The sequence below is a fragment of the Coptis chinensis genome, chromosome 7 (genome assembly GCF_015680905.1).
Source record: "Coptis chinensis isolate HL-2020 chromosome 7, ASM1568090v1, whole genome shotgun sequence".
NCBI lineage: Eukaryota > Viridiplantae > Streptophyta > Magnoliopsida > Ranunculales > Ranunculaceae > Coptis > Coptis chinensis.
In genome coordinates, this window is record NC_141462.1 from 87,927,134 (window position 1) to 87,999,222 (window position 72,089).

The 72,089-nt window shown below is 36.5% G+C and overlaps 2 protein-coding genes and 1 long non-coding RNA gene across 4 annotated transcripts; 1 reads left to right on the plus strand and 2 right to left on the minus strand.

Moving 5' to 3' along the window:
• The first annotated feature begins 2,803 nt into the window (after positions 1 to 2,803).
• LOC147489698 (uncharacterized) lies at positions 2,804 to 3,391 on the plus strand. The gene has a single exon (XM_086574708.1). The coding sequence runs from the start codon at positions 2,804 to 2,806 to the stop codon at positions 3,389 to 3,391; it is 588 nt and encodes a 195-aa protein (XP_086430834.1).
• A 12,964-nt stretch (positions 3,392 to 16,355) lies between these two features.
• Positions 16,356 to 23,925, minus strand: LOC147489699 (uncharacterized). Its single transcript, XM_086574709.1, has 6 exons — positions 23,721 to 23,925; positions 22,964 to 23,131; positions 17,587 to 17,869; positions 17,304 to 17,400; positions 17,101 to 17,234; positions 16,356 to 16,953 (listed from the first exon to the last, which is right to left on the minus strand). The coding sequence occupies exons 1-6, from the start codon at positions 23,923 to 23,925 to the stop codon at positions 16,356 to 16,358; spliced, it is 1,485 nt and encodes a 494-aa protein (XP_086430835.1).
• A 27,285-nt stretch (positions 23,926 to 51,210) lies between these two features.
• LOC147489700 (uncharacterized) lies at positions 51,211 to 53,943 on the minus strand. Of its 2 annotated transcripts, none has more exons than XR_015201761.1 (4): positions 53,169 to 53,943; positions 52,383 to 52,454; positions 51,726 to 51,834; positions 51,211 to 51,416 (listed from the first exon to the last, which is right to left on the minus strand). It is a non-coding gene; the product is annotated as an uncharacterized LOC147489700 (long non-coding RNA). The 2 variants fall into 2 exon arrangements; XR_015201762.1 differs by having other exon boundaries at positions 53,562 to 53,941.
• Positions 53,944 to 72,089: the final 18,146 nt, after the last annotated feature.

Consider the following 72,089-nt stretch of genomic DNA (forward strand, 5'->3'; position numbering starts at 1 on the left):
TCTATTCCAACTATATTGCACTAGCATCGAGAGTAGAAAACTTTGATAATATTAAGCCTGAAAATAATCTTTAGTTTTACTTGCGTTTGAGTTTTGTTGCTTATGCGTAGGTAAACTATTCATTTTACCTTTTATCAACAGCCAACTTGGATTGTGAACCCATCCAAGAAGAAGCCTTGGGCATGATTAAATGCTTGTGTGTCTCCCATATTGGCATAAAAGTATGCAGCCAAACTTGGAGAATAAGTTTGGTCAGGTGAAAGAACTAAGGAAGACCACCCAATGTTGGTGATGTATTCACAGAAATGAAGGTCATAAGCATTGGAATCCATCATAGCCTAGAAGGATTGCTTAGGAATGATTCTTGGTGTAGCCATGCTTGATGAAGATAGGTTAGTGATAAACGTAAAAATTGACGTTTCCACTCACGAATAAAAGATGAACTCTAAACGCAAGTAAAACTAAAACTTTACTAACTATTTTATTTATCTAATGAATGATAAACAATGATTCAAATAACTAATCTAAAACAAGGTATGAAAAACTAATTAATTAACTAATTAAAAATTCTCAAAACTAGATCTAGATTATTCTCTAATGCCTACTTTCTATCTAATCCCCCTTTCCCTTTAGAGCTAAGTCTTGTGTGTGGAAATGGAGGAGACCAGATCCACATTTTCGTGCATGGGCTGAGGAGCTATGCTTTGGGCCAGAAAATCGAGCCCAAAGCCCAATTTCTTCAGTCCACAGGGCCCTTTTCAGCTGGCTTTGACTTCAATATCATTTTTGTCCACTTTTGCTCTTATGATTGGATCAAGGTTTGGACCATTGGAAAGCTTTTTCCGAGCCGGTCGTTTGGACATAAGGTACGCCCAATTCTGAGGCTTGAGTCCAAAGATACGGTCTTTGGAAGTTCTATTAACTTTTGTGTGTTGTTTCTGCCCACGTTGACTTTGACTTTTCAGCTTTTGACCGGGCTTTACAAAGGTTTTTTCTCCTTGAATCTTGGCCTTTAATCACAGAACTCCTTAGCGACCAACCCTTGCTCCTTTATCTCGCCAAAGTGGTACATTTATGCATATAATTGACTTCAATGCCTGAAATACATAAAAACACGTAATCTGCATTAACTCTTATTTATTACACATAATTGATCTAAAAGTATTATTGTTAAGGGGTTAAAACTACAGTTTTGGGCTCTTATCAAACCACCCCTAAACAGCATTTTGCTTGTCCTCAAGCAAATATGAGAATTTAGCATAAGTGACCCAAAATGGAGTTCTAACTACTCTCGTTTCGCCGAGTGCGATTGCATTGACCATATACAACAAGGCCTTAAACCACTAGGAATTCCCTAGTGGATGAGTTATAGCCTTGTGAGAGTTTTCTAGTGAAGGTACTCACAAACTTCATCTATACTACAACGACTAAGAAATAAAACTATTGTTTCCTTATCTATGCCTCAATTATCTATATATCTCACTAGCAATGGATACAGAATAATCAAGTTGAAACCTAAGCTAATATATACATAATAATCAATCATCTACGAATAAACATATATACAATGAGTAATACTATGAAATGTACTAGCAGGTCCGTTTCTGAAAACTCGGAATAGCGTCCTTAAGTAGGTCCTCACATAAATGTCAAGACAAAACCAACCGATTTTTCCGCTCAAGTTTAAGCTATTCCAAATGCGAGTGGGGACACTTTACCTTACAATCTCAATGACACACAAGAAAGTCGGAGTCAATCAAACACATCTGCCACTTACTATCACACTAACCTATTCCTAATTGAGGTAGAGGTCTTTATTAGGTGTTGCGGGGATTAGGAGATAGTTTAAGAATGAAGGAAATGGATATTCAAAAAGGACAAGTCTGAGATAATAGAGTCTTCATATTATGTATCTAGAGAAAACCTTGTTCTTTACCTTTGCTTCTACACTTTGTTTCCATCCTTAGCCATATTTTTCTTTTTCTTTGGCTTTTGACTCCTTTAATTCTATTTTTGGAGTTCTAACTCTTTATTTTCTTTTATTTTATTTTTTATTTTATTTGGATGGAAACTTTCTTTTCTTATCTGAAGCGACTAACAAATTCTTGATTTCGAAGGTCTTTCTATTTTCTATTCTTCATCTCTATTCTTAGAGTTATTCAATGAATGGGTAGGTTGATTTTTTTATTTTGTTTTGTTTTGTAATAGGGTAAAGGATTTGTGGTTTATGAAAGGCTAAAGAAAGGCTCAGAGGGGCGACTAGCAGAAAATAATTCATAGGTTTGAATTTCTGGCTATATCGATCCAAAGAGGGCCTAAATTCTCGCTTAGGATATGGTATAGTGATCAAGCAAGTGGACGTGTGATTTCTCTATCCGGATTTTACCTCTCCCTTATGTCATTTCTCTAATGTTTCACTCATATAAGGCTTTAGGCTATATTCTCACAAGATTTGTATAATAAGTACTCTAGCCTAGGTTTCAGAAACTTACTGCCAAACAATCAAAGATACTCATGTAATACTTCAGAAATTACTCGAGAGGTGATCAATGGCATTAAGATAGTCTTGGGTATTGGAACTGATTGTAGAAGCTCAAATAGAGAATGGTCTTCACTGCTGAAACTTTGCAGAGGGTCGAGCCAGGTGGTGGAAATCTATAAGAGTTACATATGTGCAATAGTTAATGGGATTTGGAAGGAGCGAAATGCACGTAGGTTCTCCAATCATAGTAGGCCAGCATCAGCAGTGTTGGAATGCATTCTGAGAAAGATAAGAAGGTATCTACAGGTGAAGGTATCGGAAATGGAGGACACGGACGTCGCCCGAAGGCTAACTAAGGATATCGGGATCCTTGTGAAGTTTAAAAGTGCGGCACAACAGTTTTGTACCTGGGAACCACCTGAACAGGATAGATTCAAATTGAATACAGATGGGGCTATTGCAGATAATGGTACGGGTCATGGGGGAGCAATCAGAAATAGTAAGGGTGAGTTATTGAGAGCATTCACTGGTAGTGGAGGAGAGAGGTCAGTACTCTTCCAAGAATTGAAGGTCATCGAGATTGGGTTGAGTATATGTTTGGAAATAGGCTGTGTACAAGTGGATGTGGCATCGGACTCTCTACAAGCAGTACAAATAAGTAATAAGCGAGCCAAGCCGCCATGGAACTGTCAAGATGTGCTAAACCATATTTTAGATATAGCGTCACAGTTGTTAAGTTGTACTTTCTCGCATGTTTTTAGGGAGTCTAACAGAGTGGCCGACCACCTAGCTGGCCTATCTATTGACCATGGTTGTAATATTGTGTATGTTGGTCCTCCAATAGGTAGGGAGTTGTATAATTTCATTGAGGAGGATGCAAGAGGAACCATATATGTACGAGTTGGATGATGAATACAGGTGAGGGTCAGCCTAACCCTAGCTTAAAGTTTTTAAAAAAAAATACTCATGTAATATATTTATAGATAGATACAAAGATTATTACCTACGTATTAACCTAAGTTTCTACAAATTATTCTAATGCAAAAGCTACGTGAGACTTCTAGATTATTCAGAGCATAGAGAAAAAAAACAATACCAATATTCCTAAGTGTATAGCATAACTTTTATTTTTTATTTTTTTTTTGAAATATTTGAATTTTTAACTAGAAAACAATTGCATATTATACATATCTATATCGTAACAGATGCCTTAATTACACGTGTTTCTTTGCCCCCAAACAAGAAGCATGCTTTGTCCTCAAAGTATTTAAATAAATAGGGTAGAGAAATACCATTGAAACGCGTGAAATTCTAGAACATCTGCAAAACAAGGTTATAACATACTAATATAGAAAATAAAAACTGATGCTACTCTATAAGAGTTCCACCCGTTATGGGGTTAATGAGAAGAAAATTGCTTGGGAAATAAGCAGACACTAACTGAAATAAAAACTAACTTTAACTCCCGTGTCTAAGTATTATCCTCCTTATCCTCCTCTCCAAAGAGATGAGGTTCCTTCGCATCCTGCCACGCCATGATAACTTGCCAAGCCTGTCGCCGTGTGCTAACCTGTCGAGTGTTACTATATCTGATGGGGTGTAAGGAGCAACCAAATGAGGTTGCACCTGCCATCCCGGCTAAGTCATTACTCGAAAAGAGCGAACCACCCAATTGGTGGGTCTCATGACTTCGACCCTTTGCCAATCCGTGAACTGGGTACAGAATTCAGGTAGACAACTGAGCATGATGCCCGACAAACTAAAACAGGCATAAGAAGATACTTATGCCTCATGCTTTGGGCTCTCTTAAGACTAGCCACTAATAGTCGGGGAATATCATATCGGCAATGTCCCTCAGTTAAAGCAAGGAAAACGTCACCATCAGTACTATTTGCAGAGGTAAACTGCCAATCCCCTAAAATATTCATTAGGATGAATAACATGGTGGTGCCTACATTTAGGGACAGGCTACCAAGGGCTATGTTGTAACGCCCTTGGTCCATTATACAAAATACCCTTCCCCCATAATACTCTTGGAAATATGTATAGTCATAGAGGTATGCATTATCGGTCATATATCCCCACGTGTGAATAGGATCAGGTATTGGTATTCCCGAAGCTAACGCTACCACATGCTTATTAAATTCTAGTGGCGTGTCATCAACCATGACGGAGAATTCTTGTTCTCCATCCTGGTTACAATAGAACTTAACATTATTGTAAAAAAAATTAGTAAGCTTAGGTGAATATGAGTTGTATTCACTTACCAGTAGATGCCTCCATCATAACTGCAAGATCCTTTTGCGGAACCAATGTCCATAAGTCTCGCTTCCCAATAAGTGTTCAAAAGACTGCTCCGGTATCACTATAGGCGAAGTTATCACAAAACTACTCTCTAGAACAGCTGCAACGATCCTAGAACAACCTACAAAAAATTGGAATTTTTCGTGCCCACAGGGGTCAAGGCGCGGGGTGCGCTCAGGCTATGCCTGGGTAGGGCGCGGGGTGCGCCTTGGTGAATTTCGAGTTCTAGGCACTTGGGCGCAGGGGGCGCTCACTTTTAGTCTTGGTAGGCGCTGGTCGCGGTTTCGGGGATAAAACTGGAATTCCAGTTTTTGGCGTAGGGTTTAATTTCGGTATGTGCTTGTAGGGGCGTGGGTTGCGCTCAAGACGCTTCGACCGACAAGGCTTAGGGCGCAAGTGTGCTCTGAGGTGCTGAAATGTGGAAGTGAGAAGGAAAAAGAAGGAAAGTTGGGAGTGAAAGGTGAGAGATGAATGTGAGGTGTAGTGTGGGTTGTGTGTGGAGAATGAATGAAGTTTATATAGGTTTGAGTTTCCAAAATGAATCGGGAAATTTCCAAAACACTTTAAGGCAATTACCGGAAACAGAAATTTCCAAAACCGAAAACGGAAACAACCCATATTCTGGATTCTAAAACAACCCTAATATCTTTTAGATTGAATTTAGAATAGTAACTTCTAAACTCTTTTAGATTTCATCCTACCACAACATCTAATTATAGGTATGCCCATATTGGCAATATTTTCAACCATCACCCCAAAACACTTCTAATATGGAGGATCATATAACAAATCATGCTAGAGTAAATAATATTACCCCCAAACAATTTGGAAAGGTGGGATTAACAATAAAAACAATGCACAATTCGAAAAGAATTATATTATATTAAAAATTGAACTTCAAACAACATTTTAACTACCAAATTCCCATTTAACTTCGGAATTCAAAGTTTAACATCCGAACTAATAAAAAGAAATACATAAAACATAAAAGGAAAATAAAACAACATCTAATCCATAATAGTCCTAAACCACTCGCTGCTGGTAGTGGAAGGCACCTAAGAAGGAGATGGCTCCTGAGTTCCTGATGGGCCAGAGCCATCCGTCTTTTGGCGACGACGCTCGTGCCTCACAGACGCCTCCTCAGAAGAAGAACCCCCATGGGGTGGGAAGCGTGCAAGCATATCTTCTCGAAACTTACGCTGGGCATCCATCTCGGCCTTCATCTCTTCCCAATACTCATCCTCGCGCTGGGCTCAAGTCTCGAAGTTATGATGCATGGTAGCCTGTTGAGTCCAGAGATCTTCACAAATAGTATTGAGGGAACGCATGCCACGATGAAGCACCAACATGCGTTCTGCATCCGATTTACACCTCTCCAAGGCATCGGCATCAAGACATGTCGTGTCCTCCTCATCCTCCTCAACTACCCTCTCTTCAGGTAACCTCCACGTCTTTTGGATACACTCCATATAAATAGTAGGATTTCTGTGCTCTTTCAGCCAAATCCTATCAGACGTCGGAGTCACTCTCAAAGTCATCATGATCTTCATGATCAAAACAGGGAGAGGTGCAATACTCTTCCCAACTCCTCTAATCATATTACCCAAAAACTCCAGAATACAGAATTCATACTTCTGCTCCTGGAGTATCCATAAAACGTGAAGGCAATTCAGACTGATGTCACTAACCTTCTCTTTCCCGATGGCATTCCTACCAATCCACTGAGCTACAGCCAGCTGGTTGGTTCTCCAAGACGACTGGCGAACACAATGCGAGCTCGCATTGTAGTTCCCTTCCAAAACAGTCGCATTCATCAAAGGCTCGATCCCAATAAATTGGGATTCCTGTAATGTGGCATCAAGATGGCATCTAGGCGGAATGCCTAAAATCTCAGCCAACAACCCAGTAGATACTTCTCTCCTCCTCCCGGCCACCTTAACAAAAATTCTATTCGCATCCAACTCCCTCGTCCTATAAAACTGTTGGACCAAATCTTCGTGGTAAAAATCGTCTATCGAGTACCACAAACCACTCCAATCTCTCATAACCATCTCGTCACCGTAAAATGGAGCGAAGTGGTCAGCCGTAAACGCTTGCTCCGGCAAAATCGTTCGTCTTTGAGCCATTGAGATTTTGGAACGATTTGGGGGTTTAAATGGAATGTGGGGATGGACTTTGAGACTCCCTCACTAACAAAACAATGGTGGTGGTGGCGCGGTGGTAGCGGGGCCATTCAAATTTCTTGGATTTTTTCTCATTTTCGGTGGTTGAAATTGTTGGAGGTGGTGGTGGGAGTGTTTTAGAGAAGATTTGGGGTGGGCTTGTATTGTGGGTGTGGGTGTAGTTAGGTTTTATTTTTTTTATTATTATTTTGGTTGCTAGGCTTGAAGCTTTGTTAATGGCGGTGGGAAACAAACTCGTGACTGTTGGTTTGAAGATGGAGACACACGTGCGCACGAGATTGGGCCCAAGCCCAATTTGATTTTTTGAATTTTTTGATTTTTTGCGCAACTTCAAACTAAATTTGGCGCTTCGTTACCGGTCCAATTTTTGCAAATGAGCTATGGAAATGACCCGGAGAGAATTTCCAATCCAATGATCCATAAAACACTGTAATCCGACCGTGGGTGACATATAAGAAGATGGAAAATGCCTCAAAGTGCGTGCATGACGTAAGTTATGCGAACTAATGAACTCTAATTTCATAGATAATGTCAACCCGATTCGAAATACGATTAAACGGCCTAAACAACACAAATGGAAAGTTGAACAATCTAGGATGGAAATGAACACCCCATCCCCAAACAAAAGTAGGTCTTTTAAAGTCAGATTCCAGAGACTTCCTAAATTACTATGTTTATGATTTTAACAATTTTTTTTTATTTTTTTATAAAAAATATTTAATATAAGAAAAATAAGAAAGCAATAAATGCATAATTCACACCATAGAGGAACATGAGTAAAAAATCGAGACAACATGCAAGAGTAGAAAACGTGAATTATGTTTAACGTGGACTTAGGATCCGGTACTTACAGCCACACACTCCATAAGGAGGGCCCGGTTACCTAAATGGTGCACTTACCAATATATGAAATTGTAAGGAAGTACACCAAATAACAAAATGAGCCGTTTATAGTCCGATACTCGAGACTTTAACAAATAATTGGATATATATATATACACCCAGCAGTTTTCCATATATCAACAACCTAAAGAGTTGTGGGTCTTTCCATAAATAAATAACATAGAATGTATCCCCAAACATAATCAAACACCAAGATTTTCTACAACACAACTTATTGAAATGAACGCGAAGTCTGATAAATCTAGAACGTACCCGAGCATGCATCTTCTTCTTCATCTTTGAACGAGAGGGTGTCCAAGTGAATGATCGTGAGAAAATGGATGTTTGTGGAAGATATGTTAGATATGGATAAGTTTTAGAAGGAACGAATGGAAAAAATGAGAATGTGGGTACTATCTCAATTCTGAAAATGAAGGTGTCAAGTGCCTTTCCCTTGGGAATTATTTCTGTATTAAGAGGATTTAGATAATCATTAAGGACAAAAGAAACAAGATGGTCAAGCGCAAACTCCAGGTTCCATTGAAAAGGTGTAAGGTGGGGAAAATTGATGAGGGAAGATGAATGAGTGTCAGCTAGAGCTCTCAGGTCTAGATCTTTAGAAGCCTTGAGATATGCCAGACATTCCTCAAGAGGTGGGTCAAAAGAATCATTGGGATAGAGGGTGAAAAATTAATCTTCCGTTATAGCACAAGGGATAAATGGATGTTGGCAGGGTGTGACTCGCGAGGTGGCAGGGAAGAGTTGCAAAAGAGTTGAAAGAAATCTTTCTCAATTTCATCTACGTCCAAGGAGTCCTTGTCAAAGTTGGAACTTCCAAAGGAAAGGAATTTGTGCATTTGATCATCCGAAAACGTAGTTTTGAAATAATCATGAGCTAACCTCTCGATCATGCTAACCTCTCCATCGATATTTGTATTAGGAAATTGTTTTATCGTTTTAAAAACATTAACCTCAATGGAAAGATGGCCAAAGGACAAGGACATCGAACCATCACGGTAGTTTATAAACGCGTTGGCAGTTGCCAAGAAAGGGCGCCCTAAAATGATCGGAACAGAGTCGTTAGCGACTTTTGTATCGAGGATAACAAAATCTGCAGGATAGTAGAAATCTTGAACCTTAACCAGCACGATTTCCACTACACCCTTAGGATACTTGATAGACCTATCAGCTAATTACAACGTCATTGTTGTAGGTTGCATTTCCTGTAGACCTATTTGTTTATATAAATAAGAAGGGAGTAAGTTAACACTCCCCCCCAGGTCTAATAAAGCAGTAATCGTATGAGTATCACCTAAGGTGCATTGTATAGTAGGAAGACAAGGGTCCTTGTACTTAACGATTCTATTATGTTCCGTTAAGGTTGGAAACTGTTCAGTTAAAAAGGTGTTTTTAGGAATCTTTGTCTTACGCCTAGTAGTGCACAACTCTTTAAGAAACTTAGCATGGTGATGTAACTTTTTAATCGCTTCAAGAAAAGATAAGTTTATCGTTAGATTTTTAAAAACTTTCCTAATCTCGTCAAAATTTGTATCCTTGTTTAACATAGCTAATTTCTGAGGAAACGGTGGTTTCTCTCTATATTTAGCATATGGATCAACAGGATGGTTAACCTTGCTTTTCTGTTTCTTAGGCTGTGGTTTAATTGGTACCTCTACAGGGGTAGGATCTTCAATTTCTGTTTTGGTATCTAGTGTAATATCTGGTGTAGGGACTAGTGGTGGGGTAAGGATAGACATAGTTACTTTGTTATCAACCACTTTGCCTGAACGGAGAGTGGTGATGAAATTTATCTCATCTATGTTTGCATTTTCGTTACTAGTATTACCGTTTACCTCAAAGGCTGTGTTTGGTGTTTTAGGATTAGGTATCGCTTGTCCTAGAAACACACCTTTGGGTTATAGTTTCTCTTGTGCTAACTGCTATAAGGAAAGTTGGATGGCTTGTAAAATATGTTGTTGGGTTTGTATAAAGGCGTCAAAATGATCCAGTTGTGGAGGAGTGTTAGCTATAGGTTGTGTGACAGGAACTATGTCACATTGATTATTAATGGGTGGATTTTGATAGTTATTATTTACCGGAACGATACCTCTATTAGTATTATAATTATTATTGTTATAATTATTATAATTACCCTAACCTTGTCCTTATCGTGGTTGAGCTTGGTTGGTATAATTATAATTACCCTGACCTTGTCCTTGCCTTGGTGGAGCTTGGTTGTAATTGTTTGTTGACCTAACATTTGGGTTAAACAACCTTGGAGGTTGTTGATTATTTCTCCAACCGAAGTTGTGGTTTTGTCGCCAAGCTACGTTAGGTTCGCTATTAATGGAACAGACATTATCTTGTTGTTCATAGGCGAGAGGATAATAAGAGTCGGGATGCTCAGGACTGAAACAGAAATTACATGGATTAGAGTTGACATTCATGACTGGCATAGGCGTTTGTTGAACAGAAATAGCCACTACCTTTTTAGTAAAAGATTCGATTAAATTTTTTAGTTCAGGATCGGATTTCAACTCAAACATACCAGCGGCCTTAACTGTTGTAGAAGAACTAGCGGAACGAGAGATATCGTCACTACCCCCCCCTTATTATTACGCTTAGTTTGATCTTCGAAAAATTTATAAGCCTCTGAGGCTCCCTTACTTAGGAAACTACCCCCATTCATTATGTCAAGGACTTCTTTATGGTGGTGTAGAAGTCCTTCGAAAAAGGCACGAACTAACGTGTCTTTCGCATGGTTATAGTGCGGACACTCTATAAGAAGATCAGTGAAACGATTCCAAGCCTCGGAAAATGATTCATGAGGATTCTGTTGAAAGAAATGAATCTTGGAAAGCATTTCATCGGTCTTCAGTGGTGGATAAAAATGTTCCATAAATAGTTGAACAAGTTTAGTCCACGAGTCCACAGAATTAGGCACTTGGGCAGTTAACCAAGACGCCGCCTTATCGGCTAAGGTGAAAGGAAACACCCTCAGTTTAATTTGTTCAGCACCAACTGTAGGATGGTGGAATGTAGTAAGGACTTGGTCAATCCTACGAATGTGCTGATAAGGTTTTTCATGGTCTAACCCATGAAAAATGGGTAACAAATTAAATATATTTGGGGGGATTCGGAAATCCCCCACTGGGTCTAATAGAATGATGCAAGATTTAGGGCTATCGTTCAAGGCTTTGTAAAAGTCCGAGAGAGGAGACTTTCTTTCTTTGGCTATTATTTCAGGTGGTGTGTGTGGTATGCTACCTAGAGGTGTAGTGAGTGGTATACTAGAAAGGCGTGTTTGTTGACGTTGCTGGTTGATTACGTTAGGCATTTTTCTTCGGCCTGACCTTAATCTCATGCAAGGCTAAGACCAATCTTAACGAAACACAATAACACTCCAAACAATCCTGATATGCTAGTATGAACCTTTAACAGGAGATGAGAGGTGTGGAAGAAAAGAGTACCTGAATGCCTCCTTGCTTCGCTTATGAATAGCGTCTTGTTTACGCGTGCTCAATGTATATAACAAGTTAGAGCACTGAAAACCTTGAAGAAATGGAAGTTTGAAACAAACCTGTGGAAATCGGGCAGTTTTAGCAAAAGGCGCGGGTCGCGCTAAGAATAGGCCTAGGTAGGGCTAGGTGGTCTTTTTGGGAAAAAACTCGAGGTCTAGGCATTTGGGGCCTCGCAATTTAGGTGTTTAGAATGCGGTCAGCCCGTAATTCTCATGGAAAATTTCAATGCTGAAATGGACAACCACAGTTAAAATCAAACAAGGGTGGGTGGGTTATGGGACTTTGGAAAACTAACAATTCTCAATAATACAATGCTAAAAGGGAACTAAGATGGCAGCGGCGCCATTTGATAAACGTAAAAATTGACGTTTCCACTCACAAATAAAAGATGAACTCTAAATGCAAGTAAAACTAAAACTTTACGAATACTATTCTTATCAAAGATTTATATTCTCGATACTATTGAAATAGAGTTGGAATAGAAGATTCGTTCCACTCCTAGTTCTTTAGCATTCAATGTTTTCTAATATTGCGAGTCTATCCAAAGTCTAATGAGAGTAATGGTGGGATTATACAATGATGCAAATTCAAATAACAAGATACTAATTATAATTATTCAACTACGAAATGCTACGGAATACTAAGGTTTGAATCTAGATAAAGAATTAGGGGGGATTGAATCCATCTTGAATCCAACTTAATGAACTAGCATAGATTGTTGTAATCAAATTCTTATGTTCTTACGATAATAGTTGGTCGTTCTAATCCCTAATCAATTATGGCAATCTCTACCAAATAATGACTAGCATGTGAAGAAGTCCAACTCATTCTCATGGCGAATCAACAACCTTCTATAGTGGAATAGACTCTTACAACGATTCTACACTACACAATCAAGTTTCCATCAAGGCTTCATCAAACCCCTCTAATGGAAGTTTAGCCTTGATTAATCAAACTATCATTTCCATATGAAATTGAATAAGACATAATATAAAGATTATAACTTTACTATATCAGTTTACTCAATAATTCAATTCGAAATTAAACAACTAAGAAAAGAATAACAAACAAGAATTGAAATTAGATCTAAGCAATTTTTAAATAACAAAATCGAAATTATCAAGAACTAACTATTTTATTTATCTAATGAATGATAAACAATGATTCAAATAATTAATCTAAAACAAGGTATGAAAAACTAATTAATTAACTAATTAAAAATTCTCAAAACTAGATCTAGATTATTCTCTAATGGCTACTTTCTATCTAATCCCCCTTTGCCTTCAGAGCTAAGTCTTGTGTGTGGAAATGGAGGACACCAGATCCACATTTTCGTGCATGGGCTGAGGAGCCATGTTTTGGGCCGGAAAATCGAGCCCAAAACCCAATTTCTTCAGTCTACAGGGCCCTTTTCAGCTGGCTTTGACTTCAATAGACTTTTTGTCCACTTCTTCTTCTCTGATTGTGTCAATGTTTAGACCATTGGAAAGCTCTTTCTGAGCCGGTCATTTTGACATAAGGTACGCCTAATTCCGAAGCCTGAGTCCAAAGATATGGTCTTCGGAAGTTCTGCTAACTTTTGTGTGTTGTTTCTGCCCGCGTTGACTTTAACTTTTCAGTTTTTGACCAGGCTTTACAAAAGGTTTTTCTCCTTGAATCTTGGCCTTTAATCACAGAACTCCTTAGCAACCAACCCTTGCTCCTTTATCTCGCCAAAGTGGTACATTTCTGCACATAATTGACTTAAATGCCTAAAATATATAAAAGCATGTAATCAACATTAACTCTTATTTATTACTCGCATAATTGGTCTTAAAGTATTATTGTTAAGGGGTTAAGACTACAATTTTGGGCTCTTATCAGTTAGCTGGAGTAGATAGAGGGGTAAGGCAGGGAGTTCTGACAGACTATCAATCAGTGTGAGGAAACATCTAAAATGAGATAGTCATGTTGCATGAAGCAACGAGAAGGTCCCACTATAAGGAATCAAGTCTGTTTGTCACGCTTGATGGATATGGTGATACAAAGAGAAGTATCCAATAAAGCCTGTCAGGGGTGGATGAAAGAGTATGGAAGAAGATAGGCCCCTCCTGTGTTCAAATTTAAAACAATAGTTTAAAATTTGATTGAAATGATTGTTTATTAATAACAACTAGAATTATAACAACCTAGTAGGCATACTCCTTAAACATTTCTTAACAAAAGAAGACACAGAAAACAAAAGATTTAGATTATTAGAGAACACGACTTAAGAAATACGAAAAATTTATTTTTATTTTTTTATTTTTTTATTGACAATTGTCATGGACCAAGATGACGATGATGATGGTTATGTGGACGCAGATCGTGCACAATACTGTTTAGTTGATCAATTTGTTGGCTGAGTTGAAGCTGAATGTCCCCCTGGTTGGCAGAGAGCATGGTTTGGTTATCCATTAGGAGAGCGTGATTTTCCAAGGATTGAGAGTGATTTTCCAATATTTCCTCTTATTCGATGTCGTGTATTGCCTGAGATTCTTGGAATTCCAGAAGATTTATGATGATGATTTCCTGGCATGCATGCAGTTCCCGCATGCCTTGGTGAAGAAATTGAAGTCCTGCCATTGGATTAAAAATGTTATGCAGAGCATCTTCATCAAAGAAGTTGTCAGAGAAGGGTATGTGTTCTTCGGTGTCTTGAGCGTCTGCCAGGTTCATGTGAGCCTCTGAACTCCAAAAACCTGGGACGCAATCATGGTTGAGTGTAATTAGGCCCACTATTTTGAGGGGAATGGTTGGGTATATAGATTGAAACTCCCAACGCAACATGATTTGAGTCACTATTGTGGGCAAAGTGGCTAATATTTTCCTAGTTCTAACAATCGAGTTCCAAAGAAATAGGATGATACAAAAATCTTCTCTTTCAGTCTGTATTACCCAAAGTAGATGGAGGAGAGGTTTAGAGATTTCAGATGTTTTTGAAGTTCCAACCACATTGTGGGCTAACTAATGGAGTAGAGCTCATTGATTTTGCTGTAATGATTGCTGGAGAACAACATGGTTTTGGGGGCTAAGTTCGCCATAAGAGACAGTGGCAAGCATTAACTGCTTGACGATGTCGAATATCGGTATCTGAAGATGCAGCTCAAGGTACGTCATTGGTATTTGAAGGATCTCGGAGATGATTTTCGAAGTCAATTCAAACTGCCGTCCATTGGCTCTGAAAAAGAATTTACCATTTTTGAAATTTCTATATCTGTAGAACTTCATAACCAAATCTCTGGAATAAAAAGCTTCCGAATGATGTAAAAGAGGCATCCATCCTCTTCGTACAATTTCAGTGTCAAAGTATGGATGAAACATGCGTTCATGAAAAAAAAATTAAAAATTTTGCTTGGCCACTATACCTCTGTGTGGATTCATTGTAATTTGAATTTAGGGAAAAATGGAGAAGTTTGAGTGCAATGTATATGGTGAAAGATTTCCACCTTATAATAATTCACGGATCAGGATGGAAGGAATGGTTAGATCCGGAATTAATGTGTGGACAAGGCACAAGTGAAACATTTGTTGTTGTCGCAGATAATTATGTAACAGTACGTAGCAAGTATGAGTATCCACGGTAGGTCTCTTAATGTCAGATTTCCAAGACAATTAATGAGGTGTTCACAATATTAGAAAATATGGAGGAAGGTTTCACATGGCAGTTAGACTAACACGTATTTTCTATCTTGAGTTGTCAAATAGGGCATTTAAAGTCACGTCCTTAAGACTGTTACTGAGGTATTGATATTCACAAATTTATGTAAACTAACTATCTATGCGTAAACACAAATAATCAATCAACTAAACAAGTGCTTAGATCAATATTCCTACTCTCAAATAATAATGAAGTAATATAAAGAGTACGGATTCGTTCCACTCCTAAACTACCAAGACATAAAAGAAATTCAACTAATTTAAATCACAAAGAAATAATGGTGAGAGTAATATTATGTTGAGAGATTTCTATTCTACGATAATACTACGGATTCAAATAAATCTAAATTAACTAAACTAATAGAAATAAAGTTTTGATAGAAGGCAAAGTTATAGAGAAGAGTAATCAATCCACCTAATGATTAGTTTCAAGCAAGAATAGAATTATTTATTGAAAAGAGATCATCTTTAGGTTTTCACACAATGATCCAACCTAAAGCCTCAAACTTTATCATCTCTAGCAACAACCTACATCTCTATAGTCATTATTACTAGCATGTAGGGTTATTACAACCAAGTCTCTCGACTTAATTACAACAATTCCTAGTTTAATTTACTATATGCTTATTTTGAAAGTCATACAATAAACTAAACTCATTGAAATACATACACAATTAAATAATTCTACTAAGCAATCTATTCCTCATTAGGCTTCATAATCACTCCCTCTAATGTGGGGATTAGCCTAATATCATTGGATTAATTAAACTAAAATAATGAAAGGAAGACATAATGTAAAGAAGAAGCAATTGAATTGAATAGACTAAAGCTTTCATTAAAAGGTTCTAATGGATGCTACAAACTAAACTCCTAAACTAAAACTAAAAAAGGAGAGAGAGAGAGAGAGAAAAAAAAACCCTAATTTACAACTAAACTAAAGAAAGGGGGGGATAGAGAGTTTAGGGGTTTTTTTTTTTTTTTAATAAGTTTTGAGGTTATGGCTAACCTCTACCTATATTAATATCTTAAGAAAATTTCTCCATTTTTGTCCTCCTCAATAAGTTTCATAAGCTTCTAACTTAAGGGAGGGACAAAATACTCAGTTACATCTTCAGTAGCCAAGGAAGCTAGATGATCGGTTGCCCTATTGGCTTCCCTAAACACATGAGTGAACGCTACTTGGTTAAACCTTCCTACCATCTCCAAAATTGCTGCCGCAATCTCTACACAATACCATGGTGGCTTTTCTTGCCTTTGAAGCACTTTTATGGCCATTAAAGAATCAGAAGCTACTAAGACTCTCATCTAGTATATGAAGAGGCACCCTTGTAACCCCATGTAAATAACCTTTAGCTCCTGAAACATAATTGATTTCATGCCTCCAACAATCGTAAATGCTAGTAGTACATCTCCTTTATGGTCCCTTATGGTTCCTCCACCTCTACCTCTTGTGTCAGAAAGAGCCCCATCAGTATTTAGTTTTACCATACCTTCTTCAGGTTTCATCCAAATAGATTCTCTTAGAGCATGAGCAACATAGTTTACTTGAATTCCAATATTCTCTAATAGTACTCGTATCTGCCCAACCTCTTTCACAGTAGAGAGTTGGCTCTGTAGATAGGTTGTTACATCATTGACTAGCCTACTTCTCACCACTTGCCATCGTTGAGAAACATTTCTGAACCTTTGGTAGTTCCTTTCTCTCCATATATAACTCACAACACCACATATAAAGACCTTGTAGAACTCTACCTCCATCGTATTTTTGTTGCATAGTCTCAACAGTTGGATCCACTCATCATTAGAATCAGGTGCTTGAATGTTGATCCCCACATGCTGCTTTACAATGTTCCAAATTGACTTGCTGAAGTCACATTCAAAGAATAGATGCCTTGAATTTTCCCTGGAGGTGTTACAGAAACAACAATTGGAACTATTCAGAACTCTCTTCATGATCAATTTATCTTGTGTTGGCAGACTACTCGAGAGCAATTGCCAAGTAGTGAAGGAATGTTTAGGAATAACATATTTTCCCTATACAAGATTATACCATCTCACATTGTTCCTTGAAATTCTGAGTGCATTATAGGCCGACTTAGAGCTATAAACACATTTTGGATCAGGAATCCAAATAATTCTATCATATGGCAAGTGTCTATTAATCTCAGTGGCAAGTATTTTGTCCTTAAGGGAACAAGAAGGTAAACACTGCACTATGTTATTCCATTCTCCTTGTGATATTAATTCACTCACCTTAGCATCCAAAGGAAGAGAAATATTGGCACGAGCAACAGGATCTTCAAGCAGGGGAGCTTGGGCACACCAAATGTCATGCCACAAAAGTGTATTGCTGCCATTAGAAATGTTATATGATATGAATTGTCTTGCAATAGTTCCCATCTCCAGTATCCCCCTCCAAACCCAGGAGCACTCCTTAGGTATCTTCATAGTCCAAAAGAACTTGCTCTTGACATTTTAATTCCATGTCCATTCTACCCATAAACTGTATTCCTTTGATGCTACTTTAAAGACTAACCCACAGTAAGCTGCAATATTCCAGGTCTTCAATTCCAAAATCCCTAAACCCCCTTCTCTTCTTGTCAGAGAGGTGATTTTCCCACTTGCAAGATGCATCTTTCCCTTCAACTCCACTTCACTCCAAAGGAATCTATTACATATCTTAGACACTTGTTCTAGGAAAGTGAGTGGTAGCACAAAATTCTTTGCCCAGTACACATGAAAGCTTGAGAGTACAAAATGAATAAGTTGTAATCTTCCAACATGTGATAGAAGCTTCAATTTCCAATTTTGAATCCTTCCTGTAATTTTTCAATTAGAGGTTGACATTCCTTAATCCCTAGTCTAGAAGAGACTAAAGGGAGTCCAACGTATGTTATAGGTGGTTTAGCTCTCTGCACACTGATATTAGCTTTTTACTACGTTAGAGATTTGACTCTCTAATTTGGCGAAAAAGCGAATTCAAAGTTCCTTACTCACGATCTTCACGTTCGTAAAGTTGAAGTAAGGATCGAACCAACCTAAAGGTTAGGACAACTACAACTTGGTTGTTACTCTTAGGGAACTAGTGAGTAAGTTTATATTAATACTAGGTTTCTTTCCAACACAAACATTAAAAAAAAACATTAAGATTCGAAATATGCAACTAAGACAAAATACAATTTACTAAAGAAAAGGTGGAGAGCTAATCCTCCTCATGTGAAAATAACATTTAGTTGTTGATTTGAAAATGTTCATTTGATTTTTCCTAGACTCATAGACAAGCCCTAATGGAAGAAAACTTGATCCCTAACATGTATGACTCATTTCTAAACTCATACATGTTAGCAATTGGAATCAAGCAATGACTTATCTCTAAGCTCATTACTTGATTCCTAACTAGACACTACACCAACTATCATTTTGGGATAGGATGTAGGTCTAGTTGTTCTTCCTAACAACCTACCAAGCCAACAACAATTATTTTCCCTCACATGAGTTGGATTAACTCCCCAAAAGGGAAGTTAGCTCATGATCCTTGGGATAAAAGATTACAAACTAGAAGAACAAAAAGAGAGAGAGGAAGAGGAAGAAGAAAAACTAACTAAACTCACTTGCTTTTTATTTATTTTCTAGAAGAAAACCAAAGTTTCCTCCATTAAAACTATTACAAGCTTTTCTTACAAAAACTAAAACTAAATAATAAAAATGACTAAGGAACTAAAATAATACAAGGTAGGGAAAAGAAGTCAAGGGAGTAAATGGAGTGTCCCCCCCTTGTTTTGTTTTCTTCTTCATTTGAGAGACATCTCATTTCCTCCTATGTGAAACATCAAACCATATTTACTTCATTTTTATCCACCACATTAAAACAAAGTGACACCTTGCCATTTTTTCACTATTAACACCTAATCTAATTAATTACATGCAAGATGTCAACTTTGCACCAATAATTTGTCATTTTTGTCTTGATATTCTCCATGATTAATGACTCATCCAATCTTGTGGGTCCTCATAGTGGGTCCTATGTGCAGTCCAGTGGCGGTCCGGTCTTTGGCCAATTTTACAACTTCTCGCCTATGCGTAGAGTTCATCACCCTGATTGTTTTAGCAGCTCACTTGTCGCATTCGGAGTCCTGGTTCAAGAGGTAGGAGCTTAAGAAGTTTGATGCTTCTATGCGGATTTGGAAGAATTCATATACATGTCGTTCCTCGTGCTTTATTGCAGGTTTAAACCATATTTCCATGTTTACTGCGAATACCTGCAAAAGTATGGAAACATATTTATTTCATGATTATTAAACACATAGTTAACCAAATTTATATGTCTCAACGGTGGGTTTCATAATACACTTTTGGGTGCTTATCACACTACCCCCAAACAGCACTTTGCTTGTCCTCAAGCAAAGAAGAGACATTAAAACAAATAAGTGGCCAAAAATGTGTAGTCCTAACTAATTCTCGTTTCGCAGAGTGCAGTTGCATTGACCATATGCAACAAGGCCTTAAACCACTAGGAATTCCCTAGTGGGACGAAGTTATAGCCTCGTAAAGAGTTTTCCAGAAGATACTCACAAACTTCATTTATACTACAACGCACTTCGGTGTGAAAATTCGTTTCCTAAATTAATCTCAGATATCCATACATCTCTTTAGCAGGGGACGAGGATTGATTTCTTTGAAACTCAAGTTAATATGTATTCAATAATTAAAACATCTGCATATGATTATGCATGCAGTGAACTTTTCATTGAAATGTACTAGCAGGGTTGTTTCTGAATCCTTTGGAGAGTGTACCTAAATGGGTTCTCACAGGTATGTGTCAAAACACAATTTCACTCAAAAATTTTCCACTCAGGTTTTGTTAACTCCAGTGTGCAGTGGGCACAAGTTTCCTCACATCTCAATGACAGTTAGAGGAGTCGATGTCGATCAATCACATCTACTACTTATTATCACACCACCCTACTCCTAATTGAGCTAGAGGTCTTTATTAGGTATTGTGGGGATTAGGTGATAGTGTACAAAAAATGGAAATGGATAATTAAAATTTATGAGTATGAGAGAATAGGGTCTTCATATATTTACACTAGAGAAATCTTTGTTTTCTTTCCTTCTTCTAACTGAGTTTTCCAACCTTGTTCTTAAGCCTCTAATGGATCTTTTTTTTTTTTTTTTTTTTTTTTTTTTTTTTTTTAAAGATTTATGCAAGGGTGAAAATACAAACATGCAAATATGATCTACTCATACAATATTAGGTGTAGTAGCATGTGAAGGTACTCTACTCATACGTATAGCTATACGAATAAGCAAGCTTGTGTCATCGATAAATATTTCCATACGTACAGGCAAATATACATCACTAATACGTATATGTACACTAATTTGTAAATCAATATTACGTAAACGTATATCAACAGTAACAGGCAAATTTGAATCACTCATACGTATCTAAATATATTAGCATGCGAAAATCGATTATCGTCGATCGCAGATAAATCGACAAAAACTAAACATACAAGGTATTATACATAAACTAAAATACGACTCGTGTATTCCATAATAATTCGATTTCGACAATACTCATTGAGATTGCGAGTGTCATATAGAGAGCGCTTTACCCGTAGGGGTTTAGAAATAACTTACCCAACTCAGATTTTAACCCTCGCCGAATGTTCTCCTCTTTCTTGACAAAATTGACTTATTAGACAATAACGGTAATGATAATCGAAAATACTAAACATGCAATAATAGACACTTATACATATAAATATAGATAACCATGCAAAATAGTACCATTGGTATGTACATATACATTAATATGCAATTCATACCCACTTAATCGCATATAAATATTTACGGGCGTATTAACATGATTCATGCATATTTCTAGCCTAAGACGTAAATAATAATCCATAAACTAATTTATAATAGCTACTTACATGGCATTCATGCAACAAAATAAAAAAATTAAACTTTGGAACCTGTAGCTTCCCGCTAGTCCGCCAAAAAATATGAAACAGACATTTCAAATCGTCGACGTGATTAATCCCAATAGAATAGTCGAATTTTCAGTTACAGGTCCAGAGATTTAGGTCTGGATATGGATCAAGATAGATCAGGGGATCTTTGGAGCTATTAGATGAGCAAAGAATGAGCAAAGTGCCCCGCTGGACGCTGAAGTTACACTAAGCGGACGCGAGTCCAGCACGCCAAGCGACGCCGGATGATTATCCCACAGTAAGCTCAAATTTTGAGAGCAACCTTATATGTTGATGTAGTTTACGTTCCCAGTCCTAACTTTCTGTACCTGGAAGTACAGCCAAAACTCCGTGAGCGAACAGGTTGTTTACGAGTGAAAATTCAAAAAAAACGTAAAAAAAAAATGAAAGGGAAGAAAGGAAGAGAGTGGGGGTTCCCCCTTGATGCAACTTCCAATTTGTAGAACAAGTCCTATGCCTTTAGAACAGCAGCGGTGCCATTTTGATGTTTACTTTTTACTACGTTAGAGATTTGACTCTTTAATTTGGCGAAAGAGCGAATTCAAAGTTCCTTACTCACGATCTTCGCGTTCGTAAAGTTGAAGTAAGGGTCGAACCAACCTAAAGGTTAGGACAACTACAACTTGGTTGTTACTCTTAGGGAACTAGTGAGTAAGTTTATATTAATACTAGGTTTCTTTCCTACACAAACATTAAAGAAAAACATTAAGATTCAAAATATGCAACTAAGACAAAATACAATTTACTAAAGAAAAGGTGGAGAGCTAATCCTCCTCATGTGAAAATAACATTTAGTTGTTGATTTGAAAAGGTTCATTTGATTTTTCCTAGACTCATAGACAAGCCCTAATGGAAGAAAATTTGATCCCTAACATGTATGGCTCATTTCTAAAATCATACATGTTAGCAATTGGAATCAAGCAATGACTTATCTCTAAGCTCATTACTTGATTCCTAACTAGACACTACACCAACTATCATTTTGGGATATGATGTAGGTCTAGTTGTTCTTCCTAACAACAATTATTTTCCCTCACATGAGTTGGATTAACTCCCCAAAAGGGAAGTTAGCTCATGATCCTTGGGATAAAGGATTATAAACTAGAAGAACAAAAAGAGACAGAGGAAGAGGAAGAAGAAAAACTAACTAAACTCACTTGTTTTTATTTATTTTCTAGAAGAAAACCAAAGTTTCCTCCATTAAACCTATTACAAGCTTTTCTTACAAAAACTAAAACTAAATAATAAAAATGACTAAGGAACTAAAATAATACAAGGTAAGGAAAAGAAGTCAAGGGAGTAAATGGAGTGTCCCCCCCTTATTTTATTTTCTTCTTCATTTGAGAGACATCTTATTTCCTCCCATGTGAAACATCAAACCATATTTACTTCATTTTTATCCACCACATTAAAACAAAGTGACACCTTGCATTTTTTTCACTATTAACACCTAATCTAATTAATTACATGCAAGGTGTCAACTTTGTACCAATAATTTGTCATTTTTGTCTTGACATGCTCCATGATTGATGACTCATCCAATCTTGTGGGTCCTCATAGTGGGTCATATATGCAGTCCAGTGGCGGTTCGGTCTTTGGCCAATTTTACAACTTCCCGCCTATGCGTAGAGTTCATCGCCTTGATTGTCTGAGCAGCTCACTTGTCGCATTCGGAGTCCTGGTTCAAGAGGTAGGAGCTTCGAAAGTTTGATGTTTCTGTGCGGATTTGGAAGAATTCATGTACATGTCGTTCCTCGTGCTTTATTGCAGGTTTAAACCATATTTCCATGTTTACTGCGAATACCTGCAAAAGTATGAAAACATATTTATTTCACGATTATTGAACACATAGTTAACCAAATTTATATGTCTCAACGGGGTTTCATAATACACTTTTGGGTGCTTATCACACACCTATCATATCAGCCAACAATTGGCTTTCATCATCTCTCATACCACCAGTAAGCAGAGTGGTCTTCTGGTGGTTGAATCTCAACCTAGCAGCTATAGCAAACTTTTCTAGGATATCTTGTACTTCCACCACAGAGTCATTTTCCCCCTTAAAGAAGAATAAAAGGTCATCTGCAAAACACATACTAATAACCTCTGTCTTCTTACATTTTAGGTGGTTTTATGAATTTTGCTTCAAGGCTTAGCTTCAGTAAACAGCTCAAAACCTCTATAATTATAACAAACAAATATGGTGAGAGCGGATCACCTTGTCTTAGCCCGCGCATACTTTTGAAATAGTCTTCTGGCACTCCATTAATAAGAATAGAGAAGCAAGTGTTCCTGTAACACATTTGAATCCAAGCTATCATTTTAGGAGGGAACTTTAGTCATGTGAGGATGACATCTAAAGCTTCCCAACTAACCGAGTCATAAGCCTTGCTGATATCCATTTTCAGAGAACATCTAGGAGAGACATACTTTTTGTTATAGTTTCGCAAGAGTTCATGTGAGAGTAGGAGATTATCTTGTATATTTTTTCCATGGACAAAAGCAGACTGATTCATTGAAATAATAGAGGGCATGACTATCTGCAATCTGTTGGCCACCACTTTTGAGACACACTTATAGGTTGTGTTGCAATATGCGATAGGCCTGAAGTCTGTCACTCTTTCCGAGTTTGGAACCTTAGGAACCAGACAAACAAAAAAAGAGTTAAAACCTCTTGGCATGACGGTTACAGCGAGAGGAAACTTATAGCTCTCATAAAATTCCTCTCCAACTATAGGCCAACAACACTTATAGAAGAAGGCATTGTATCCATCAGGGCCTGGTGCTTTGTAATTATCCATACTAAACAAAGCCTCTTTGATCTCCCTGTCTTCAATCTCAGCATCTAACAACTCAGCAGTGAGATCATCAACCATAGCTTAAACTTGGAGATTTCCATAGAACTCATCACTAAATGAAGTCTTAGCTGGTACTCTTAGTAGTGACTTATAATGTGTAACTACTAAGTCCACTACTTTGTTATGATCATTATGCTTAACCTCATGATCATCTGTTAGGGCCCATATCTTATTCCTTCCCTTCCTCTCTTTCACCTTACTGTGAAAGTAGGCAGTACACCTATCCCCATAGAGGGCCCACTTACAATCTGCTCTTTGTTTTATTTCTTCAAACTCCATCTTCAAAAGATCACTGTAGTATTTTTTGTCTTTCCTTTCTCTTATAATAATGTTAACATCCCTAGGTTGCATCTGTAACTACTTCTGAGTATTGAACAAATTCATTCTTGCTGCCTCAGGCTGCTCAGAGATCTTTGAAAAGTTTTTCTTAGACTAGTTTTTCAGAACACCTTTGAGATTCTTTAGTTTCTGCACTAGCGTGAATATAGGATTCCCAACCCAGTGTTGATTCCATGTAGACTAAACTAGGTCTCTAAACTATTAATGCAAGACCCATGCATTATAGAACCTAAAGGGAAATAATTTATTAGTATCAAGGAACCATGATAAAATCAGAGGTGAGTGGTCAGACACGCTTTCAGGAAGGAATTCTGCTTTAGAAGTTCGGAAGGAGGTAGCCCATTGTAAGTTGACAAGACACCGATCTATCTTTGTACACTTCCTTCCTGGTTTATCAGCTTTGTTTGCCCATGTATAAAGACTGACCACAAACTTAAGATCCATTAATCCTGTCACATGAACATAGTTCATGAAGTCTGCAACCTCTCTTGGGTGTAACGGCTCACATCCATACCTTTCTGTTGAGTACAAAACACTATTAAAGTCCCAACAAACAGTACATGGATTCACATTATTCTAAAGATGCATCAAGTCTCTCCATAAGTCTAGCCTTTCCCTCCTCGAGTTCTTTGCATATACTAGTGATAATACAAAAGTTTGCCCTGTAAGCAAGATAGTAACTTCACAATGGATCAATTGTGAAGTTTCTTTTAATAAAGTGACTTTAACAAAGCTCTCATCCCAGCACATTCTTCTAGAAAGATCAGAAGCATAGTTACTAAGGTAAGACCAATATGGGCAGCAAGCATTCCGAACTGCATCGAACTTATCTTTCTTTACCTTTGTTTCTAATAAGCCTAGCATACATAACTTATTCTCCAACCTTACTTTATTTACCTCACTAGCTTTAGGAAGGTCATTTATTCCTCAAACATTCCAAGAGCCTAGTTTAATCATTAAAACTTTAAAGGAGGTTTGTTCTTTCCTTGCCCCTTAGGCTTCTCTTTCCCTTTTCGTGTACTTTGGCCTGATCGAGAAGCCGACTATTGTTGGTTCTTACTCTTTCTCTTGCCTGAGCTGCTAGTTGAACTGCTAGTGTTAATGGCTTTCAGCTGTTGTTGCTTCTATAATCTTGTCTCTCTTCTTACTGTTGCAACTGAGGAATGATCCTTATTCTGTGCCAGTAACTTCTCTGGAACAAGGTGGTCAGTGAAAACTTGGTAATCATCCATCAAGTCCTTGCTTAGGTCTTAAGGGTTCAGGTCATCTCTCATCTCTGTGAACCCTTCTTTCTTTGCTGCATATTGCTCTCCTTCAATCTCAGAGATAGCAGTCAGTTCGTTCTCTACTACTTGTTCATCCAAATCTTCATTAACATCCGACAAAGCAAGAAAAGGATTTGTCCCCATGATTATAGCAGGTACAGTTTGTACGTGTAGAGGAGCAGTTTCAATGGTGGCCACGATGGTATCTGTAGCCTGTGCCACTGCCATTTCCTCACATGATTGTATTATACTCAAGTTTTGATCAACAGAACCTTGTACCTCTCTAGCTTGGTAGACAACCATAGCATTTTGCCTACCACTTTCAGACTCGACATGTTGGTATTGCACCTGTTGGGTAGGGTTCACATCTTTAGGTACTAGAGTATGTTCTTCTTGCACTTGTGAGTTTCTTGTCTCTTTCCTAACCCAAATATTACGAGCTTCTACTATTGGGACCACACCTTCAGGTACTAGAATAGGTTATGCTCACCGCATCACATTTATAGTACCAGAAGTCGGTGTCTTAGGACATTTAGCTTCCTTATGTCCAACACTATTGCATATCGCACAAGTGGATGGGATCCACATGTATTCAACTCCAACATCAGCAATATTACCATTACCCAGGTTAAACCTTAAGTAGTTTGGGTACTTAGCATTAACTGGCACTTCTATGCACACTTTAGCAAAGTCTAATCGAACTTTTTTCTGTGTGGCTTCATCCCAACAGTGGGATTTTCCAATCCTACTAGCAATGAAGATAATACCTCGCGTGCTTAGATTTTCCACAATTGTTTTGGAACATCATATAGTTTAACCCAAATAGGCAGCGTGCTCAGATTTTTTCTTTGAATGCCAAGTTCCTTAGACCAAGGTCTAATGATAAACACCCTCCCATCAATAAATAGAGGCCCTCCTTGAAGCACTTTTTGTCTATCAGATTCATCTATAAACTTAAAATAAAAAACTTCCTTGTCAGTGGCTATATCATATCCTGCTTTAGTTTTCCATCCTCTATCAAGAGTTCTTTTAACCACTGGAAAAGGTAGGCGTTTATTAACAAAGAACCCTACTAGGTGGTCTTTCCAACATTCTATTCCTTCCTCTTAGATATCAGAGGGGACATCAACTATGTCCTGCTCAAGGTTCGTTTCTATCCATTCCAAATTACCATTCAGAGATCTGGGATTACCAAATAGAACACTCCAAGCCCCCCCATAGGGGGAAGGCTAGAGCATTCCCCCGTTTGTTGTGTTCTACCAGCCATCGTTAGCTCGTAAAGAAGTTACAGGGGAGATGACATAGGAAGGGATAAAACTTCCAAGTCAGAAAAGAGGAGTAGTAGAAAAACTTTGTGTATGGGAGGAGAAGAAAGATCTAAAAGATACTATAAGAGGAAAAGAAGAAGATAAGGTTAGGGAAGTATAGGGGGAAAGGTGATAGAGTTTGCCTTTTTAGGAAAACAAAAAAGCAAGCAATAGTCTTTTTGCTTGAGCATTCTTTCGTTGTTGAGTAGATATTAGGCTTATTTATTAGGGTTTTTATTCTCATATATAATGATACAAAATCGTGCATGGTTTTTAGGCTAGGTTATGGACCCATAAATCAAGTCCATAACCCAATTGGTTGAATCTAAGACTTCTAATTATGGTCGTGTTACTATAGTATACATATTTACTAACTTATATTGCTCTGATCGAGTCAAGGCCTAAGCCATTAGAAAGAGTTTTCTGAGCCGGTCATTTTGATATAAAATGGGCCTAAATCCGAGGCTGAGTCCAAAGATATGGCCTTTTAAAGTTCTGTTGACTTTTCTTCAGCTCTCTAATCTGGTTTGACTTTCACTTAACAGTTTTGACTTGAGCTTTTTAATGGCTTTTTCTCCATTAAACTTGGGCTTTCTTCATGGAACTTATCTAGCAATCACTTTAGCTCCTTTTAGCGCCTAATTAGTAGCGAATTGACATTTATTCAACTCCGAAGCCTGAAATACTAAAAAATACGTAATTAGTGATAAACCTATATTATTAATAACATAATTGGCTAAATAGAAATACTATTAAAGGGTTTAAATTACAGTTTTGGGCTATTTTCAGGTATGCAAAGAGATAGAACGTACGGATGAAGAGGCCACAATATAGTTAGACCTACACGTAAATTTTGAATTAATGTAGCAAACCCCGATAATGGAAGATGGTTAGATTTTATAGAGTTGTGTGCACAACATTTGTTAGGCGTACCTAAGTAGCGTGCATGACATGCTTTGAACACAATGAGTCGAGATAGATTTATTTTTGTGTGTGATTGATTTTATTTATTTATTTTTGGGCTTTTGTGATTTTTTCTGTTTATGATAAGGTAAAAGTATAATTAATACACACAAATATTAAATAGGGAATTTCTCCATTTAATACGTAAAACGTACAAATATTTGAGAATTATTTAACACACCACACTCAGTGGCGGAGCTAGGGGGGTCCCAGGGTACACCCTGGCTCACCCTCAAATTTGGAAAAAAAAAACCTACTACATATATATTGAGAATAATTATAAAACAATTTATATGAATATTGATTTGTTACTTAACCTACATACACCTACACATACATCGTATCGTACGTAACATACCAAAAACGAAAAAGAAAACCTCATCAGTCTCATATCTTCTCACGGATTGTTCTTTATATATATATTTTCATTCATAGAACAATACTTTTGGTAAGAGTTTTATAAACATTTATTGTAATTCTTTGGTAAGAAAAATAAAAAAAAAAAAAAAAAAAGAGGAAAAAATAATACTCACGTCCCAATATTTCATAATATATTTTCATTGGTATGTTATTTAAACATTTTATTCCTTGATATTTTTACATATTTATATTGGTTGTAATGAATTATACCAGTTAAACAAATCCATGATAATTTATTTTGTTGAATGTGTTTCTACACTAATTTTGATTGTTTATTGTAATGAAATTAGTTTTGAATCTACTTTAAGACATTGATTGAAATTTTGGAATAGAACGAAAACAATTAAAGCAAATGCATAAGTGAAGACAAAAAGAAATACACTAAAGTCTACCATTTTACAATATTTTTGTTGTATTGAGTGGTGACAATTTCTTTTTTTCCATTGCCTCAGCAATTTTTCTTAGGGTAATTTTGACTTAACCCCCCACAGATGAGTAGCGGTTTGACTAAACCCCCCATTTTTAAAATCATTTGAGTTTGCCCCCCACTCCGTCAATTTTGTGTGTAACAGACGTTGGTATTTTAGCTATTGACCATTTTACCCTTATGAAATATTGCCCCCCACATTAACACGTTAAACCTAGCTTTGCGAAAACCCCCCAAATGTTGCCATTATTTAATTCTTGCACTCTCTCTCTCGTATTTTACATAATGGCCATTTTGCCTTTATGTTGGGTTTCCCGCCACATTAAAACGTAATACCAATTTGGGAAAACCACCCAAATATTGCCCTAATCTAACTCTCTCTCTCTCGATTCTCTCGATCTCTGTATGTAGATATTGTTGGTACATCAACTTCAGCGGTAAATACTGAAAAAGATAACGCTCTTAGATTATCAAATTCCCACCAATTTTCTATCTACTGGCCTCCCACCAATTTTCTCATGTTGAGACCTCACCACTTTGAAATCCCCTAACACACACTAGCTTCCTGAAGTTTGTGTAGCAATAGGGGCCAAATCAGCCTAAAGTTCTCCTTTCTCCACCGTTCTACATTTAGCGTGGTCACCATAGCTAAAATGATCCCTGCTGTCGATACATGACAGTGCCAAAACTGATTTAAGCACGACATGAGCGAAAAAGTATATAAATGGTTCCAGATAACCCAAATCTTTCCCCCCATATGTGCATTCGAGCAAAACAAAGGCAATCTGATTTTGGTATCCACCCAAGCCATTGTTCCATAAAAGGTTCAAGTAGAAAAACTATTCCAATCTTTTGCATACTAAACATTTTCAAGTGATGCAAGATATCATCACCTGCCGCACCTCTAGTATTCCATACTAATACTGACTTATCCATCAGAATTAAGATGATGTTTTTTGATAACCCGAAAAAACAATAGAATCCTAAATATTAATGCTAACAAGAACACTAATACGTAATCCTACCGTTCTTACGTTTAAATCAATTCTTCTTACTCTCAAAACATATTCATGCAATATAATGAGTAAGGAATTCGTTCCACTCTTAAACCTTCAAGACTTAAATTGAATTCAACTAATCAAACCAAAAGGAACAATGGTGAGAGTGATGTGTTTGGTGTGAAATTTCTATACTACCATTCTCAACACAAGAACAATAATAACAATAAGACATAATTAAATTAAACTGAATTTAAAACTAAGATTGTGAATAAAGATAATTAACTTTATTGATCTAATAAAACAATAAGAACAAGTCATGATTGCATGAATAACAACTATTTTATTTATCTAATGAATGATATTCAATGATTTAAATAACTAATCTAAAACAAAGAATGAAACTAATTAATGGAATGAATGTAAAAACTAGATCTAGATCTAAAAACTAATCTAGATCTATCTTTTTCTAACCCTAAACTCCATTAACATTAGCTTCCTAACCTAACTGCCATTAACAAAGAGTCAAGCTTTTGTTTTATACATCCAGATCCAAAAATCGTGCATGGGCTTGGAGCCATGTTTTGGGCGGAGAATCGGGCCCAAAACCCAATTCTTTCGATCCAAAAAAAGGCCTCTTCAGCTGCAGTTGGCTTCCACAGACTTTTCATCCACTTCTGCTCCTCTGATTGGGTCAAGGCTTAGACCATTGCGAAGCTCTTTCCGAGCGGTCGTTTTGACATAAGGTAGGCCTCAATCCAGGTCTGAGTCCAAAGATATGGCATTCGGAAGTTCTCACGACTTTTGCTCTTTTATCTCGCTAAAGTGGCACATTTACGCATAATGGACTTTGAAGCCCAAATGCATAAAAACACGTAATCGGTATTAACTCTTACTTATTATTCACATAATTGGTCTAACAAAGATGATTATTAAGGGTTTAAAACTACAGTTTGGGCTCTTATCAAACCACCCCCAAACAAACATTTTTGCTTGTCCTCAAGCAAAGATGAGAAATTAGAATAAGTGACCAAAATGGAGTTCTAACTACTCTCGTTTTCATTTGAGTGCGATTGCATTGACCATATGCAACAAGGCCTTAAACCACTAGGAATTCCCTAGTGGGCGAGTTATAGCCTCGTGAGAGTTTTCGATGAAGGTACTCACAAACTTCATCTATACTACAACGACTAAGAAAATAAAACTATTGTTTCCTTATTCATGCTCAACTATCTATACATCTCTCTAGCAATTACATAAGAATAACCCAAATGAACCCTAAGCTAATATATGCATAAAAATCAATCATCTAAAATAAACATATAACAATGAGTAATACTATGAAATGTAATAGCGAGTCCGTTTAAAACTTCGGAATAAGCGTCCTTAAGTAGGTCCTCACATAAATGTCAAGACAAAACCACTCTGATTTTTCCACTCAAGTTTACATCTACTCCGGTGTGCAGTGGGCACACTTTACCTTACAATCTCAATGACAACAAGGAAGCCGGGTCGATCAAACACATCGCCACTTACTATATCACACTAACCTATTCCTAATTGAGCTAGAGGTCTTTATTAGGTGTTGCGGGGATTAGGAGATGGTTTAAGAAGGAAGGAAATGGATATTCTAGAGGACAAGTCCGAGATAATAGAGTCTTCATATTATGTAACTAGAAAACCTTGTTATTTACTTTTTTCTACACTTTGTTTCCATCCTTAGCCATATTTTTCTTTTCTTTGGCCTTTGACTCCCTTTTATTCTATTTTTTTTGGAGTTTTTTTATTTATTTCTTTTTTTTTTTTTTTTTTTTTTTTTTTTTTTTTTTTTTTTTTTTTTTTTTTTTTTTTTTTTTTTTTCTTTTCTCTTTGGATGGAAACTTCTTTTCTTTATTTTCTCAAGAAACAACTAACTAATTTTTTGTTTACCACGGGTTTTTTCTCTTCTTCTTTCTTCCTCATTCTATTCTCGGACTTATTCTAAATTGGGTAGGTTGATTTTTATTTTGTTTTGTTTTTTGTAACGGGGTAAAGGAATTGTGGTTTTATGGAAGGCTAAAGAAAGGCTCGAGAGGGGCTTAATTAGCGGAAAATAATTCATAGGTTTGAATTTACGGCTATATCGATCCAAAGAGGGCCTAAATTCTCGCTTAGGATATGGTTTAGTGATCAAGCAAGTGGGCGTGTGATTTCTCTATCCGGTTTTACTTCTCCCTTGTGTCATTTCTCAAATGTTTTAGCTCATATAAGGCTTTAGGCTATATTCTCACAGGATTTGTAGAATAAGTACTCTAGCCTAGATTTGAGAAACTTACTTGCTAACAATCATAGATACTCATGTAATAAATTTATAGATAGATGCAAAGATTATTACCTACATATTAACCTAAGTTTCTAATAATTATTACGATGCAACACTCATTGAGACTTCTAGATTGTTAAGAGCATGGAGAAAACAAAACAATACCAATATTCCTAAGTGTATAGCATACTTTTTATTTATATTTTTTGAATTTTTGAAATTTTAACTAGAAAACAAGTGCACATTATACATATCTATATCCTAACGGATGTCTTAATTACACGTTTTCTATGCCCCCCAAACAAAAGCATGTTTTGTCCTCAAAGCATTTAAATAAAGAGGGTAGAAAAATACCATGGAAATCGTGAATTTCGGAACATCCGCAAAACAAGGTTAGAACATACTAATATAGGAAATAAAAAAGCGGACGCGAACTCTATAAGAGTTCCACCCATTATGGGGTTAACGAATTAAATTGCTTGGGACATAAGCGACATAATCAAACTAAAAACTTACCTCCACTCCGGCGTTTTCGTCATCCTCCTCTTCTATAAAGAAGTGAGGTTCCTTCAAGATCTGCCATGCCATTATAATTTGCCAAGCTTGCGCCATTTATCATCTACGGATCCTAACCTGTTAAAAGCGCCACTTGGTGGATGGGGTGTAAGGTGCAACCTGATGAGGTTGTATCCTCCACCCTTGCCAAGTCATTACCGCGGAAAGATCGAATAATAGAATTGGTGGGTCTCACAATGTCGACCCCAACCCAAATCCGTGAAAGCGGGCACAAAAACGGGAAGAAACATAGTATAATACGGCAAACTAATATAGGCATAAGAAGATACTTATGCCTCATGCTATGGGCTCGTGCTAAACTAGACATTAAGGTCTTAGGAAGGTCATATAGCAGGCGTTCCTCAGCTAAAGCAAGGAAAACATCGCAAAGTGGCATCATTCGCGGAAGAAAAAATGCCACTCCCCTAATATGTTTAGCATGATAAAGAACATTACCGTATCACATTAAGGGGACAAGCTACCAAGGGCTACGTTATATGTCCCTTGGTCCTCTACTACGGAAAATGCCGGACCCATAAGCCTCATGCAAAAGTCATAAGTGTAGACATGCATATTATCTACCCAATAGCATCATGGGTCTTGTATTTCAGCGGGCATGGCAAGTCCAAGAACAAATGCTAGCAAGAACCATAAAAGCGGTTCCCGGCTTCGTGTGTGATCACCTCATGAAACCAAGCACCATAAGTAGTGCTTTGAAACAAATCTTTGAAAGACTGTTCGGTATTATTGTAGGAGATGTCATCTCAAAACTACGCTCTGAATAGCTGCAAATCACCCGGAACAACCCGCGGAAAACTGGAATTTTTCTCTGGTCCACGGAAGTCGAGGCCTTGGCTATTTCAACTAGAAGCCGAGTCGCTCTGGTATTTGGAATTCCAGTGTTTGAGCGCGAAGTCGCGTGACCTTGAAGCGGGGCGCTCTGAACAAAATTTCTGACAAAGTGTAGGCAGCGTTCGGGCGGCGCTGGCCGGCTCGGGTGTTGATTAAAATGTGAAAAATGCACGAAAACGGGGAAACGTGGGAGTGAAAGGTGAAAATGGAAGTTAGGTGTAGTGTGGGTTATGAGTGTAGAATGAATGAAGTTTTTATAGGTTTTGAATTGTTAAAACGCGAATCGGTAAGTTGCCAAAAAAAACTAAGGCAATTTCGGAAACAATAAAATTTCGAACCCGAAAACGGAAACAACTCATATTCTTGATTCTATAACAACCCTAATATCTTTTATCTTTGGATTTAGACTAGTAACTTCTAAACTCTCTTAGATTTCATCATACCACCACATCTAATCATAGGTATGCCAATTCACGACAATATTCTCAACCTTCACTCCAAAACAAACTCTAAAATGGAGGATCTTCTACAAATCATGATAGAATAAATAATACCACCCCAAACAATTCGGAAGGTGGGATTAACAATAAAATCCATGCACAATTTGAAAAGAACAACATTATATTAAAATTGAAATTCAAACAACATTTAACTACCAAATTCAAAGTTAACTACTGAATTTAACAACGTAACATCCTATCTACTAAAAATAATAAAAGACAACATCAAAAACAACAAACAAAGAGAAATCTAGCTACTCTTAAAGGGAGCGAGGTGGGGATAAGAATAGGAAGTTTAGTGATCAAGCATGGAAAAAAACCAAACACCCCACCCCCCAACAAATTTTTGAAAACAGGTTTGTAAAATTTGTTTTAAAACGTCAGGTCTTTTAAAGTCGAGATTCCTAGACTTAAAGTGATATATATGTATTTACATGCGGTTTCCCATATATCAATAATCTAAAAAGTTGTGGGTCTTTCCACAAATAATTAACATGGAATGCACCATCAAACGAAATCAAGCACCAAGATTTCCTATGATGTAGCTTAGTGGAATGAGAGTAAAGCCTTATAGATCTAAAACCTAATCGAGTGTCTGAGTTTCTTCTTTGTCCTCCTACCACGGCGGAATGCCAAGTAAATGAACATAAGAAAATTGATGGTTGTGGAAGATACGTAGGATGTGGATAATTTTGAGAAGGGAAAAATGGAAAAATGAAAAAAGTGTCAGGAGGCTTGTCCTTGGGTGTTACTTCTTCACTAGTTGGTTTTAGATAGTTATGAAGCATAGGAGAAAACACCAAGGTCAAGTACAAACTCAATGGTTCTTTGAAAAGGTAGAGGGCGAGGAACATTAAGTGATGGAAGGTGAATGAGTGACATGAGGATGTGAGGTGGGTGAATGGTGTTCAACTAGTGTTCTTAGGTCTATATCATCGAGGCTTTGAGATATGCAAGACATTCCTTAATAGGTGGGTAAGAAGAATCACCTGGGATAGAGGCGAAAAATTCTTCTTCCGTCATGGCGTCAAAGAGAGATGAATGGATGTCAATAGGAGAGAACTCAAAAGAAGTGGAAGGAAATCTTCCTCGATGTTATCTACGTCTAGGGAGTAGAAATTGTGATCCTTGTCTTCTTCCATAAGAGGGGTATCTACTAGTGTGGGGACTAAAGTGTCAGCCGCACTAATGTGAGGTACAAAACTCTCAATGGACTTCACTTCTCCTTTTATAGGCAAACCTAGTTGTCCCTGTTTTTGTCTAAACATGTTAACTTCTACAGAAAGATTTCCAAAAGAAAGAGTCATTGAGCCATCCCGACAATTGATTTGGGCATTGGCGGTTGCCAAGAAAGGGCATACTAAGATGATGGGAATGGAATCATGAGCAACTTACGTGTCGAGAATAACAAAGTCGACGGGATAGTAAAATCCTGAACTTTAACAAGAATATTTTCAACTACACCCTTGGGATACTTAATAGAATGATCGGCTAACTGCAAAGTCATTTTGGTTGGTTGAAGTATTGTTAGACCCAGTTGTTTATATAAATAAAAAGGGAGTAAGTTAACACTTCGCCCCAGTCTAATAAAGCGGTTGTTATGAAGGTATCACCTAAGGTGCATTATCTGATGGGGCGACCCGAGGTCCTTGTACTTAACAATTCCGTTATGTTAGGATAAAGAGGGATATTGTTCGGTTAAGAATACTTAGGTGGGGTATGTTGGTTTTCCTCTTCTTGGTGCACAACTCTTTTAGAAACTTAAGCGTGTCCAGGTAGACTTTTTATAGCTTCTAGAAAAGGTAGGTTTATAGTCAAATTTTTAAACACTTCCTAATCTCATCAAAATTCTAGTTTTTAAAACACAACTAGTCTTTGGGGATATGGTGCTTTATCGCTATTTTTTTACGAAGGGATAAAAGTATTATTAGGCTTTGCTTTATCTCTATCCGTTTTCCATCTAGGTATCCATATTGGAACCTCTACAGGTGTAGGGTCTTCACTTTCTATTATTGGATCTTGTAATGTTTTCCTTTTGGTTGTGGTTTAAGCGGTACTTACGGTTGTAGGGTCTTCGATTTCTATTATAGTATGTGGTATGGTATCACTTTTAGTTTGTGGGTAATCTTTAGGCATAGTCACTTGGTTATCAACTACTACCATACTGAGCGAAGGGTAGTGGTTGGTAGGTCCCCTTGGTTTATATTACCATTACCGTAAATACTTTTTATTTCAAAGGCGGTGTTTGTTGACTTAGGATTAGGCAATCGCTTGACTTGGAAACACGCCCGGTTTTGGTTATTATTTTGGTTAGAAGACATGTCAATAACCTTTTGGCACAAAGACGCATCATTTGCATCGTTTGTTTCATCATATTAGAGTTTTGATCATCTTTGATCTTTCATCAAGTTGGAGTTTTGTTGCATAATTTGATTTTGTTTCTCCAACAAGGTCACTACTACTTTGTGCGTAGATGGTTGTATTGGAATTAAAGCTTGTTGGCGTTCATGTCTTGATGTTGATAGTTACGGGTTATGGGTACTAAACCTCTATTACAGTCACCTAAGTTCCCTTGTCCTTGATGTTGAGTTAAGCTGGTTGAAGTGTGATGGTTGTGGTGGTGTTTGTGTATAGACAAGAGGACAATAGAAGTCGGAATGCTCAAGACTAGAAACGATTTACAACGAGTAGAGTTAATGTTCATGACTGGAGTGGGTTGTTGTTGAGCAGAGATGGCATCTACCTTTTTAGTGAGGGCATCGATAAGAGTTTTAAGCTTCGGGATCATGTTTAACCTCAAGAAAGAAGGAGAGGAGCGGGAGGAATCGTTACCTCCCCAATTGTTGTTCCTCTTAGATTGATCTTCTAAGAATGTATAAGCCTCTCGAGGCTCCTTTACTAAGAAAACTACCCCAGTCATGATATCTAGAACCTCCTTATGATAATGTAAAAGCCCCTTGAAGAAGGCACGAACAAAGCGTGTCTTTTAAGAGATTATGATGTGGGCATTCAATGAGAAGATCGATTGAAACGATTCGGGCCTCAAAAAGGATTCATGAGGATTCTCGCGGAAGAAATGAATCTTTTGAAGCATTTCATCTGTCTTCAGTGGTGGGTAAAATTGTTCCATGAACAATTGAACAAGATTAGCCCATGAGTCCACCGAGTTTGGCGTTTGGGCAGTTAACCAAGACGCCGCCTTGTCGGCTAGGGTGAAAGGAAACACCCCTAAGTTTAACTTGTCGGACTTACAGCTAGGATGATGGAATGTAGTGAGAACTTGGTCTATCCTACGCGTGTGCTGGTAAGGCTTCTCATGGTCTAAACCATGAAAAACCCGGTAACAAGTTAAATATATTAGGGGGATTCAAAAATCCCCACTAGGTCTGCAAGAAAGAATGCGACTTAGGGCCATCGTTTAGGGCTTTATAAAAATCGAGAGAGAGAGTCTCTTGTTCTTTAGCCATTGATGCAAGTGTAGTGTGTGAAATTCTAGATAGGCGTTTGTATTTATTTCTATGAAAAACAAGCCTGATTATACTAAATTAAAACTCCTCGACGAGAAGAGGGAGGAGTGGAAGAAGGAGTACTGAATGCCTCCTTGCTTTCTGGCGTTTGAATAAGCGTCTTGTATCACGCGATTTAAGTGTATTTAACAAGTTAGAAACACTTAATAACTTTAAGGAATAAAATATGCATTTACCTATGAAAATTGGGCTGTTCGGATGAATTTTCCTTGTTGGGCGCGGGTTGGGCGCGGGTTGGGCGCGGGCGCTCAAGGTAAGTTGAAATTACAGTGAATAAGGGCGGGTCGCGCTCAACATGGGCGCAGGCGCGCTCCAGGGTTTTCAAGTTTTAGGCCTTTTATCGTACTCCAAAAAATCTGAAATTTTTACAGTAATTTGCTAAGACGTCTATCAAGTAGCCTGTAAAATTTCAGATCGATCGGAGCAGTGAAAGTCCCTCTACAGCCCTCAAAGTTTGCAGAAACCGTTTTCGGACACAATACAAACAACCGAATGGTTAACCCATCAAAACAAATCCAAAATTTCCAAATTTTTACTGGAGACTCCTGACAGATTCTAGTTGTTCCTGTAAAAATTTTAGAGCAATTGGATGTCTACAACCTCTCCTTATTGGATGGTGTTCCAGATATTAAGTGTTTTTCAACACTGCAGAAACACACTGGAAACAGTCTACTATTTAGGAGGTCAAAACAAATAAAAACTCATCAAATTTTTACTACAAACTCCTGGATTAGGATAGATACTCCTGTAAAAATTATAGAATTTTTAGAACTCCTAAGTAACCTTATTCGTCTGTTTTTCAAGAACATACGGTGTGAAAACTGAAATGCAGCACTGTAAAGATCGTATTTTTTTTTTCAGTAAACCAACTTTGAAAAATCTGAAAATATTCTAGTAAATCAACAACACAGTAAATATTATGTATGAATATTTTCAGAATTTTCGAAAATTTAGAAATACCTTCACCGCAGTGTTTTTCTCTGTGAATCCGCAGCCCCTATGCCTGAAGCGATTGAACGGTTCGAAAATTCAAGAAACAAGAATGAAAAATTAAAAGGGTGGGTGGGTAGAGAATGGGGGATTGCCCCTTGGATTCAAGCAATTGAATTCTTGTCTTGAACGAGATTAAGATGGCAGCGGCACCATTTGATAACCCGAAAAAACAATAGAATCCTAAATATTAATGCTAACAAGAACACTAATACGTAATCCTACCGTTCTTACGTTTAAATCAATTCTTCTTACTCTCAAAACATATTCATGCAATATAATGAGTAAGGAATTCGTTCCACTCTTAAACCTTCAAGACTTAAATTGAATTCAACTAATCAAACCAAAAGGAACAATGGTGAGAGTGATGTGTTTGGTGTGAAATTTCTATACTACCATTCTCAACACAAGAACAATAATAACAATAAGACATAATTAAATTAAACTGAATTTAAAACTAAGATTGTGAATAAAGATAATTAACTTTATTGATCTAATAAAACAATAAGAACAAGTCATGATTGCATGAATAACAACTATTTTATTTATCTAATGAATGATATTCAATGATTTAAATAACTAATCTAAAACAAAGAATGAAACTAATTAATGGAATGAATGTAAAAACTAGATCTAGATCTAAAAACTAATCTAGATCTATCTTTTTCTAACCCTAAACTTCATTAACATTAGCTTCCTAACCTAACTGCCATTAACAAAGAGTCAAGCTTTTGTTTTATACATCCGATCCAAAATCGTGCATGGGCTTGGAGCCATGTTTTGGGCGAAAATCGGGCCCAAAACCTAATCTTCGATCCAAAAGGCCTCTTCAGCTGCAGTTGGCTTCCACAGACTTTTCGTCCACTTTTGCTCCTCTGATTGGGTCAAGGCTTAGACCATTGCGAAGCTCTTTCCAAGCCGGTCGTTTTGACATAAGGTAGGCCTCAATCCGGTGGTCGAGTCCAAAGATATGGCATTCGGAAGTTACACGACTTTTGCTCCTTTATCTCGCTAAAGTGGCACATTTACGCACATAATGGACTTTGAAGCCTGAAATGCATAAAACACGTAATCAGTATTAACTCTTACTTATTATTCACATAATTGGTCTAACAGTATGATTATTAAGGGGTTAAAACTACAGTTTTGGGCTCTTATCATTTTTCCAGTAACCACACGGCTTTTAGCTATATACCCACAATGAAGCGAAGCATACTCAGGTGTCTGTTTTATTCTTCTTTGCACATCATTCTCATTCGACTCTTCATTATCAGTATCAATATAACTTATAGGAACTTCATCTTCATTATCTGATGCAACCTCTCTATGACAACCCTCATTCGGCCTTCTATCAATTTCAAAACAAGCACTTTTCATCCGATCTATTTTTGGTGACTTTGAAATATCTTCCAACTCATCCTCACCGATGTTGCACTCCCCCGCCTTTTTTTTCCTAACGCGTGGTGTTCACCGCCTTCGGGTGGTCCTAGTCACCACGGAGTCCCCAGCTTCACGAGGCATTTCGGGGTAAGCCAGGGAGTAGGCTATCACACTGTCTCTTTATTAGTCACTTTCAAAGAAGATTGCAAGTGAGGGGACGCTAACCCCTCCGTCTCCTCCGTTTTTCGTCAAGCTTCAGTAACTGCCTACTACCTGATGGGCTAATTGCTTTTCTAGCTTCTTCCCTCGGTCCCTATATACAATATCTTGAGATACAGTTATCTCAACATTCTAGGTATTAATCACACCTTTAGTTCCATGAACCCCGGAGTCAACTCCATTAGTTCTCACTTCAGACACACTCAAATCAGTATACCCCTCCTAACTATCCGTCGTAGCTGTATTATTGTTCTCACCTTGAATAAATTCATTCACTATTTCACCTTCCTCTTCCAGCAGCTCAAATGAATTTGATAATCTAAGAGCGTTATCTTTTTCAGTATTTACCGCTGAAGTTGATGTACCATTGGCCACATTAAAACGTAATACCCATTTGGGAAAACCCCCCAATGTTTAAGTAAACAGTCAACGAAGAAGAAGAAGAAGAAGCAGAAGAAGAAGAAGGTCAAGAAGAAGATTAAGTGTAATAATAGAACTTGAGATGGTTGATTTGTGTTGCTAACCTCGCAAGTGCCACCGCCCATAAAAATGAGATGAGATTTGTGTTGATTGCAGACTAAAGGGTAGAGGAGGTGATGAGATTTATATAAAACTCAACGGCTATTTCATAAGGGCAAAATGGCCATTATGTAAAATACGAGAGAGAGAGAGTGCAAGAATTAAATAATGGCAACGTTTGGGGGGTTTTCGCAAAGCTAGGTTTAACGTGTTAATGTGGGGGGCAATATTTCATAAGGGTAAAATGGTCAATAGCTAAAATACCAACGTCATACCTACACACAAAATTGACGGAGTGGGGGGCAAACTCAAATGATTTTAAAAATGGGGGGTTTAGTCAAACCGCTACTCATCTGTGGGGGGTTAAGTCAAAATTACCCTTTTTCTTATTACAGTCCTAAAAATTCTTTGCTTTTGTAAATTGTACAGTTTTGAAGTGGTTTCCTAGCTAAAGCATATATACAGAATATTTTCTATTTTTAAGTTTTTAATTTTCTAAAGCTAAATGAAATGTTAATTGTAATTTCAAAGATTTAAAAAGAAGGACAAATTGGGTATGTTAGTGTGTATTTTTTGTTAGTTGTGTTGAAGTGGCTAACCCTCACCAATATTCCTAGCTCCACCACTGTCCACACTAATACACAAAGGAACAAAGGAAAAGAGAGATGTACGTTACATAGATCTAGATATTTTGGAGAATTAGATGCATAACCAATAGTATGACAATGATAAATATTGTTAGCTGGAAGACCTTGAATACATCATCACATTGCTGCTTTTCAGATTTTTCGATTAGATCCATTATGTTGAAGAAGATGAGAGTTGGTGAAGATTAATTTGTGGAGAGTGAGAGAATGGGATGAGTGAAGTATGGTGAAGAGGGTCGAATTTTATAGCCGAAAATCTGACCGTTTGTGGATAAGTGTGCATAATAAAGTCGTTGGGCCGAGTGGGGTATCAGACCATTGAGCATACTTTGGATCAGTCCATTGGACTTACTTTTGGATCAGTTCGTTGGGCATACTTTGGATCAGTCCGTTGGGCATACTTTGGATCAATCCGTTGGACTTAACTTTGGATCAGTCCATTGGACTTACTATTTAGGCCCAATGCATAATGCAATAGATTAATCTATATTTATATATAAGGAAGAAAATAATCTTATACGTAGATAATTTCTCATTTAATACGTCTCAAGATACAAAATTGTGAGAAATTAATTAACACACCGTTTTACAATAATAGAAAAATAAAATTCAATACGTAAAGGAAACAAATGACAGAATTCATTATTAAACTCAGCTCGAAGAAGTAAAGTTGCTACTGTGAATCTTCAGGTTAGCTGAAGATGAACTAGGATTATGACGACGACGTTGCCGACAAGTGCCCTAGGTGGCTAGCTGATCCTGAATATCCTCTAGAGACTGTAGCACCTGACCCTGAAACTGGTGCTGGTTTGCCATGATCATGCGCTGAAACTCATTCTGACGAGTACGCATGTTCTGCTGGAATTCACCCATGGAAGTTTCCATATTCACTTGGCATGTGAACATGTTACGCATGCTAGTGCTGATCGAGCTTAATGCTTCCATGGTGTTACTCATTCTTTGCATGTTAGCCTCATTAAAATAATTTGGGGGAGATACAGAAGGAACAAGCACGTGATCGTGCTCTGCCGCTACTTTCGCTATAAGGTCCCAGTGATCCATGACACATGTCTCGAAAATCCCAAAGTTTTCAAAGGGGCCTTGTGGGAATTAACAGAGTAGCAGACTGGAACCCTAAATAAATCATTATCTGTGTAACAAGAACAACAAGAGGCGCTGACCTGTTAGTAACATCAGTAATGATATCGTCGAGGAACTGCACCATGCAAAAAATTTCCTTCCTCTCCCGTAGGACCTAGAGCAGGTGAAGGAACGTCTTGTTAACGTCCGATGTCTTTTAGGTGCCAATCACATTGTAGGCCACCCATTGAGTGAACGCTAGTTAGTTCCGTCCCAGCGAGTGTTAGTATGCGCATCACGAGCCGTCACTGTATTCTCCCTCGATTAGCGTGTCAAACATCAAGTCCGAAGTGGTTGGGTACTCCGATATCTGCAGTGTCGGAGTATAATCTTTGACTGGAATACTAGTGATATCGGACATCAACTCCAACATGAGTTCACGTTCCAACCTATCCACCGTAATCCAAAATTCATTCCCCCTAAAACCACCATTGTTGTAAAATTTCAAAACGAAATCTTCATAGTAGTATTCCTCATTTTGGTGCAATAGATACTCCCACCCTCTACTTTCAATCTCTTCATCAAAAAATGGGTGGAACATACCACCATTGACGAGATTAACAAAATTTTGCTCAACTGTTACTCTTCTATTCGTGGCCATAGAGAGATCTTTTTTATTTGGATGAGGTGGATGTGAGGTGAGCAATGTAGGGGGAAGTTGCTGTAGGAACAAAATTTGATTTAGCTTCGTTTAGATCGCGTGCACGAGTTGAATTATAGGGATGGGTGTCGCGTGCGCGAGTGTAAAGGATGGGAACCAGATCCGGTTTTTGTGGAGGAAGAAAGTGAAGCTAGTGACGCGTGTGATGGGTTGCGTGGTGGGTTTCTGAAGCTGGCACGTGACTTGGGTTAAGGTGGAATTTTTGGCCCAAACCTTAATGAATTCTGGAAATGCCCATTATGTCCTTAAATGTTTTGAAAACTTCAAACGTGAATTCTCGATTCATTTCAATTCCAAATGGGACAAATTATCTATCAAAATGATCAACATTAAAGATACCATCCAATGGTATATAGCCATCTCATAGTCAAACTTGTTTTTGAAAAAGGGAAAAAGTGGAAGAAGAATGTACAAAATGTGAAGAGGCTGAGTCCTGTGGAAACAGAACTCAACCTTTTTCTTTTGAACTATATAAAAATGTACAAGGGAAGAGTAACATGTCATATCAGCGCTGGAGCGAACCCAATCCAGCCAGACTGTGGCTTAACCTTTATATTTTGGGGGCCTAGGGTGGAGGACGGTATCATCCTTGACTGTGTGAAGGGTGAAATGGTCTAATAATATTACCCTTAGTATATATGGTATAGCCTCAAACTCCCCAAAACAAAATCAAATAGAAAACAGTTAGGGGTTGGTCTGGTAATCCATTGCCCGTGTCCTGAGTAGGCAACATCTGATGTTGAATACGAATCTCGTTGGGCACAATGTTAGTACTAAGGGGAAATGGAAAAGACACGAATATATACATGTTAAGTCTTTTAAGGTTAGATCCTCAAGACGATTGTAACTCTTTAAACGTCAGATCCTTAAGATGATTGTGAGTCTTTTAACGTCAGATCCTCAAGACGATTCATAACCCATGAGAGCAACTGACCGGCGACAAAGTTTATCCTACTCAGCTGGTGTTAGGTAAAAGTATACCTTATACCGGCAAGTATCAGATAGTGATTGAAGACCTGGACAGAAAGGTGTTTGACAACACATACACCACCTCATCCTTCGTGCACGTCGTTTACGAGAAAAAGTACTACGACCATTATCTATTTGTGATGAGTGAGACTTACACCAAATGATTTGTTGAAGTTTGTGAGGAAGAGAGTAGAAACGGGAAGAGAAGGAAGGAGGGGAAATTTTTGGTACCCATCATTTACCAGAAAGGACGTTTACTTTATTATCAGAAGACATTTAGACTCAGTTTTGAAATAGAGTTGTTGTGGACTATGGTTCTGGCGCTTGCAACCACACACTCTAAGAGATTTGAGAGAAGAAAAGAATAAAAAAGAGGGCCCAACTACCAAAATGGTGTACTTCCCCTTTTTTAAACACATGGAAAGAAGTACACCAACGAATCTAGTAGTCTATGTAGACTAGATCTTGGAGAAGAGTCTTTTTGACATCTGGAGATCGTAACTCATGGTAATGTTTAAGGTGTTGGCCATTTACTTGAAATTCGCTTATCATTTAAATTTTTCAAAGAGATTGCCCCATAAGGGATGACAGCAGAGACAATAAAAGGACCAGACCATCGTGTTTTCAATTTTCATAGAAAAATGTGTAATCTTGAGTTGTACAGTAAAACTTTTTGACCAATTTTGAAATCTTTTCTCAATATGTGCTTGTCGTGTACTCTTTTTATGTTGGCTTTATAGGATTTCGAGAGATCATATGCATCACTCTGAATTTCCTCAAGCTCAATTAATTGCAATTTTTGCTTTACCGCATTGGTATTATAAATGAGGCTTTTGATTGCCAATAGAGCACGATGCTCAAGTTCAACCCGCAAATGACAAAGTTTTCCAAAAATGAGGCAGTAAGGAGACATTCCTATAGGTGTCTTAAAGGTCGTTCTATATGCCCACAAGGCATCAGATAATCGGAGAGACCAGTCTTTCCTAGATGGATTAACTATTTTCTCTAAAATGGACTTAATTTCTCTATTAAAGACTTCCACTTGGCCACTGGTCTGAGGATGATACGGAGTTGCCACCTTGTGGGTGACTCCATATTTCTTTAATAACAACTCAAAAAATTTATTACAAAAATATTTTCCCCCATCACTAATGATAGCTATGGAAACACCAAAACGAGAGAAAATATTTTCTTTTACAAAAAAAAAACGATAGTCTTATGATCATTAGCAACACATGTTATTGCCTCAATCTATTTTGACACGTAATCAACAGCTACCGAGATGTAGAGAAAGCCATGAGAATTTGGAAAGAGGCCCATGAAGTTGATGCCCCAAACATAAAATATTTCAACAATTAGAATTAGATTTAAGAGCATCATATTACGTTGAGTAATGCGTCCTAGCTGCTAGCAGCAGGTACATGCTTTGCAATGCCCATGTGCATCTCTAAATAGAGTTGGCCAATATAAACCACATTGTAGAACCTTGGCCGCAGTTTTCTTACCACTGAAATGACCACCTCAAGATTGTTCATGGCAGAAGGATAACACGTCATTGTGTTCCCAGTCGGGAATGCAATGACATATTAGTTGGTTTGAACAATACTTGAAGAGGTAGGGATCATCCCAGAAATAAAATTTCACAGTAGAGAAGAACTTTTTTCGGTCAGCACGAGGCCAAGATGAAGGGACTTCCTCGGTAACTAGGTAATTTACTATATTAGCATACTAAGGAGACAAAAAGAGTGAGTATAAGTGTTCATCAAGAAAGGAATCATAGATGGGGTCTGGATCATTATCGACATTACTGACGAGTCGTGATAAAAGGTCGGCAACAACATTCTTGCAACTTTTTTTATCTCTAATTTCAAGAGTAAAGTCTTGTAAGAGGAGGATCCATCGGATCAACTTCTATTTTGCATCTTTTTTTGCTAGTAGGTAATGAAGTGTCGCATGGTCAGTGTAGACTATTGTCGAGGAACCAACTAGGTATGGACGAAACTTATAATACCCGGCTATATTTATTTATTATTTTTATAATATATGATTAAAATAAAATAAGAATAGATAAAATAAAAAATGGATAAATATTAGTGGAGATAGGAAAGGTAAAGAGATAAACCTTCATCCCTGTTTTCGGGGGTTTTTTTTTTTTTTTTTTTTTAAAGGACACATAGAGGAGTTTACACAGGAGTTCACACGGAGAGTTTTTTTTTAACACAGAGGGAGTTTTACACAAAGAAGAAAAAAGAGAGTTTTACGCATAGAGAAAAAATGAGGCTTCTTGCTGGAGATCTATTGATAATAGGAGCGCATCACGAGTGAGTATATATTTTTATCTTTCACTGAACCTAGATTTTTACTTCTGTTTAAAAACTTTACTGTCAAATATATAAGGTTTCTGTTCCTTATTTTTCTGCTCATTCTCTTCAATGCTTATTCTACGTGCTGTCGAATTGGAATACATACTGTTGATTATCTTGTCGAATATTATTTGATTTTGACTATGGTTTGGTCTATCTACTGTCGAATATCATCCTGTCGAATTGTTAAAAATTGTTAATTGTTGAGAAATTGATTTGTTGAACTGTTGAATTGTTTGGATATCATATGAGTTGTTAATTTGTGTCAGTTGGTTGTTGATTGAGTTGGGTATGTTGAATTTTGTTTTGGTTGAATTGTTGAAGCTTTGTAAAGGTTATTAATGGAGTCGAACTCAATTTTGGGCAAGTGAGGGGAATCGAGTTTTGAGTATATCATAGTGTTGGGTTTTGTTGGTGATCAAAACCAAACTGTTTCGGTGGTTTGTATAGGTGCTGTTGAAGCTCTCAAGGTTGTTAATGGCATCGAGATCGAATTTTTGAGGAGTGAGGAAATTGGGTTTTTATTATACCAAAAGGTTGGGTTTTTGATAGGGATGAAAACCGAACCGTTTGGTGGTGGTTGGTGGTCACGTTGTGGTGGTTGATTTGTTGGAGGAGAGCTGCTAGTGAGGATGACCAAGAGTGTGATCCAGTGCTCCTTGTCTGGGGTTAAGTTTAATAGGTATGTTTCAGACTTTTAGGCTTGGGCCGATTTCTATTTTTTTTGTGGGTTGGGTCCTTAATATTTTAAAGTGGGCTGGTTCTAATCTTGTTTAGTCGGCCGGTTCTGTTGTTAAGAAATTTGGATCTGTTGGTTTAGCTTTGAGTTGGGCCTAATTAATTTTTGTGTGGACCAGGTCTGTTGAGTTTGACTAGACCATATTCTATTAATTTAGATGGGCATTGGTTAGAGTTTGCTTTTGGGCCAGTTTCTGTTTAAAGTTAATGGGCTTGGGTCTGAGCTATTTAGTGAGTGGTTTAATTATATCTTTTGTTATATATGTCTAGTTGAATTCAGTTCATGTTAAGTTAGAAAACTAAGGATGTTAAGACGTTAGTGCCCAAGCTATTTTTTTCTCTGTTTGTGTACTTGTTTATTGGTGCTTGATAGATTGATCATTGATGGGAAGTTATTGTTTTTTTTCAATACCGAAACTAATATATTATAGGCATGTAGTAGCCAACTTTCTTCTTTATGGTTTTAAGTTTTGAACTTCGTATAAACGTCATTAAGTTGAGTGTCTGTTACCGATTGTAATTTTGTTTTGAGTGGTGATTGATCGAGGTTGGTTAGATTGATTTAAGGTAGGAGATGACTCGGGTTTCTATTTGGTAGTCCAACAGTAAGAACCTAAAACTACGTACGGGCTTAGATTCATGGACTTTAGTATTGGACTGTTGACTGTCGACTTTGACTGTTAACTTTTTGATTGTTAATTTTTAAAGACTTTTGGCATATTGAACTTTATGGACAAATCCAATGATAGGATGTTGTCAAAACTTGTATAAACATGTTTGTCATTATCTAATAAAGATTTGGCGTTGTATTATGCAATTATATATATTGGCGTTGATGGACTTTGATTTTGACTATGTGGCTGTTAAGAGCTATGTAAGGCTTAATTCTAATCTTGAAAGATTGGATACGTAGGCAGCCTTATGTATAGGTGCAAAAACTATAATATATATTATATATTAGTTTTTGTGATAACTATATGTGTATAATGTAAGTATTTAATTGTGTACGTGACTGTGGATGTTTGAATTGTATTTAATTGATGACCATTCGTGTTGTGTTCAATGATATGTAAATGCATGATTAATTTACATTGATGTGTGAAAATAACTTTCTGCACGTGTGATCAATTGTTGTGCATGATTAATGCTAGTACAATGATAAGTAAGCTGATAATAATATTTTCAACGAGTCGACCACATCTTTAGAACTCTCCACGCCTCAGGATTTGGTAATAATATATTATGACTTGAGATGCCATGTGATATGAATGTATTTATTGAATGTGCCATGAATGACCTGTTAGTGTTATGATGGGTATTCCTTGAATGTGGCGGAAATGACCCAAGGTATTCATTGAATGTGCCATAAATGACATGTTAGTGTTATGATGTGTATTCCTTGAATGTGGTGGAAATGACCCAAGGTATTCATTGAATGTTCCATGAATAACTTGTTAGTGTATGATGGGTATTCCTTGAATGTGGTGGGAATGACCCAAGGTATTCATTGAATGTGCCATGAATGACCTGAGATATTGAATGCCCATAAGAAGCTGTGATTATGCACATGGAAAGCCCAGAGATGGCTATGACTCACAAGTTACGAGTTTGCAAGATGTAAATATGTTTTTGGAGGCGATATCTCTGCTTGGAACATATGTCTTGTAGTGGTACTCAGTGTGAGAGAGGCACACGGGTATGTGTGATTTGGCAAATGTGTGGAATGCAAATCATGGTGTAGGAACTAAAGGTGAGGTTAGTAAATAAGTGATTAATAAACCAGATACATTGTGGAATTGAATGAATTAAAAGTATGTGAATTTGTGTGATGTTATAGATATGAAGTGTGACTATGAATAATATTAGTGAATGCTTGTGATCTTTTATGTGATTGTGAAATGACTATAACTTGATATGTTATTACAAAAATATTAATGACTTGTGATAGTCTAAGATCTATGGTTATGTACGTAGAAACTTTATGGCGTAATGATGTCATGTGAATGACTACCCTTGATATAGGTATTATGATAAGTGGTATTCCCTGAATATGCGGGACGAATTAGATTGTATCAATTAGACTTAAATGTTTTAAATGAGGTTTGATTATGAATGGAAATTTGACTGGTTGAGATAAATCATTTTATTGTGATGTCTAACTCTATTTTGCAGGAGGGTAAGATCTATTAATCTTTTATGCAGGGACGTAAATATCCTACCTTAAGACGACGTGTTGGCTTAAAGGTAAGGTGTATCAAACTCATATTTAATTAGGTTATCATATGTGCATTTAATAAGTGGAATGTAAGTGGTATTTATGTTATGAGTTATTTTGGAAAGTGGGAATGATGAGTACTGTTATATGGGATTCTTGGAATTGTATATTATGGGTGAAATCTTACATAGGAAGAAACTACATGCCGTTTTGAGAAAACGGAACTAACTTGTCTTCCAAATTGAAATGATTGTAATACTATATTCCTTTATTTGAAATATTGAACATATTGTTTTTATATTTTTAGTCTTACTCATACCAACAAATTTAATTTGCTGACCCATGTTTTCTTTGTTTTGCAACGTGGGTGTGTTCTTGGAAACATAGATGGTGGAGTGCAGTGGATGAGGACACTTGATTTAGATTTTCTCTTGGAGTCTTCTGGTTTAGGTTTTTCTAAAGTGTATGGTTTTGTTTTGAGATAGATGTAATAGAGTTGGTTAGTTTCTTTATAGTTTAATAATGTGATTGAAGGATTGTTCATTTTGGTTTTAAATTTGATCTCAGATTTTAATATCGTGGTTGATAATATGTTATTAAGGTTTTGTTTCATCTTGGGTTCTAGGATGATTGAATAGGGTGATGATTGAGATAATTATATCTTGGATAATTCCCTATTTTAAATTTTCTAAAAATTTGGGGTGTGACAAAACTTATCCAAGGCATAGACAACAGTGAGTAACTCCTTCTTAGTGGTAGTATAGTTAAGTTGAGCTTCATTAAGAGTTTTACTAGCGTAGTAAATGACAATGGGTTTGTTATCTCGGCGTTGACCTAGGACAACTCCAATAGCATAGTCGCTAGCGTCACACATTAGTTCAAATGGTTTAGACCAATCAAGTGGTTGAATTATAGGAGTTGTAGTCAGGGTGGTTTTTAAGGTCTCAAAAGCTTGTTTGCAATTGAAATTGAAATCAAAGATGACATCTTTAATCAGGAGATTTGTTAAAGGTAGAGCAACTTTAGAAAAATCTTGAATAAATCTCCTATAAAACCCTACGTGGCCTAAAAAAGGCACGTATGTCTCGAACTGCTCTTGGTATAAAAAGAGATGCAATTTTTTCAATCTTAGCTTTATTGACTTCTATTTTGTCCTTAGAAACAATATGTCCTAGAACAATTCCTTTAGTAACTATAAAATGACATTTTTCCCAGTTAAGGACTAGATTTTTCTTTTCACAACGTGCAAAAACCTGGGAAAGATTTGATAGGCATCTATCGAATGAGTTACCATATATGGAGAAATTGTCCATGAAAACTTCCATAAAACATTCAACCATATCACTGAAAATGTGAAACATACAGTGTTGGAATGTACCAGGGGCATTACAAAGGTCGAAAGGCATTTGTTCATATGCAAAGGTGCCAAAGAGACAAGTGAATTTTGTTTTTTCTTGGTTAGTCGAATCGATTACAATTTGAAAATAGCCTAAATAACCATCAAGAAAACAGTAATATGCATGACTCACTAAACGTTCAAGCATCTGGTCAATGAATTGAAGGGAAGTGGGAAGTGATCTTTACGAGTTACCACATTAAGTTTGCGATCACTACTAAAAAAAAGACTTGTAATGACGGCTAAAAACTGTCATGAAACATGACGTTTGTTTGTTAAAAACACAACTGTCATTATAGAGCCCGTCATAAAAGTTTACAAAAACCGTCATTAAACCTATGACGGTTTTGCCAAAACCGTTATGTACTTAATATATTTTATGTCAAAAGATAGAGCTAAAACCGTCATAATAGGAGAAAAAAATCTTGACTGCTACATGGAAACCGTCGTTAAGTTTGGTACAACCGTCATAATTTTTTGTAAAAACTGTCAAGAAACATGTTTAGTTTGTGTTGGTTTTGGCTAAGCCATCATAAAAAGATACATTTTCTAGAAAAAAAAAATTTATAATATTTATTTTATACCCTGAAAATTGCATTAATAATTTACCATTTATACAATCCAACTCCACTACGAGCAACTTAACATTATCAATGTAACAAACTAGCCAATTCATGATCCATTCACAAAACATAATCCATTACATTCAATCATCTCCAAAATTTACATACATTTAATAAAAAAATATCCACATAATATGTATTAACAAGATCAGTTTGCATGGTTCGACTTTCATTCATCTATCAAACTTATTAACCTGCAAAAAATCAAAGTCGAAAAAAGAAAAAAAATAATAAGAATAGTATCATGAAATATTAACATGAAAAAATGAAGGGATAAGATGTTCTTGATCTTTTCTTTGTGCTTTAGTCTATAGAAACTTTGAATGTACAACTTAGATTATTTATGGTAGCATATATATAACCCAAAGTTCTTAAGAGTTGTCACTAGCAAAACCATATTTCAAACTATCATGCATCAAGCATTTCAAAACAAAGTTACAATTCATCGATCATCAAAGTTAAGTTCAATATAATTAGATACCAGTATTAGAGCAGTAGTGCACCTCTTTTATAATTTCTTTCGCTTTCTTGTTAGATCCAATTTGAGCCTGCCAACTGCCATTATCACCTCGGAATTCCCACCTTGGAATTCCTTTGACTAGCTTACAAAACCTGGAAGAGATAAACTATTTTATAGTCCCACAGTATAATCTATTATAATGAATTAGATTAAGTTTAATCTGCAATAAGGTTAGCGAAATTAGACACAGAACATACCTTGAGCAATTAGAAGCCTTCTTGAGTATAAGAACATCAAATGGATACAATTAAGCACGTACCCCTAAATCTAGAGCATCCATTTTAATTCGATGAGCAACCAAATCCATGAATGCAAGTGAGGTTGAAGAGATATTTTCAAACAAATTAAGGGAAGAAGCAAGGTAAGACGTATGGCTTGGCAAAAAACCCTTGTTGGACCCAACACCTAAGCAAATGAGGAACAAAACTGGTATAGATAATGAGGAAAAAACCAATGAGCTGAATTATGAATCAGGGGAAAGGAACCACTACTTATATTTATACAGTATTGGAAAATACCACTACCTACACATCCAATAAGCTACAAGCTCATAGAATAATTAAAGAGATGTTAAAAAATGCGTAATAAAGTATTCCCAAATACAAAGGAAAACATAAAGTATTGGTTCATTTAATAGTACCTTCTTCGTCAGGACTATTTCTAAGTTTTGGTTCTCCTAGTGCATACTGAACCATAGGATAAACAACTGCATCTTCAAAAGACAGATAAAAAACTCAACATTTTATTGAGTTCATATAACAATTGTTGGACTTAATTTCAGCATAAATAAAAGCAGGCTAGTTCTGCACAACATTGGCAAAGCAAAAAATTGGCATATATACTTTAAAACTATCACAAACCAACCTAAAAAACAAAGTAACTGAAAAAATATTTTGATGGCTATGCACAGCCAGCACACTGAACTTTACCAGAGGCACTGAGCAATAAATGAGCCAACATTAGATAATGTATAGGGATTGGATTCTAACCCATTAAAATCTACAACAAACCCAATTCAGAAAACGGAAACAAGCTATTAACATTCAACATGTCAACTAACATGCACAAAGAGAACCAATACCAAGTCAAATAACCGTTACTAAACAACCTAACAAACCATTAGATATTAGCATGGATGCCTAGTGTAGATGGAGAACATTCTTAAGCTATGATGCAAATGGGTTAGAGAAAGCCATAGTGGCTACTGATATTCTACAGCACCAACTGGGTTAGAGAAACTCCAATAGCATTTTAATAGCAATATATGAGACAATAGCCTTTATGTAATGCTTATTGTTGGCTGCTGGCTTGCTGCCACATATATTACCCACGACAATGTGAATTAAATTGTGAAACAGACTCAGGCCAAGATCAAACTAAAACCCCTATAAAAAATCACACGAAAGACTAAGGCACAAGATCCCACCTTTCCCATCTATCTTCCATATTATATCGAAGTTGCGGGTTTTACAAACTTCCACTTTTCCAAATTCGCAAACACCAGATGTTCACTGGTTCTATTTATACCCTTTTCTTCTCAAGCTTTGCAGCCAAACATAATAACAATATCATCAAATTTAAGGCCAGTAATGCTAATATAAATGGGGAAATTAGAAAATCTAAATTGTTTAATGAAGAAGACATCAAAAATATATAGAACTGTTGAAGTCAAAAGCAAGAATTTAAGAAAACAGAAATCAATATAACAACCTCAAGGTAGATAATAAGAGTATTAAAAAAATCCAGAACCTTTGTCTTATATAGGCTGCCCAACAAACTCAATTCAGAACCCCCAATTAAGCGAGTGAATACAAAATACCTTGTTATTTCTGCTCGAGAGATTAGAACAAATTTTGTAGTTTTTCTCAACTTCGTTAATGGAAACGAACTGCATAAAAGCATCCACTTTTCAAACTTTTCGATCAATTTCAGAATTCGACATTTCTCCACCAAACGCACTCGTCCCGCCCATTCTCAAATTAAAAAGCTTCAGATTCACGAATTGAAGAAAAATGGTTATGGTTTAGTCGTTCATAGAAAATTAATTAAGGAATCCTTCCTTGACAAACTTTGCTAGGTCTTCAGAGAAATCAATGGGAGTTTGTGGAATATGGTCGAGTGTAAGAAGATGAAGATGGACTGAAAAGGAGATGATTGAAACAATAAAGCTTTTCAGGAAGAAGGAAGCCCAGAAAGGGAATTAAGCCGATAAGCTGAGAGGTGTTTTTGAAATTTCACCTCAAGATTTATTCGATATTTTGAATAAGATAAAAACGATCTACTCTTTTGCCCTTTAGCCCAGTGCTAGGTCTGATTAATGTTGACGGTTCACTTTTTGTACTCACGATAGTTTTTCTTTCGTTCTTGACGGTTGAATATGGTCCGAGAACTTGCACCAAAAAAAATTGGAACGGTTTAATATACTGCTAATTTGACCATAAAATCATAATATTTTCTTGACACATGTGTCACACAAGACATAATGTTACAACAGCCATCATAAAATCATAATATTTTCTTGACGCCTGTGTCATACAGGACATAAGGTTGCAACAGCCGTCATAAAATTATTATATTTTCTTGACGCTTGTCTCATACACGACATAATGTTGCAACAGCCGTCATAAAATTATTATATTTTCTTGACGCTTGTCTCATACACGACATAATGTTGTAACAGCCGTCATAAATTTATTATATTTTCTTGACGTTTGTGTCATACACGACATAATGTTGCAACAGCCGTCATAAATTTATTATATTTTCTTGACGCTTGTGTCATACACGACATAATGTTACAATAGCCGTCATAAAAATATTACTAAAACACCTATCTTGACGGTTTGTAACAAAGCCGTCAAGATAGATAAAAAACAAGCGTCATAATATGTCATTTTTTTAGTAGTGCGATAGTCAATACATATTCTCCATTTCACTGGGATGCGAGTGGAAATGCATTCATCCTTATCATTTCACACAACTATAATATTAGACTTCTTGGGAACAACATGGACTAGACTTACCAAAACACTATCAGAGATAGGGAATATAATACCTACATCGAGTAACCTTAAAACTTCCTCCCGCACCACCTCTTTCATGGCGGGGTTAAGACAGCGTTGTGGTTCACGCGATGCCTTTTCACTTTCTTCAAAATGTATGCGATGGGTGCACACACTAGGCCATTAGGGTTAATGCCCTTAATGTCATCGAGAGACCATCCAAGAGCAGAACTGTGTTATTGAATGACATTAATTAAATGAGATTATTGATTGGCAGTCAAGTTGGATGAAATGATAATTAGGTGATTACCATCTGGATCAAGATGTACGTATTTTAAATCCAAAGGAAGAGGCTTTAAGTCAGGGATGGGAGGAGTGGGTATCAAAGATTTTTGAGGAAAGTCGTTTTCAAGAGAGAAAACGAATTGATGTTCTTCCAAATCGCTCGACATCATGGTAGTAGGGTCAAATAGTGGTATTAACTCTAATAACACGTTGACTTCCTGAGTGTAAGAGTCAACATTAAATTCAGAAACACCAAAAGAAAGAAATTGGTGTACTTCATCGCCAGGAAAATAGTTTGTTAAATACTCTTGTGTGAGGCTTTCAACCATGCTAATCTCACCATCAATGTTAGCTTCTAGAATTTGTTTCATTAACTTTAACACATTTACCTCGACTAAAAGATTTCTGAAGGATATGGTCATGGAACCATCCCTATAGTTTATGAGGGCATTAGCAGTTGCAAGAAAAGGACGCCCTAAGATGATAGGAATAGAGTCACAGACAACTTTTGTATCTAGAATGACAAAATCGACGAGATAGTAAAAGTCTTGGACTTTTACGAGGACGTTTTCCACAATGCCTTTGGGATACTTAATGGAACGATCGGCTAACTACAGAGTCATGTTGGTAGGTTTAAAGTCATGAAGACCTAGCTATTTGAACAGGTAATATGGAAGTAAGTTAACACTTGCTCCTAGGTCTAGTAGTGCAGTAGCAGTATATTTGTCACCCAATGTGCATGGAACGGTTGGTCTACTAGGGTCCTTGTATTTGATGATACCATTAGATTCAGTGATGGAAGGGAACTGTTCAGTGAGGAACGCTTGTTGAGAAACATTGGTTCTCCTTTTAGTGGTGCACATATCTTTCAAAAACTTTGCATTTTTGGCAATTGTTTGAGAGCATCGAGAAATGGTAAGTTGATTGTCAAATTCTTGAAAGTTTCTCAAATTTTATCAAAATTTTCGTCAGGTTTGTTCTTTGCCAAATGGGCAGGAAACGGTGCCTTAGGTCAAAATTTGGCATAGGAATCTGCTTGCTCGTTTCCCAATTTTTAAGTTGGTGACTTGGTTGGAATTGGTGCGTCCAGCATAGGTTCACTATCATAAACACATACATTGGAAGTTTCAGCTACCTTTGGTTGATCATCTGGCATACGTATTTGATTATTTACGGTTTTGCTAGATCAAAGAGTAGTGATTGCATTCACCTCACCCTAGTTTGGATTACTTGTACCAGGTGCATTGTTGAGTTCAAAGGTAGTGTTTGTTGGATGGCTTAGGGTTTGGAATTGTTTGTCTAGGAAACACACCTTTCTGACTCTTGTCTTGCGCTAATAGTTGAAGCGATTGTTGGATAGACATCAGTATTTGAGATTGTTGGTTCATGTAAGCCAAGAAAGTCTCACTCGTCTTATCGGTAGCAAGTTGCACAGGTGGTGCAACAGGGACTAGTTCATGGTTATTGCTGAGAGGTTGAGGATGATAGTCGTAACTTGGATTGGCTGGAACAAGGATGCGGTTAGGATTGGAATTACTTGGAAACTGATTTTGACTTTGTTGGTACTACTGATTATTTTCTTGACGGTATGGAATATAGTTGGTGGATGGTCTAACAAGTGAAACATGTGGATTGGTGAAACTTGGAGGAGCCAACTATTAGGTATTTGGGCGCTAAGCGAAATTCGGATTTTGTCTCCAAGGTGCATTAGGGATGTTGAATGCATAAGCCTCTTCTAAAGGTTGTGAAGAGGAGGCATATAACAAGAGACAATACGCATCAGGATGGTCAGGACTTAGACAAAGAATACATGGGGAGGTGTTAACATTCATGACTTGTTTTGGGTTTTAGTCGTTTACTTGAACTGCGAGGGCATCTACATTTTTAGTCAGGGATTCTATCAGATTTTTAATTTGGGATCGGGTTTTACCTCAAAGACATATGTAGCTTTTGTAATAGTGTCCTTAGATAATCTAGAAGAATCAGTGTTACCCTAATGAGTACCTCTCGTTGCTTTTTTTTCAAGAAAATTGTAGGCCTCAGTAGCTCCTTTGTCCATGAAGTAACCGCCGTTCATTATATCGAGTGTTTCTTTTTGATGATTGGAAAGTCCGTTAAAGAATGAATGAACAAGGATAGCAGTGTCGAACTGATGATGGGGACATTCTAAAGAAGATCGGTAAAACGACTCCATGCTTTTGTAACGGATTCATGGGGATGCTGGCGAAAGAATTGGATCTTCTTAAGCATTTCCGTATTTTTCTTCTGAGTGTAAAATTTGCCATGAAAGACTGCACAAGTTTGTTCCATGTGTCTAGGGATTGTGGTTGTTGTCCGGCTAGCCAAACTGAAGCTTTAACTGCTAAAGTGAAAGGAAGCAACCTTAGCAAGAACTGTTCATTAGAGACGAATGGATGTTGAAATGTGGTAGCTACTTGCTGAATCTTACGAAGGTGATTGAATGATTTCTCATGGTCTAAACCATGATAAACAGGTAGCAATCCAAAAACATTGGGCGGGATTCAAAAATCACCCGCAATATCCTCGAGTTTGATGCAGGAAGAAGGTCCTTCTTGTAAGGCAGTATAGAAGTCCGAAAGGGACTTCTCAACTGGTAGAGTTTCGTCTGCCATAACGAATGGAAGTAATGGCGACAAAGGATTTTGATGAATTTTATTAACATATGAAGAACTAACTTTGTTGAGGTGAGAACTTAAGCAATTTCCTATCGTATTTTCTCCGACGATAAGTATGTTCAAATTCTTTATTATTACCAGACCTTAATCTCATGCAAGCATAAAATTCGATCTGATGCACAAAAGGAAGTTATTATTACTTGAATTTTATTATTTTCCTAAGCATTAGAAGTGAACAACGTAGGCCTAAGCTAATGCTAGCGTAGCAGTGAAGCAAGGAATACGTGTGCATAAACCAACAATCAGGTCACATGAAAGATATGAGGGAGGTTCTCCATGCAAGCACGGTCCTAATTAAGGAACCTTAATCTTTCAAGTTTCCTAGATACCTTTGGAATATGTTTAAAAGTTATGTGATTTTTAATACAAAAGTAATGCTTTCAGTATATAACCCTATCAATTACAGCCTCTAAACTTACAATATCACTAAGATGAAAATACTAAATGTGCACGTACACTTGATTTGGTGCTAGCTTTGGCCAATGAAAGAACTTGTTCAAGTACCATGAGCAAAAATCTCAATTTCTACCATGATAGGAATATTTAAGAGGCCTCAAAAACATTAATATATATATAGCTCAAAGATTTTGGTTCTATCTATTAGCTGCAGAAGTGTATAATAAGCATTTATACAAATAGTTTACAACTGTTACAAGCAGCCAACACTTAATATTTTAATACTCTTTCTTGCATGCCCTATAAAACTTATAATGCCAACAGAGAGGAAACACAAAGAAATGAAAATGTATTGCATAATCAATTGGACATCTTGTAGGAACCGTTATTCAAAATGCAAAATTTCTACAAACCACGAGAACCACGCGCAGCGGAATTAATGGGTTCTCATGATTTTGGATTAGAGAACATACCTTTTAGAATCGGCTAAAATATAATCTCTAAGAATCAAAGATTTATCTAATCCGAAATCAACCCCTTGATCTTCTATTGTATTCCTTTATAACAGATTGGACGTTGTGTGGGCAACGATCCACCAATCCCCTTCTTTCTCACAAAGCTAGATCCAATTTTGGATCTATCTTTCCTTGCCTCTTTTTCTAATCTAGTGAATAGTGAAAAATGGTTAATCTCGGCCAGAGAGAAAGAGTATTCTATTTATAGGCTACAACAGGGACCATGAGGAGAAATTAGGGTTGGGCCTCCTGACGGGCTTGGGCTTCCCATGTTTGCCCCGAACACTCGGCCCAAGTCCATCAACAAATGACTTATTCCACTAAAAGTCATTGTTGCACTACCACCCTAATCCCAAATTACGTGTCAACGTTTATGGGCTCCATATTATATGCTCGTTGATCTCCCCGTGTTTAAGATATCGAATGTCTGTTGATTAAGTCAAGTTATTGACAACTACATTAATCAACTTCTTATGTCCTTGAGTAGTACCACTCAACCTCATTGTCATGTCGGAATAAATCCACCTGCAGGGTTTACATGACAATCTTTTTGAGCTCCTCAAGGGGACATCATCAACCCAACTTTTTGTGGGACACGGATTCCTTTTATAATCAACAGCACACCTTACATACAATGTCATTACCCAATCCATCGAGTTTGTTGATTCAAAAATGAATCTCACTCATTGATGATTTAAAGCAATGTACAATGCATGTAAGTGCCCGTTATTATATCCGGATTAGGAGGACAAGCATCCATAATAACAGAAGTGTTTGTTCTCTTATATAGTCAGTATAAAGAGAAACAACCTCACTTGGTCCTGTTCAATACACACAAAGTGTACTAGTGTAATCCTATAGTCAAGATAGACTAATACCAGATTATACTACAACCGTACTAATGGTTTGTCCAAATCCATCTAGGTTGTGAACGATTACTTATACTTTATAAGGTATGCGATGATATGATCTTACGTGGTGTTCACACCATATCATCTACAACATAAAGTATTAGACACATGCATATAACTAATAACATATATAATATGCATAACATTTGCCCATATGATTCTCATTCAAAATATAAAGAATTAGAGTTAATACAAAAGTAATGCTTTTAGTATATAACCCTATCACATCTACGTGACAACAAAATTCATCATCAATTAAAGCAAAAAGATGCTGAGTACAAATTCAATTTAAATATCTCACTTTCAGTTGAGCATAACTCTTGAGTCCGATATCCAATTGCAGCGAAACAAGATTGATAAGAAAATACACACATAACATTAATTTTCTTTGTATAGGTCGTTAAAGCCTAATTGTGACTCTAACCTTGCCAAAACACAGCTGGAAATCAGTCCAGTGCTGCTGCCTTAGGCAGGCTGCCGCACAATGTTCTCAAATTCTATTAGTGGCTATGAATAAAAATGGTTGTTACTTGTTACTTACTTCTCCATTGCATATTCACTCTACAGGGCAGCCAAACATGAGTTCAACCAAGCCTTTGTCCAAGTAGGGTAGTTGATATTAGACAATAAGAGGAGGTTGGCAATTGCCTTGCCAATTTCTACATTCTTTCTCGTATTACAACTGATCGGAGATTGAACCACTAATGTTCTGGCAAGGGCATATCTTAGTTAACCTAGGTATATATGAATGAATGCTCTCTATTACTCTGAAACACAAAAAGTGCTAATTTCAATGCTACTTACAATACAAAGGGAAACCATAAGCTAAAATAAAAAAAGGCAGCCTAAAATGCTACATCAAAGAGGGGACATGACAATGAAAACCATTACTTTGTTCCACCTTAGTGTGAGTTGTACAACATTTTATCGATGGACAATAAACAAATTCAGATGGTGCTACTTAGTCGTTGTTAGAAAGAAGATTAACCTGTGTTTAAAATTATATGGATGGCCACATACTACTCTTCTTAGAGGTTAGAACTTGCAGATTATAGCTTCTCCCAGCCTGCTAAGTGCGGGCTCAAATTATTTCAAAAGGAACATCTTCATTCAGAAAATTGGTGCGTTAAGAGAACGGAATACCAACCTAACAAAATTTCAAAGGCAGTTAAATATCAAAGCATATCGACATTTTGCCTACCGAATACCCACTAGAATCAATCATCGTTTCTCATAATATGTGCTGACATTATGACAACTAGGTTACATCAAATAAAGGACGGTGTTTTGAGCGAAAAAAAAGAAAAAAAATAATAATTAAGGTGCAGGCTATGAAAATGTGCATGACATCAACAACGCATCAGACTTAGTACTCCCTAGATGATGTACATTACCTTTTCACATTTTCTTAGTCCATCTAACATCTCTGCAGATACTAGAGTCTCTTCAAAGACCATAGGAGCTTCTACTCAACACTAAACGTCAGTTGCATTCATCGCCAGCAGGGATTAATAATTTTAATAACCAAGCTCACAATGAGACTCCACTAGCAAAACCTACAACGTTGTATCCAAATTATCAAACTAAGCTTGGCTAAAAGTTAAGACATTACACCAGGCCACTATATAAGCAATCAACATGCCACTATAGGCCATCACCAGGCCATTACCTAGCTGTTACATGCCATCACCAAGAGATAGGGATTAGTACAGAACTTGGGGAGTTGTGGGTTTCATTTTTCAGCATGAACTAAGGTAAGTTAAAATTATCTAGCAACAACAAATGGAAGGGATGGAAGTAGCTAGGAGGTTATACATCCTGATTCTTGATGCTTTCAAATTCGATATCGAAAGCTACCTTACTAAAGTCTAAACAGATGAAGAACACTTCAAAATACCCCAAATCAATTTTATCGTAATATTGTTTGTTTTGTATTGATTAGTATTTTTTTTATACTGTATTGTTTTCTACCTCGTGATTTTTCCCACTTTATTTTTACTTAAGTGTAACCCCTACTACCATAGGAGCTCCAATGTTTGATTCTTTAATTACTCAATTTTAGGTCTCCAATGTCTACTTGTAACCACCCTAATTTCGGGTATTTTTACAACAAAATACTCCAAATGTCTTCAAATTTTGCAGAGATAAATTACAAAGAAAAATTTCTTCAAGTTCAATAACAAGAACCTAATTACAAGAAAAAGGCGACATTGAATTTATTCAATAAAGTTTAAGAAATTAAATTAACCAAAACATCAACTTACTTTCTTGAAAAAACCAACCTTGCATTTGTATCTAGAGAGAGAGAGAGAACAGCCTTGTCTGAAATGAAGAATGCAACTTGAAGAAATCTAAGATGGAGTTAAAGCAGAAACCCTTTTGACAATTGAAAAGAGGGAGTTTCATCACATAGAATTTATTTCAAATGAATTTATTTCAAATATTGACATAGTTTCAATATTTATTTTCAATCGTTTTTGCCCTATTTTTAGTTTTATTTGTTTGTTTTTCTAGCGAGTGGTTTCGAAAACCCTTTTATCCACGGTAGGTTTGATTTTTCGAAAAACATAAACCACCTTTTTTCGAGAAACAATGGGGTATATGAATATGCAAAAACAAACTACCGATATTAGGTGATTACCGTGGTATATGGCAAATTAAATACCACTGTATACTGCAAACAGTGGTATTTGCTTGCACCTAAATTGGGAATGCAAACTGTACCGTGGTAAATGACTATTAGCCACTGTTATTGGAAAAACAGTGGTATATACCGTTTGACCAACCGTGGTTAATGACCATTTCTGTAGTAGTGTTTCTTTAAAATGATTGAAGATCAAATAATCCAGATGATATCCTCATCTGTGGTAGAGCCTCCACTTGGAAGATTGAGATATGAAATCTCATTGTTGCACTTTTTAGCGTTAACATATGTGAAATAAAATTTAGTGCAACATTCTCCAAACTTAAGCCAGTTGGTAATGGCTCTTTGTGCCCACCATAAATTTTCCTCCTGGAAGAGGCTATTGAACCTTTTGGGCGTAAGAGCTTCTTCTCTTCGCAAAGAAGTTGACCTCTAATTGGGCACATATGTCAACAAGACAATAATGGGTGTCGTTAATTTGTTGTTTAAGAGCTCCAAATTTATTTTTATGCCATCTGCGGATTTTACCCCGAAAACAGCTAAGCCCCATCTAGGAAGAATTGGTAGAATAAAATTGATTTGTATTTTGTGGCCAACTATAATTTACCCAATGATAAAACTCACGATATTTAGTCCAAAAGTTTAAAGTTATGAAAAAATGAGTTTTGGGTTGAGGATTACTTGTGAGATCAATCAAGAAAGGTTTGTGATCCGATGAAGTTTTAGGAAGATGTGTAATGACAGCAGATGGAAAGAAGGAAGTTCAACCTGTGTTGCCTAGGGCTCGGTCTAAGCATTGAGAAATGTAAGCGAGTCCATCTTGTTTGTCAGTCCAAGTGAAAGTAGGACCATGAAACCCTAGATTCCTAAGACTGTACGAGTCCATAACACTACACAACTAACTGGTTTGAGCACTAGCTTTCGTACCCATTCACTGAACGAGTGCCATGATAGGTAATCAGAAGAAAAAATAATAATAATTATTAAATCACTACATAATCTTTAACAAAAAAAATTAAATCACTACATAATCTTTAAAAAAAAAAAAAAAAAACAAAAAAAGAGAATACCCGTATGGGTTTTATGTTTATATTAATATGATGTTTTTTGTGTTTATATTAAGTGCTACTCTAATGGTGAAACTAAAATAGCATGCTTGATAACTATTACACATAATATGTTGTTTTAGTTAGCTTCTTGTATCCTTTGGGTTCTCACACAAATAATATCAGTTTTCGGCCATCAACTCAAGTTTTTATGCCCATTTGAAGAATGCATGTGCCAAATTAAAGCAATTGTATCATCAATCATTGTTTAAGGTACAACTTCTGATTTTCTCACTTGCATGCATTGTCACCAAATTCAGCATTTTTTTAAAAAAAAAACACGTTTAAAACCCGTTAATTGGCAAGGCATCCTGTTCTAGTTTAAAACCCGAGTTTCTCAAAATATCGCATTTTAAACTTAAAAAACGTTTAAAATCTCCCGTTTAAAACTTTATTTTTTTAATCGAAAAAAAAGCGTGAGAAGAAAAATGGGTTTTGGAGTTTACCTTTTTGAAGAGTGAGCATTAGATTGACTTATTAAGACAGTTCTATTTTGCTTTGGACTATTAATACTTGGAAATTTTAAAGTTATTCACTTATTTGTAGTACTTCATTATGCAATTATGGTTGGTAATTAGTAGTATCTTATTTAGGGCCGTGTTTTGGTACTGAATCTAAAACTTTTAGTATTTGGATGAGTAATTGATAATTTGATGCTTTCATGTACTTAAATTTTCTTTTATTTGTATTTTTATTATTTTTATTTTATGTGCCTATTATTTTTTCCACTCTTATAAAAAATCAAACTCCTTATCTATCGTATTTTTTATCATTAGGTTTTACCGTTTCTTTTACGTATTATACATTCTAAATCCGTTTTACTGTTTTAAACCCGTTTTTTATGCCCCACGTTTTTTTACGCTTTTTTTTCCCGCTTTTTTTTCCGAGACGTTCTGTTTAAAACACGAACTAAGTTTTTATCAAGTACGCCATTTTAAACCTGTCCGGTACTTGGTGACAATCCTTATAGGTAGAATATTTTAAGGACAGACATCAAATATTTTAAGTAAAAAATCTTCATTATTATAAGGACAAACATCACATTGTTTAAAATCCTTTTAAATACAATAATTCTACTCTTTTATAAATAGGATTTCAAAAGGATACAAAAAAATTTGTTGAGAATATAAAAGACATAGTCATAGCATAATACAAAAGCATCCCATGGCCGACCTCTTCCAAATCCAAATCTTCCTTAATCTCTTGTTTGCAGCCTCCCATTAAAAATGATCAAACACTTCAATTGTTGCAAGCTAAGGAAGTCCAACAATCCATAATCACAAAAGCCTTGCCAGTCATTTTATTAGGAGTTTCTTTTATAACCAATGTCTTTAAAACATCCAGGTGAAACCCAGAGATGGGACGACATTCAAACAACTTCTATCCACACCACCCTCCATAAGGTTCCCAATGTTTCCAAAAGAATTCTAAAAAGCATTGCAACACACTTCCGTCACAATGCTCCACATTTTAACGTCTTCTAGCCATCTTTGTTAGTTGTAAGTCTTACAGTGCTATAGAATTTTAAAGAAAAGCATATAATTCTTAAGTACGTAGTTTATAATTCTAACTTATAGTAACCAATAATTTCTACTATAAATCAAACTACAAATTTAAAAAATAGATTAATAAAGTGTGAACATGTGACAATCATCACACTATAAATCTTGTCACCTATATCAACTCCAAAGTGACTTACATGTATCCATATCCTAAAAGGCTCGTAAGGTCCCCTCAAGGACATGTAAAATATCAAGCAATACATACAATGGTTTTAATATCAAATATTTAAACATGGAATGGTATACACTGATTATGCACAAAAACTGTAGTTAAAACATGAGTAATATTGCCAAGAAATTTGGTTGCCACACTTTTCATTTTTCAATAATGACATTATGCAACGGACTTAAGGTCCCTATAATAGTTTAGTTCATCATGGGATTGATTAACTGGACAAAGTTTATAGGATGAAAGCTCCTATGATTTTGCTTCTTTGAACTACTTTCATGGCTAATGTCAATTCATATTCACAATCATTAAGAAAATTGTTCCCTATTGTCAGGGGCAACTAAGAAACTACATTGGTCACAGAAGACCTTGCAGTATTGGTGGCGAGGTGGTATTGAATTTCTTCAATGTCTTGTGGTATACGACATTGGGTGAGCATGCTAGCCTGATGCCAGTGGGTGGCATATTTTCAAGTACGCATCAAATGAGAAAGATGTTAATAACTACATAAATGTAATGAGACTGGAATGAAGAAAATCTATGCATCGGGATTCGCATTGGACGACCTCATAAGTAGGCACATCCTTGGATTCATGTGTACTGACTCTTAGTTACAGCAGTCATTCAAATCTATAATTATCAAATGCTAAACAAATCCTTTTAGCCTAACACAATGAATACGTAATGTTAAAGAATAAACCATGGCAAAACAACATACAATAGAGAAGACCATATCTCAAAAGGAGTTCGATCTTTGTGTTTAGGTATGGATTGCTTCAATTCAATTCAGCACTGTGTTGTGATAATGCAGTATTCTTGGGGACTAATTAATAGATAAAAATGAGTAAGTAGTACGAAGACACAACATATAACTGACTATATTCATTTTTGTCCAATTACTTAATCTGATGGATTATAAGTCATGGCAAGATAAACAAAAAATTGCTATAGTGATTGAGCAATGCAAAATTTGTTGCCCAAATTATGACGGTGCATGCAAGAGAGCTACATGGAAAAATAATATATAAAATGGGCAATGCTCAATACCCCACATTACAAATCAGCTATTCAGATAAGAGCTGGATTTTGACTATAACAATTTTAACATTCATTCAAAGTTAAATTGATACCTTGTTTTCTTTCTCATTAGGCTTGAAGTCATTCCATGCTATACAAACCATTAGAATCCTTTGAAGCCTTAGCAGCCGGGAATCAAGTGTCACCTGCAAAGAGGTAGTTGGGAGTTCAGCTTAAATATAATAAGGAAAAAAAGAATAAATCTAAACCTCATGTAATGAATTATTCACAAATCATATTTTGATTTTGCACCTCAATTTTCACACATGATACCAAAGCCAACTAATATAAGGACGATATTTTGGAATTTGGATCCATATCACCTTACAAAAAGGGCAATAACAACCTGCATGAGTAGGTTTTCATATTTCTATTGATGATGTTTGATATCTAAGAGGTTACCATATTATCATAAGAATCTAAGAGGGTTGCAAACTGTTGGCATGCACTAAAACAATAAACTATAGATATTTTATTGAATACGATCAGACAACATGTATAGATTATTAAATGAAAAAGCAGATGGAGGGTAACAACTACAAAGATATAAAAATGATGAAGGTTGTGCATATAATGTCAAGTTCAAAGAACTATAAATGGGAAAGGTCTTTTGATTCTAGACATCAATAATGTCATCATAGTGCCATATCTAGAACAATGATTACTTAATGCATTTGTGTCCTAAAGTAATTCCGTTTCTCACCTGGAGGTGCATCATACTCCTTCAAAAACCAAAAATCTATCAACGGTTGTCTCTAGAAGCATTGATAAGGACATGATGAACATAGAACCATATTACTTTCTATTGAAGTATGTAGAGTCTCATACATTCTATAAGTGTGAGACCGTATCTTATTTAGTAGTTTCTATTTTGGTGAAACCAATTACCCAGTATAAATATATGAATTGTAAGTTAGAGTAAATATACTCTAAACCCTACCTTCTTCTTGTCCTTCCATCCTTTCTTCTTTTTCTCTACTTCATCTCTTCAACATAACCAACTAACCACTAAATGAATCTCCTAGCATAATTTAGCATGGTATCAGGAGCCGACTCTGTTTAGAGAATGCTAAGAGAGAGATCCGCAGTTTCAAGGTTTCAGTTTTAGTATCAGTTGTTGTCTTAGTATTGTTTCGCTTTCACAATCTCTCGGTATTGATAAAGAGGAGTATGTTAGGTTTTCAAAGGGGGAAGCCGTGGTATCGCCATCTCTCTGTATCTCTCAATTTCTATGTGCAGGCGCGCACGTGCTTGAAGTAATGTATCTAGCGCTTTCAAGAGCAGTCTTTGAAGGAGTCTTTGAGGCGAGCACGCACCTCGAGTGTCAGATCTCGCAGTCTATCTTCCTTTCCATACAGTGAGTTTTTTTTTCTCTTTACAATGACTAATATTGTTCCAAAATCCATTGAATTCGGTAATACGTCTATTTTCTCTATTGCTATAACCTCTGTCAAATTGGAGGGTGTTGCCAATTACCTTCAATGGGCAGAAATAGTTACTGTTTATCTTACTGGAAAAGGTAAGGAAAGTCATCTGACAGATCGCCCAGATGATAAAGGAAAGACAACCTGAACGAAATATGACATCTTGGTCAAGAATTTTCTATGGAATACTATGGAGAAGGATGTGTGTAATATTGTGCGGTTTTTCAAAACTTTTAAGGAGATTTAGGAGTATCTACAAGAATCATACTCTCAATCTCAGAATACTTATCGTATCTTTCAGTTGTATGAGAACATCTTTGATCTAACTCAAGGCGATATGTCTATCTCTGAGTATTATAATTTTCTTCGTAGCAAGTGGGAAAAACTGAATATTTATCACCCACTTACTACATACATAAATCAGTTGAAGAAACAACAAGAGGAATTTTGAGTCTCAAAATTCCTATCTGGGTTACGTCCCGAGTTTGCTAATGTGAAAGCCCAAGTTCAAGCCAAATCTACGCTCCCTACTCTGTCTAAAACATATTCTCGTCTTTCTCGTATCACTGCACCTCCTCCAAAGCACAATGACAGTGCGGCTTTATTGATCCCTCCAAGCAGCAATAATTATAACAATCCCTCCTCTGGTCGTGGTAATAGAGGTAGAGGGGGTAGAGCCAGTCGTGGACGTGGAGGTGGTCGCAACCAAGGGAGTGGTCGTGGTCGTGGTATGGGTGGTTTTGATCCTTGTGAGCATTGTGGGTGCACAAATCATAGTTTTGATTTTTGTTGGGATATAACAGGTTGCCCACATTTGCACAAAGCCAACAATGCCACAGTAATTGATCAGAAAGTGCCCGACTTTCAACAAGTTAAAGAAGACCTTGCAGCCCTGATGAAGTGGATACAAGCTATTCCAGTCAGTTCATCGAGTCCATCCAACCAACCTACTGCAACCCTAGCCGACTCAGGTAAAACATGTCTTCATACAAATGGTAACAACTCTTGGGTCATTGACTCAGGAGCTTCTTATCATATGACAGGTAATCCCAAGTTGTTTTCTAATCTTGAGTATACTCATACACCATCATCTATCATATTAACAAATGGGGCTAAGGCTAGTATTCTTGGTCGGAGTACTATTCAGTTAACTCGTTATGTGTCACTTGTCTCTGTCTTGCTTATTCAAAAATTTTCCCTTTAATCTATTGTCTGTTCATTGTCTCACCCAATCACTTCACTGTAATGTCATGTTTTCTTCCACTCATGTTGTGTTTCAGGATCTACAGACAATGACACTAGTTGGTGGGGGGTATGAGCACGGTGGCATCTATTTCTTTCAAGATGGTTATGGGCACTCTCACCAGAAGTAAGCTCTCACAGTCTCGGTCTCTCCTGTTCAGTGGCATAGACGTCTTGGTTATCTTCCTCTGGCTAGTTTACGAAGTTTAGTTCCCGGTATTTCTTCTAGTATTCAGTCTTTAAGTTATGAGGTTTGTGAGTTAGCTAAACATCATCGTGTTACTTACAAAAATAGGTTAAATAAGTGTTCTAATGCTCCTTTTCAGTTAGTTCATTCAGATGTCTGGGGTCCGTGTAGAACCACTAGCCTTTTTGGAGCCAAGTACTTTATTACTTTTATCAATGATTTCTCTCGTGTTTGTTGGGTATATATTATGGAAAATCATTCTCAAGTATTCTCTGTCTTTCAAAAATTCTATGCTAAGATTACTAATCGGTATTCTACACACATGCATATTTTTCGAACTAATAATGCCAAAGACTATACATCTACAATATTCAAGTATTTTTTAGATGACCATGGCATTACACATCAAACCTCATGTGTGGATACACCTCAACAAAATGGGGTTGCTGAGAGAAAGAACATACCCATTCTTGAAGTTTCCCGATGTTTAATGTTTCAAACAAATCTCCCAAAGTTTTATTAGGTAGAGGCAGTCCTTACTACCACATACTTGATTAATCGTATGCCCTCTTCAGTGTTAGGTGGAAAAACACCACACTCTGTTCTTTTTCCTAGTTTCCATCTTCCCCCTCGTACTTTTGGTTATGTCTGCTGTGTTCATAATCTTCAACCAAGTCATGATAAATTGGACTCTCGTGCAATTAAGTGTGTTTTCCTTGGGTATTCACGCACACAGAAAGGGTACAAGTGTTATAGTCCTCATCTGCGCAAATCCTTTGTATGTGTTGATGTTACTTTTTTTACAAAACAAAATAAAAATAAAAATCAGCCTACCCATCTTTAAATGAGTATGAGAATAGAGATGAAATGAATAATAGGAAAGAGAAAGACCTTTGAAACCAAAAATTTGTTAGTTGATTCAAATAAGAAAAGAAAGTTTTCATCCAAAGAAAAGAAAAAATAAATAAATAAATAAAAAGTTAGAACTTCAAAAACAGAATCAAAGGAGTCAAAATCCAAAAGAAAAAGGAAAAAAATGGCTAAGGATGGAAACAAAGTGAAGAAGCAAAGTAAAGAACAAGGTTTTCTCTAGTTACATAATATGAAGACTCTATTATCTCAAACAGTTTTTTTTTTTTTATATCCATTTCTTTCATTCTTAAACCATCACCTAATCCCCGCAACACCTAATAAAGACCTTTAGCTCAATTAGGAATAGGTTAATGTGACAGTAAGTGGCAGATTTGTTTGATCGACTTCGGCTTCCTTGTGTGTCATTGATATTGTAAGGTAAAGTGTGCCCACTGCACGCTGGAGTGAGCGAAAATTGAGTGGAAAAATCAGAGTGGTTTTTGTCTTGACATATATCTCACCTACTTAAGGACCCTATTCCAAAGTTTCAGAAACGGACCTGTTATTGCATTTCATAGCATAGTTCATTGTATATATGTTTATTCGTACATGATTGATTATTATGCACGTATTAGCTTAGATATTGACTTGATTATTCTGTATTTGTTGCTTGTGTGATGTATAGATATCTGAGGATAAAGTAGGAAACAATATTTTTATTTCTTAGTCGTTATAGTATAGATGAAGTTTATGAGTACCTTCTCTGGAAAACTCTCATGAGGCTATAAGTCGTCCACTAGGGAATTCATAGTGGTTTAAGGCCTTGTTGCATATGGTCAATGCAATTGTACTCAGCAAAAAGAGTAGTTAGAACTCCATTTTTGGTCACTTATATTAATTTCTCATATTTGCTTGAGGACAAACAAAATGCTATTTGGGGGTGGTTTGATAAGATCCCAAAATTATAGTTTTAACTCCTTAATATCATTACATTTAGACCAATTATGTGTATAATAAATATGAGTTAGTACTGTTTACGTGCATTTATGTATTTCAGACATTGGAGTCAAATATGTGAAGAAACATGTCACTTTTATGAGATAAAGGAGCAAAGGTTGGTTGCTAATAGGTTCTATGATTAAAGGCCAAGATTCAAGGAGAAAAAGCTTTTTTAAAGCTCGGTCAAAGCTGAAAAGTCAAATTCAACGCAGGCAGAAATATAGTAGAAAAGTCAACAGAACTTCCGTAGGCCGTATATTTAGACTCAGACCTCAGAATTGGGCCTATTATATGTCAAAACGACCGGCTCAGAAAGAGCTTTCTAAAAGTCTAGACCTTGACCCAATTACAAGGAGCAAAAGTGGATGAAAAAGCTGTTGTAGTAATTTCCAACAGAAAAACCCTTTTTAGACTTATGTAATTAGGTTTTGGGCTTGATTTAAGGGCCCAAAACATGGCTCCAAAGCCCTTGCACGAAAATGTAGACCTAGCCTCTCTTATATAAAGAGGACTAAGGCATATAATGAGATATACTTAGACTTAGATATATATAATTAATTAGAAATAGATAATTAGATTTTAGACTTAGTTATTAGTTTAAACCTTAGTTAATTATTGTTCTTCAGTATTCATTAAATTAATAAAAGTTCATTATTGATTCTTCATTATGTCTTCTTCTTATATATCTGTTTATGATAGTCTAATGACATCTAGCTAAACCTTTATTAGAGGGGTTTGATGAAACTTGATGAAGACTTGATATGTTAGTTAGAATTATTACTTGTAAAAAGTTTCACTCTAGAAGGATAGTTGATTCGCCATGAGAATGAGTTAGACTTCATCACATGCTAATTATTAGTTGGCAGAGATTGTCATGAGTAATTAGGGATCAACACTTAATCTTATTTGATTAGGACTGCAATAATCGACACTAGCATATTAGGAATACATCAAGTGGATTCAAATCCCCCTAATCCCTTCTCCATATTCACATTTCAATATTCTATTATCATAGTATAAGTTTAACATCTTATTTAAATTCAATTGCCATATTAGTGTAATTCAATTCATTACTCTCAACTATTTTGTTAGTAGCGATTAAACTAACGGAAACTTACGTTTAAAGGACTATGAGTGGAACGAATTCTCTACTCCATTTATTGCATGATTCAAGAGAGTATATAACTTTGATAGTCTAGAGTAAAATTACTATTCTTTACTTCTGTTTAAGTTTAATTAGTTAAATATGAGTAAAACATAGTTTTTACATTTATCAAAGC

Coding starts and splice junctions, on each gene's coding strand:
- LOC147489699 (XM_086574709.1), bottom strand. CDS start 23,925: ATGGTTGATGATCTCACTGCTGAGTTGTTAGATGCTGAGATTGAAGAC. Junction 23,132..23,720: donor TGTAACCGTCATGCCAAGAG/GTTTTAACTCTT, acceptor TGTGTTTTGCAG/ATGACCTTTTATTCTTCTTT. Junction 17,235..17,303: donor CTCTTCCTTTGGATGCTAAG/GTGAGTGAATTA, acceptor TGTTCCCTTAAG/GACAAAATACTTGCCACTGA.
- LOC147489698 (XM_086574708.1), top strand. CDS start 2,804: ATGGAGGACACGGACGTCGCCCGAAGGCTAACTAAGGATATCGGGATC.